We start from the raw sequence: 62,299 nt of genomic DNA on the forward strand, positions 1-62,299 counted from the left end.
TCAACCCAAGATTCATTCCTAGGGCTACCTACACTTGAAACTAGGACTTTCTGAATGGGAGGCAAGTGCAGTAGTACTAGGCCACACCCCCACAAACAACTCCTCACTGGGGGTTCTAGGCAGGGGCTCCACCCCTGAGCCCTGCCCCCAACCCAGCTCTACCTGGGGTAGGGAATTCCTCTTGTGAGCTCCTTCTATGGACACTGGACTGTCCACCTAGAAGATTGGCTGTAAGGTGCTTCTAGGTGGTCAGGTATAAATTTGTACCGGTATAACCTACCCAGCCTGTAATACATCACTTTTATTGTCAGGGCTGGCCGTTTGGTACTGGAGAGCCAGTGGGTGTGCTCTTTCCTGGGGAACACTGTTTCTCCCACTCTCAGGGTTCCTTAGTTGCCTATCGTTCTCTGTGTAGGGTTGAGACCTGTTGGGCTTCCCCGTCCACACTAGTGTTTTTATTGTCTTCCTTGTTCAGCTTCTGTTTAGGTAGCCATGTTGGTGAGATGTGGTGTAGTTTCTGATGTTACTAAGAGACACAAACTTCCTGATCCTCTGGCTTTTCAGTCTTTCTGCTTCCTGTTCAGCAATGATCCCAGAGTCTAATTTTTTAAGTTTATATCAATGCAGTAATTAAATCTAAGGAAGGTTTTTACAAATGTTACTACAGCATAGTATGGTGGTATTCACCTTTAATCTCAGCACTCAGAAGGCAGAGGAAGGTAAACCTCTCTGAGTTTGGGGCTAACTTAGTCTACATATAGCAAGTTCCAGGACAGCCTAGGCTATATAGTGAAATTCTGTCTTCTTTATTTAAAAAACAAAGTTACTCTAGAGCTGGAGACATGGCTCAGTGGTTAAGAACACTGGCTGCTCTTCCTGAGTTTGGTTCCCAGCAACCACATGGTGGCTCACAAGGGATCCGATGCCCTCTTCTGGTGTGTCTGAAGACAGATACAGTGTACTTATACAGAAAGAAAGAAGAAACAAACAAACAAAGAAACAAAGAAACAAACAAAGAAAGAAAGAAATCTAAAAAAAAGATTATTTTAAAAAAAAGCAGAACAATAAAGAAAACTGCAATGTGTGTCACAGGTGTCATCGCACAGACCAATTTCTAAAACATACACACAGATTCACGTGACTGTTCAGTGTTCTCAAATAAGAATTCTTGACAGAACTGTAAATATATAGGTAAGTCATGACATCAAAACAGGCTCAGGGTTGGGGAGGGGGGTGGCTAAACAGGTGGCTCAGCAGTTAAGGGCTCCAGCTGCTCTTCCAGAGATCCTGAGTTCAAATCCCAGCACCCACACGGTGGCTCACAGCTGTCTGTAACTCTTGTTGCAAAGGATCTGACACCCTCACATAGACACACATGCAGCAAAAGACCAATACACAGAAAATAAAAATAATAAATAAATCATTTTTAAAAAAACAGACTCAGGCTTTGAGGACTGGAAAGATGGTTCAGTGGTTAAAGCACTTGCTGCTTTTGTAGAGGACCAGGGTTCAAGTCCCAGCACCCACTTAGGGAGGCTCACAACTGCCTCTGTTCTGCCATGTTTGACAATCCTTAGGCACTGACACTCTCCTGGACATACCCACACAAAGACACATATACGTACGCAAAGTTAAAAATAAATCTAAGGAGAAAAAAGGGTAAATTGTTCTTATATGGGATACTTTTTAATAGGACAAGAAAGAATAACACAATATGGAAATATCCCCAGGAAAAAGTGGCTAAGTTAGTACTAAGTTTTGTACGCCTGGAATGCAAACGCCTTGATTAAGAGAGAGACAGACGTTTTCTATGAGTTTGCTGCCAGCCAGGGTTATAGAGCGAGGCCAGGTGCCTGTGGGTGTAGAAGAGGAAAAGACAGCCCATACGTGGTTTAGGCAAGAAAGTATGTCAGCGCACACAGCTTGAGCTGGGAATAACTGAGTTGTTTCTTCATTCCCAGAGCCGCCGACCCAGGATCCTTCAGACTGCCTGAGCTGGCTTGCGCCTAGATATGGCCAGTAGGCAGTCTACCAGTGATGTAGGCAAATAAGACAGAGGGATGAAGAAAAGTCTGGCATCCCAGCCAGCTGAGTACCGGGTGCGAGGATACTTAGAGGTCAGAGCGTGCTCCATGCAGTCTGTGACCAGGCTCAGGTTCGTGCTGCACTTCTTCAGTTCTCGTCTGGTGGTGTTGCAAACTGAAGGAGCAGAGGAGGGAGGTCAGCCAGCTCTTCTCTGGATTGTTTCTAAGTGATCGCTGCACATGGTCACAGGAGTCTAACTACAGTTCATGTCTGTGAACTTTTGTGAAGGAAGACCAAGAGTCCAGGCCAAACCCGTGCTCCCCAACGTGATCACCACGAACATAAAGATCAAACCTGTGTTTTTACTTAATTCTAGAAACAAGTTTATTCTGGGGTTTTTCTGTTTGTTTGAGTCTGGGTCTCTCTATGTAGTTTTGGTTGGCCTGGAACATGTGTGCTATGTAGACCAAGCTGGACTCAAACTCACAGAGATCTGTCTGCCTCTGCCTCCCAAATGCTGGGATTTGGGGTGTGTACCACACCCTTCCTTAGTAAACTTTATTTTTAAAACTCAGTTTCATGACTCATTCAATATAAGTACACAAATCTCCTCTTTCAATCAGAAATGTTATTGTTATTTATTGAATGCACATGTGTGGAGGTCGGGGCACACCTTTGTGGGGTTGGCACTCTCCTACACCTTTATGTGGGTTCTAGGATTGAACTCAGGTCACCAGACTTAGATAGCAAATACCTTCACCAACTAAGCTATCTTGCTGGCCCTCAGTTGTAAATCTGGGCATTTTTGTTATAGCTTATATACCATAAAATCTAGCCAGTGTATTTAAAGTTGTACGATCATCTTCATATTTGAATTTCAGAACATTTTCTTCACTCCTAAAATAAGCCCTGAAGAATGGGCATGTGGCTCAATGGTAGGCTTCTCGCCTAGAACATGCATGGCCCTGGGATTGATCATCACATGACATCACATGACATCACACACACACACACATGTACCCACATAGATTCACATGTAAAACACGTACATGTGGGGACTGGAGAGATGGCTCAGTGGTTAAGAGCACCGACTGCTCTTCCAGAGGTTCTGAGTTCAATTCCCAGCAACCACATGGTGGCTCACAACCTTCTGTAATGGGATCTGATGCCCTCTTCTGGTGTGTCTGAAGACAGAGACAGTGTACTCACATACACATAATAAATGAATAAATCTTTTTTAAAAAACAAACAAAAAACCACATACATATGTACACAGTTAAAACATAAACACACATACATATACACAAGCATAAGCACATGTAAACATATGCAAACACACATACAAACATATAATTCCAATGCCACTCTTTTTCTCTCCAATCTAACAAATCCAAGCAACAGTTAATGTGCCGGTCTCTATGAATTTGTGTAGGGAGCCATATTGGATTCGGCTGCTTTGTGACTGTATGGCCACAAACAGGGCCATACAGGGTTACTTAGCCCTAAGATGACTGCCATAAAGTCTTGAAATTGTTGGACAAAGCCTCTCCCATGAATTTACAGCACAAGAAGAAAATAATCACGGAATGCTTTGAGCCGGGCTGATGCATGTGGAACCGACACACCTGGGCCACACCTGGGCCACACCTGGGCCACACCTGGGCCACACCTGGGCCACACCTGGGCCACACCTGGGCCACACCTGGGCCACACCTGGGCGGTGGTCAATTTGCTCCTGCCTTTTGCTTTCTCAGCCTTTGTCCTTGAGATTTAGGCTGGTCTTCTCGGATTTCTCCCTAATTAATTCAGGTCTCCTAGTGGTCTTTTGTTTCGAGCCAGGTAGTCATGAGCCAGGGTTTCCCACTGTGCTTCCCAGATATTTTCTACCTGGGGAACTTGGGTATATAAGTGGTGAATAGGGGTTGGGGATTTAGCTCAGTGGTAGAGCGCTTGCCTGGGAAGCACAAGGCCCTGGGTTCGGTCCCCAGCTCCAAAAAAAAAGAACCAAAAAAAATAATAATAATAAGTGGTGAATAAAGCTACAGGAGTCTCTCTCTCTCTCTCTCTCTCTCTCTCTCTCTCTCTCTCTCTCTCTCTCTCTCTCTCTCTCTTCCTCTCCTGGCTTGACACAGATAACCTGTGTGTGTGTTTCTTTAATCCCGCAGGCTTTCGCCCAATTCTCGGCACCGTGTCGGTGCAGGCGCCGACAAATTCGTGTGGGCATTTCGACAGAATATAATCATGAATTGCATTCCCTATATATGTGTTTGTGTGTAGTATGGGGTACATGCCAGAGGGTGTTTTTTTCCTTATACAAACATATCCATTTTCTCTAAAATCTCTATGAAAAACAAACAACAACAACAAGGAACCTGGGGCTGGGGACCTGCAGCCATGCATGGGGAAAGCATGCATGTGTCTGAGTGCCATTGGTTGACTCAGATACCCAGAACCTACACAGAAGCCAGGCCATGGTCGTAACCCCAGGATGGAGGGAGAGAGCTAACTCCCGGGATGTCAGCCAGCCAGACTGAAATGATGAGCCAGTTTGTTCAGAGACCTTGTCTCAGAACTACTGTGGGGATCCCAGTGGAGGCGGCAGCCACCTTTGACACATGGGAAGCAGAGTAGGCACACCTCTGTGAGTTCGAGGCCAGCTTGGTCTACAGAGCAAGTTTCCAGGACAGCCAGGGCTGCACAGAGAGACCATATATGGGGAGGGTGGAAGGGATGAGGGGACTAAGGTGGAAAGTAATAGATGACACCCAAAGTCCACCTCTGCTCTCTGCAAATGTGCAGGGAAGCACAGCCCACACACTGCATACCCCCCCACACACACACACACACACAACTTACAGTCATCAAAAAACTGCTGTCCGTAGGACTCCCTGATGTGCTCAGGGGTCGCCTCCCAGGTTTTCTTGGTTTTCTCAATGCTTAGCTCTGCGTCAGTCATTCTCGTTTTGAAGCTTCCAGGTTCAATTATGCTGACTTTCACCCCGAAATCTCGAATCTCACGTCTGAAACCAAACTTTAAGTTACCACCTTTGATGAAACAATCACCATTTCAGCTCTCTCTCTCTCTCTCTCTCTCTCTCTCTCTCTCTCTCTCTCACACACACACACACACACACACAACAACAACAACAACAACAGTTTTACTGCAGATTTTAAAGGACAGAGAGCCAAGAGTGGTGGTACACACCTTGAATCCAAGTACTTAGGAGGCAGAGTGGATCCCCATGAGTTCCAGACCAGCCTGGTCTACATAGTGAGTTCTGGGCCAGCCAGGGCTACACCGTGAGACCCTGTCTCAGAAACATAAAATAAAGAACAAAAAATAGGAAAAAAGAAAACAGTAATTTAAACATGCCTACATCCAATCATGGGAACATGATTACACCTACTCCTCTAACCATTAATCTGTTTTGCTCTTCTGCATTGCTTAGATTTCCTTTTCTTTTCATGTTTGTGCATGCATGCATGTGTGTGCACATGTGTATGCATTTTAATATGTGTTTATGTATATGTGTGCATGTATGTGTGTATGAGTGTGCTTTGATGTATGAGTATGTGTATATGAGTATATCTGTGTGTGCATTATGTATATGTGTGTATGTGTGTGCTTGCATGCATGAGTGTGTATATGAGTGTGTCTGTGTATGCTTATGTATATGTGTGTGTGCTTGCATGAATGAGTGTGTGTGTATGAGTGAGTCTGTGTGCATATATGTATATGTGTATATGTGTGTGCTTGCATGCATGAGTGTGTGTGTGTGTGTGTGTGTGTGTGTGTGTGTGTATGTGTTTACCATATCACACTTTTTGGAGGTCAGAGTTCAACTGGCAGGAGTCAGTTCTCTCCTCTTGCATGCATAAGTTTCAGGGATGGAACTCAGGTCTTCAGACTTGGTTGCATATACCTTTGTCCTCTGATCCATCTCACCAGTCCTAAGCTACTCTTTCAACAAGAGCACACACTGCTTCTCCAGAGGACCAGGGTTTGCTTCCCAGCACCCACATGGCAGCTTACAACCAGCCATAACTGCAGTTCCAGGGCATCTGGCACAGTCTTCTGACCTGGACAAGCACCAGAAATGAACACAGTACACACACCTATGTGCAGACAAACACTCATACACATAAAATAAAAATAAATGTTTTTGAAGCATTAGGTACCCAAGAGGGGAAGGGGAAAAAGCAACATAGGAATTGACTGTGAAGGTGCTGTGCTAAGTGCTTCTGTGTATGAACTGAGTTAAGACTGAGCCCCCTCAGAAATCTCAGAGCAGGTAAGTTCTGCCTTCACCACAAGAAGGAAGATGGTAGGCAGCCAGGACAAGGCAAGCGACAGAGCCTCCCCAGGCCCTCAGAAAGGAGGTTTTGTCAATGACCTTCACTTCAGATATTTTGACTCGGAAGAACTATAATCTTGTTGTTTTAAAACACCATAAAGGGGCTGGGGATTTAGCTCAGTGGTAGAGCGCTTACCTAGGAAGCGCAAGGCCCTGGGTTCGGTCCCCAGCTTCCAAAAAAAAAAAAAAAAAAAAGATGGAGAAGTTTAACATACTTCATTTAATACAATATTTGAAAATCCTATTTTGGGGGGCTGGGGATTTAGCTCAGTGGTAGAGCGCTTACCTAGGAAGCGCAAGGTCCTGGGTTCGGTCCCCAGCTCCGAATAAAAAAAAAAGAACAAAAAAAAAAAAAAAACACCATAAACTTTAAACTACTTGTGATAATGTACTATATCCAGGGGAAGCTAATCACTACCACGAGGTCATATTTGAGTCTCATTTCCCAAGATCAACCCCTGCTAAAGAGAGTTTATACAGAAATATAAAGTGACTACACATGGTCTTATGTACACAGCGGATTGGACCAGGGTACTTGACTGGAAGAGAGCCAATCTTAGGTCTAGGCAGCAACTCTGTCTGCTATTACCCATGTGACACAGGCAAGTACTTAACCTCCTTTCTGTAGTCCCACAGTAGAGTGAAGGCAGTACCTTAAATAATCTGGGTGTTAGAGATACAGCTCAATGATTTTTTACCTAATACATAAGGGCCCAGAACCACAAGAAAAGATGTAAAATTCTTACAATATGGCTTGATGACACACAATGTGGTGTCAGTGACTATAAGATACATGAACTCAGGATCTGTAGAGATGGTTCAGTGGTTAAGAGCACTGACTGCTCTTCCAGAGGTCCTGAGTTCAATTCCCAGCAACCACATGGTGGCTCACAACCATCTGTAAGAGGATGCGATGCCCTCTTCCGGTGAGTCTGAAGACAGCTACGGTGTACTCACATACATAAAATAAATAATTTTTTAAAATATATGTGAATTCAGGACAGGACATGTATATAGGACCTCAGTGTATATAGGACCCAGAGTTCGATCAACAGTAGCAAACACACAAACACAATGAGCTCTAGATTCAAGCAAGACCTAGGGGTCCCACGGTAAATTGAAATTATAATCTAAAAAAAGCAGGCTATCAAATAAGAAGATTCAGGGTAAGGCATCACATGGAGAGACAGAGACAAGTTGTTTTCCAGGAAGAAAAACAAAGCCACCCTCTCCTCAGAAGGGGAATCTTGTAAGGGACACATCTTGAGAACTAAGTGTGAGGTAGCTACAGAAGCCAAGGGCCTCGGCCTGGACCACCATCCTGCCAAATCCTAACTTACAGATGAATTGGGGGGATTGAACTTTGGTCTCAGTTTCCGTGAAGCAGTAACAATATCCACATATGGGACTTTTGAACCTACGATGCTTTCCTGCACACTTTAACCCCAGCACTTGAGAGGCGAAACCAACAGACTCTTTGAGTTGACAGACCAGCCAGGGATACATAGTAAGATCCTGCCTAAAAAGGCATTTTAGCTAGACGACAGCACACATCTGTACCCTCAGTCCTTGGGAAGTTAGAGCAGCATGCTCAGGAGTCCAAGGCCAGCCTCGGCTACCTAAAAGTAAGGTGTTTGTTTCAAAACAAACAAGTTCATATTTGCAATCTCAGCATGCAGAAAGCCAAATCAGGAGGGTACCTACTATGCTCCAGGCCAACAAGTGCTACACAGTGAGATCCAGGCTAACCAGGGTTACAGCGGGAGATCTGTGTCAAATAACAGAAAAGATGTGGGGAGCAAGGAAACGAGGTGCTGCGTGAAGCACAGAACTCAGGGTCTGCAGCGGCGGTATAGGCAGTGGCGCGAGGCCCAGGTATCTAAGGTACCTTAGCACGTCCGAAAATGCCTCGACTCCATACTTGGAGCAACTGTAGAATCCTCCAAACAATGCAACTCTTCCCAAAACACTGGAGACGTTGACGATCCTGCCCCGAGCCTTCTTTACCAGGAAAAGCATGCTCAGAGTCACCTGTGCCAAACCAATGAGGTTCACTTGAAAGATAGACATGCAGTCCTCCGGTCGGCACCACTCAATGTAGGCAAATGCTTGAAACACACCTGCATTATTAACCAAACCCCAGAGTCCTGAAACAACAAAACATAAATCGATAGATTTCTGATAAAAGCAACAACTTGTGTTGACACATTTTCCTTAATAACTAAAAAATGCTAGAGAAAAGAATCAAAACTGAGACTACATCTCTCTCCAGAGCCCAGGGTGAGCTGCGTCTAATAATCCTCTTCCTTCAACCTCCCAAATGCTGAAATAACAACTGTGAACTATCACATCAGAGAGAGAGAGAGGGAGAGAGAGAGAGAGAGAGAGAGAGAGAGAGAGAGACAGAGACAGAGAGAGAGAAGAGAAGAGAAGAGAAGAGAAGAGAAGAGAAGAGAAGAGGAGAGGAGAGAGAGGAGAGAGAGGGAGGAGAGAGGAGAGAGAGAAGAGAGGAGAGAGGGAGGAGAGAGAAGAGAGGAAAGAGAGGAGAGGAGAGAGAGGGAGGAGAGAGAGAGAGAGAGAGAGAGAGAAGAGAAGAGGAGAGAGGAGAGAGAGGGAGGAGAGAGGAGAGAGAGAAGAGAGGAGAGAGGGAGGAGAGAGAAGAGAGGAAAGAGAGGAGAGGAGAGAGAGGGAGGAGAGAGAGAGAAGAGAGAGGGAGGACAGAGGAGAGAGGAGAGAGGAGAGAGGAGAGAGAGGGGAGAGAGGAGAGAGAGGAGAGGAGAGAGAGGGAGGAGAGGAGAGAGAGGGAGGAGAGAAGAGAGAGGAGAGAGGAGAGAGAGAAGAGAGGAAAGAGAGAGAAGAGAGGAAAGAGAGAAGAGGAGAGAGGAGAGAGAGAGAGGAAAGAGAGAGGAGACAGAAGAGAGGAGAGAGAGGAGAGAGAGGGAGGAGAGAGAAGAGAGGAAAGAGAGGGAGGAGAGAGGAGAGAGAGAAGAGAGGAGAGAGGAGAGAGAGGGAGGAGAGAGAAGAGAGGAGAGAGAGGGAGGAGAGAGGAGAGAGAGAAGAGAGGAGAGAGAGAAGAGAGGAGAGAGGAGAGAGAGAGAGGAGAGAGAGGAGACAGAAGAGAGGAGAGAGAAGAGAGAGAGGGAGGAGAGAGAAGAGAGGAAAGAGAGGAGAGGAGAGAGAGGGAGGAGAGAGAGAGAGAAGAGAGAGGGAGGAGAGAGGAGAGAGAGAAGAGAGGAGAGAGAGGGGAGAGAGGAGAGAGAGAGGGGAGAGAGGAGAAAGAGAGGAGAGAGAGAGATGGGGGCAGGCACAGCCCATTCCGGGTGGTGCTCTTCCTGGGCTGGTGGTTCTGAGTTCTATAAGAGGGCAGGCTGAGCAAGCCAGTAAACAGCACCCCTCCATGGCCTCTGCATCCCCTGCCTCCAGGTTCCTGCCCTGCGTGAGTTCTTGTCCTGACTTCCTCCAATGATGAACAATGGTGTGGAAGTATAAGCCAGATAAACCCTTTCTTCCCTGAGTTGCTTTGGTCACGGTGTTCCACAGCAAAAGTAACTTTAACTAAGATATTTTTTATTTTATAAGTCAGACCAAACTCTAAGAAATGCGATAATCTAGAGAAAATAAATAGAACCCTGATTGCAGGTTTAAATTTTAAGGAAATTTGTCAACCACTGTGAACTTGGAAGGGCTTAGTGGGGAGGAGAAAGAGAGAGAGACAGAGAGACAAAGACAGAGACAGACAGAGAGGAGTATACAATACTTCTGGATTTTAAATTCCAAAGAATCAGGGCTGGAGAGATGGCTCAGAAGTAACAGCGCTGGCTTCTCTTCCAGAGGCTCTGAATTCAATTCCCAGCAACCACATGGTGGCTCACTTCTATAACAGGACCTGATGTTCTCTTATGTCATGCAGGCTTAACATGCAAATAGAACACTCATATACATAAATAAATATTTTTCAAAACCAAAAATAAATTTTAAGGAATATGTTCAGTTAGGAAGAAAGTCACATTCTATGGAAGCTTCTGGAGAGAATGATGAAACTGGCCAGGCAGCACAGGGAAGAAAAATGCAGTGAGTTCAAGGCCAGCCTCCTCTATATAGGAGTTCCAGACTACTCAGGGCTACGTAGTATCAAGAAAAACTGATAATAACAAAGAGAATAACAATAATGACCCAAGAAAAAAATCTCTGGGGCTGGAGGGACGGCTCAGCGGTTAGAGCACTGACTGCTCCTCCAGAGGTCCTGAGTTCAATTCCCAGCAACCACATGGTGGCTCACAACCATCTGTAAGGGGATGCGATGCCCTCTTCTGGTGTGTCTGAAAACAGCAACAGTCTCACCAATAACTGAGAAGCTATTAGCAAATAGTAAATGCTGTGAGAGGGAAAATCAGTTTTCTTCAGTTGAGTAGGTCAACATAGTCCAGGGTGTGGCCAGCACTCAGGTACAATTAGGCAGCATAGGTCAGACACCTTGTTTTTAGTGGCCTTTTCCTTGTGTTTTTATTTTTAAGAGAAAGAAAGAGTGTGATGTTGGGTTGGTGGAGAAAAGAGTATAAAAATATATACTGCATAAAATTATTGAAGAATGAATTCTTAAATGAAAAGAAATAAATATCACTATATTGAAGATTTTAAGGAAGGAAGGTGGGAGGACAAAGTCATGACAGTCCTTCAAGTGACAAAGCCAGTGTTTTAAACCCTGTTTCTTGGCATGTATATATTATACAGCTTTGCATTTTCCTGCCTAAACAAATTAAAAGTGAAAATATTTTTTATACCTTTGTCTCCAACATGCTCCTTCACCCACTGAGTGGCTGCTGAAATACTGTCTGTGTTGGTAACGTCAAGGATCACTGTCTCCAGCCTGTCAGATGTCTTGCTCTTCAGCTCCTCTGCTCCCTTCTCAGTCAGACATGCAGCCAGCACCCTCATGCCTCTCCTGTCCAGCTGTCTGGCCAGCAGGTTCCCAAAGCCAGAGTCACAACCCGTGATGAAGACATACTTGTCATGTAGATGGCTCACCACCTGCCTTTCACGATACCAACGCAGAAGGTAGTAAAGGCCCACAAGAGTCACCAGGTAAAACCACATTATGAGGGAATGTCCTTGAATAGAAAGAGAATAGATTTTGTCACGCAAAGGGCTTTGGATATGGTTTAATAGAAGACCATTTGCACCAGCCCAGGTCTTGATTGCCAGTAAGAGAAACTGAGAGAAGGCAGTAAGGATGTGACAGACATCTTAACGGGAGTTAAGTTACACAGTGCCAGGTGTTTCAGAAGAGGGAAGCCAGAGTGTCAGTCATATGTCAAGATGGTATCTTAAAAAAGAAGAAAAGTGGGCCTGGGGATTTGGCTCAGTGGTAGAGTAAGCGCTTGCCTAGCAAGCTCAAGGCCCTGGGTTCGGTCCCCAGCTCCGAAAAAAAAGAAAAGAAAAGTTACATATTCTACAATGAAACATTCCTAGCTTTGTCTCAAAAAAGCATGGGAGGAGAGACTGGAGAGGTGGCTCAGCAGTTAAGAGCAATGGTTGTTCTTCCAGTGAACCCAGATTCAATTCCCAGCACCCACATGTCAGCTCACAACCATTTGTAACCCAATCTCAGGGGATCTGACTCCCTCTTCTGGTCGCATGATACACAGACATACATGCGAGCAACACATCTATACAATTAAAATAAAGGTTAGAAAAGTTTAAGGATCTTACAGTGGCACTGGAAGCTACATTAGACAAGGATTATTTGATGGGGAATAGGTTGGAAGAGCAAATTTTAAATATAGACCAGTCTGAAGGGCTGTTGAAATTCATTTCATTGCTATGATGTATCTCAATTGGTCCAGTGTCTACTTAGCAGGCATCTCAACTACTACATAGGAAGTCTGAGGTCACATGAGACCCTGTCTCCAAAAGGGTAATGGGACCCATGTGACACGAAAGCAAAAACTTTTCAGGAAGAAAGAGGACCAGAGAGAAGTGGTAAGAAGAGGGTGGGGGTGGGAGGGGATAATGAAGTATAATGATATGTGTGCATCAAAATGCAAATACTATGCAGCAGCCCACGGCTTCTCCGGCTTACTACAAAACAATTTAAAAAGAAAAGGAGAGATTTGTTGTTGTAAAAATATAAAAATAAAAAAAGTATTGGTGTCTTTTACCTCGCTAGATCTGGCACCTCGGTGCCCCAAGATACCTGCTAGATATCTTGGCAGAAACACATCCCACAGCAGCCCAGTGTTTCCTGCCACCACACACTTTCCTACACTCAAACCGCCACATGCAAAGCCCGGTATGGTCCATCCCTTAGGAACTTTACAAATTCAATAGGGAGATTCTGGCAAAGTTACCTGATTCCTGAGCAGTGACATAGGCAGTGACTTGGGGCAGTGGAATTAGCATCAAAATACAGATAACTCCAGGGCAAACCACAACAGACATTAGTGTTGCCTGTCTCTGCTAGAGCTCTGGAGAAGGGCTCTGCATCTTCTGTTAATCTTTAAGTGTTGGCTACCCTGTAATCACTATGAGTAAAGGTCAAAGATAAGGGTAGAGGTAATGAGGTAACAACTTAAGGAGGCCTCTCTCCCCAGCAACACCTGCAAGACGAGAATCTACACAATTCAGATTCCTTGTCCATCATTAAGGCTTTCAGGTGCCAACACCTAACCCCCTTTCTCCTAGTTTGTACTCTTTCTCTCTCTCTTTTTAATTTTTTTGGGACAGGGTCTTGCTATACATTAAGCTTCAAAATATAGACCAGTCTATTATTTTGAATAGTGTGAAGCTGGCTTCAAACTCACAGAGAACTGCTGGCCTCTGCCTCCTGAGTACTCGTATTAAAGGCATGCCCCACCACATCTGACTTTACCATATTCTTTCTTTTTTTTTTTAAAGATTTATTCATTTATTATATATAAGTACACTGTAGCTGTCTTCAGATACACCAGAAGAGAGAATCGGATCTCTTTACAGATGGTTGTGAGCCACCATGTGGTTGCTGGGAATTGAGCTCATGACCTCTGGAAGAGCAGTCGGGTGCTCTTAACCGCTGAGCCATCTCTCCAGCCCCACCATATTCTTTCTTATAGCTTACTCTTTAATCCTAGCAGGCAGTTTCCAGTATGCCCCAGAGGACAAATTTTTTCTGGTTTTTCAACCTTACTCTGTTGCCTAGACTGGCCTTGAACACCTGAGCTCAAATGATTCTCAGCCTCTCTCCTCGCTGGTACAAAAGACCGGCCACTGTCACCAGAAGCACAGCTTTTTCATTACCTCTGCATTTGCTTCAGCACATCTTTCTTTTCTCCCCAACCCTTATCCAGTTAGAAAACAATATATATTATCATATATCACATGTCATATATCATATTGTATCGTATACTATCTATCACATATCATATTATATTATATATTGTATACTATGAGAGTCAGGTCATTTTTGTTCAACAAACATTTCCTGAGTCAGACATTTGGAAACTGTGAGGCGCTGACATACAACCACCGACAGAACAGTCCATTTGAGCCAGGTGTGGTAGGTAGCATATTGCCTATAGTCCTTGCACTAGACAGGCTAAGGCAGGAGAATTACATCAAGTTCAAAGATAGCCAGGGCTACAAACCAAGATGAGCAACAAATTAACAAACTCACAGTCTGTTCTCTGTTGAATTTTCAGTCTTAGTGTGAAAACCGATGGGGCCGCCCATACCAGGTGCCCATGATACAGTCACTAACTCTCCACCCATGCTAGTGCAAACATGCTAATAACACTCAGAAGGTCCCTCACGCAGAAAAGATGTGACTGTAGGGGAGAGAGCTTGTTAGAGAAAGGGGCTCCATAGAAGAGGGGTAAAAAGGTGAATGGAGGTGAATGTGATCAAGCTACATTATATATGTCTGTACTAGAGTTCTCCAGAGGAAAAGGATTGGTAGACTAATAATATATTACAGAGGGGATGTTTAGATCAGCTTACACAGCACTCACTGTCTGTGATGACGGCACACTAGACAGACCCAGTGCCAAACACCTCAGCAGTCTCAGGCTGTCCTGAAAGGCCAGGAGGCGTCCTGGTGAGCCTCAGGTCTTCAGTCTATGCTGGCCAAGAGAGCAGAGTTCTAAGTTATCAAGGACGGGTAACCAACAGTTTCTCTCTCAGATTCGGGTCTAGACCTCCATCAGAAGGTGCCACTCGTTCTTGGAGAGGAGCTTCCTTCCTCACTAATCCCTTACAGACCAGCCCAGAGGCATTTTTCTTAGTTTCCAGATCTGATCAAGTTGCCACCCTGAAGGATTAACTACCAAAATTCCACCGTTGGTCAACTTGACACCCAATTGGTCACACCTCATTTTGTGCCTAATTTCCAAATGAAACAATAGTGTCATAATTTCACCTATCTTATATAAAACTAGAAATGCACTATTTGGAGTTTTGGGGTTTTTTGAAACACAGTCCCACTATGCATCTCTGGCTGTCCTAGAACTCATTATATAGACCAGACTGACTTTGAACTTACATAGATCTGCCTGCCTCTCTGCCTCCAAAGTGCTGTGATTAAATGTGTATACTACCATCTTGGTTACTGTTCTTTTCAAAATGATATTGTCATTAGTTCTTTGAGAATTTCATATGTGCATGTTATATGTTCTGGTCACATAACATGGTTAATATTATCTCCCCCTAACTCCTCCCCCAGAGCCTCCCCTACCTCCTGACCCTCCTTCCAATTTATGTCTGTTTATTCGTGTGTGTGTGTGTGTGTGTGTGTGTGTGTGTGTGTCTGTGTGTCTGTGTGTCTGTGTGTGTGTGTGTGTGTGCCTGATGCCTGCAGATGTCAGACAAGGGCATCAGATGCCCTGGAACTGGAGTTACAGACAGTTATGAACTGCCATGCAGGTGAGAATAGCCAAGACTCTTAGCTGCTTAGGGCTTCTCTCTCTCTCTCTCTCTCTCTTTCTCTCTCTCTCTCTCTCTCTCTCTCTCTCTCTCTCTCTGTCTCGCCCCCCCCGGCACCTCACTTTTTAAATAACCCCTAAATAACCCCTGAATCCCATATAGTCAATATCCCCTTAAAGAAAATTGCTCTTTCTCCCTCAACATCCATCAAATATCAGTAGTTCCTCAACCAGGGGTGGGGCTGGGATGCTGATAGCCCTGAGTCTGTGTGGCATTATTTGGTCAGGGATTTCACCAGTTCTTGCTCCCACAACTTTTCAACCTCCTCTTCCAAGATATTCCCTGACTCTCTGGCAAGGAGGTCAGACACAGCGAGAGCTCCACAGACACCTTTTCCTCTGCACTGTGACCAGCTGTGAGTTTCTGGAAATGTATTATTCTTCAGAACAGAATTGTTCACAGTACTGACATGTCTCATTTCTGCGATGGGCCATGTGGCCTTACCTGGTGTTCATCACGTTTTGCGTTTCTTCTACTCTCAGCAAGAGCCTCAGCAGGTGTCAGTCTTCCCTGAAGGGGAAACGCATACCTTCTTTCCTGAAGTGTTTATTATCCTTTCTAGATGGTGGCCTGTCTGGCTTTAATTACAGAATGTGGTAACACCAAGAGCCTTCAAGAAGCCCTCTGCCCTACGGATGTATCCACATACTTCTTCCCTAAATGCCTTTCTCATCAATTGCTCTTCCCACATGCCTGGCAGCCATTTGTCCGTACCATTGACTACAGCCCATGAATCGGTTTATGTTTGCACATTTGGCCATTTTCCTTCAGAGCAAAATGCACAGCCATATGTACTGCCTCAAGTTCTGCCCACTGTGAAGACCTACTTTCCCTGGTGTCCTTGGAGATTGTCTCAGAAAGGAACTATATTACTGTTACTGTCCACTGCTGGGTGCATAGTGTGCAGAGTTACCCACAAACTAGGTCCCAGCAGCCTCTCGTCTTCAGTCAATCAATCACAGGCCACACCCCATGAATCCTCTCTTCCTTAGTTAATCAATCACAGACCACACTCCACGAAGCCATAGGTGCACGTTTGGGGCAGGTGACATTATAACATGTACAAGACCTATATGCATTTGGGCAATTTCTTCATGTAACTGACCTGTGCCTTGGGGCCCAGTCACACACATACCACACCCATTTGAGGATGGCTTGTTGCAGTTCACATCCAACTTTGTACCTGGGTGTGCCAAATAACACTCAGTTCATATTGGACAGCTCAGGTTGCATGGTAGCTTAGTGGCCCATTGTCAAATGTTCAATTTCTATTAAGGCCCAAAAGCAGACCAACAAAGAATGCTGTCTCTCAAAAGCGGAAGAGTTGTTGGGTAGGGTAACATAAGACTTTTTTTTTTCCCCCAACCCCGTAACATAAGACTTTAATCCCAGCAGGTCAGATACAGGCCAGTCTCTGAGGAGAAGGCCAACTTATTCTACAGAACAAGTTTCAAGACAGCCAGGGCTACACAGAGAAACCCTGTCAAATAAATAAATTAATTAAAAATAAATAAATAAATAAATAAATAAATAAATAAATAAATAAATAAATCTGTCTGCATATTACAGCAGATCCTTGCTGAAAAAAAATCCCAAGTTTCCCTGCTTTGGTTCAGTTATGAGGAGCTGTGAAAGGCTCCAAGCAGCATCCCCATCTGTCACCAGCACCTAATATACCATCAGGTCTGCTGGATCACACACTGACATCAGCAAAGCAGCCTGGACCTGTTGAAAGCCGCACTCACCCATGACTAGAGCATTTTGGGTCATGTGGTTTACAAGTCAGGGTAACATACAAGTAATGCGCTGAGGACCTATTGCCAATTGATGGCTATGGATAGAAACAGAGTCAGTGTTCCCCAGGGATGTGGCCTGAGGGGCTACCCATGCTCCAGTAGACAGTCCTACACCCAGGTGCATACTACAGCCAGTACTAAGTGGACCCAATGGGCTTTCTTTTAGGAAGAGCACATGATCTTGGGAGGGAAGCATGGTGAGGGTAATTAGGGGAATATTAGAGGTGAGAGCATGAGGGTAGGTTTGATCAAAACACACTATGTGCACGTATACAATTCTCCAACAATAAGAAGGAAAATTTTTAAGATTTGTTTATTTATTTATTGTATATGAATAAACTATAGTTGTCTTCATGACACCAGAAGAGGGCATTGGATCCCATTACAGATGGTTGTGAGCCACCATGTGGTCACTGGGAGTTGAACTTAGGACCTCTGGAAGAGCAGTCAGTGCTCTTAACTGTTGAGCCATCTCTTCAGCCTCCCTCCACCCCCCCAAAATTTTCAGAACTATAATGAAGTTCATTCTCAAGCAGATCTGGTCTCCTCTTCATTTGAAGAGTTTTGGGTCTTCAAACTAGCTCAAATCTGGAAATTAGTTGAGGGGCCCTAATTCTCTGCTGTTATGACTCAGGGTAGCCTTTTGTTAGCTTGTTGTAGAAATTTTCAGCATGTAGAGAGCTTTCTACCTATGTCACCTCTGGGAGCACCATGGCCAGTTAGCCAAGGGTCTGCAAGGATCGTTGCAAACACTGCTTTGGCTATGCCGTGCTCTGCAGCAGCTACACTTACCTTGCCTCTCATGCTGCCACACGCCCTGGACACACTGTGATCCATGATCCGATGAGACCCATCGCATGCAAGTCAGGGAGCAGTCACAGTTCCCACTGTGAGGTCTGGCACAGAGAAGAGCAATGACGAAGCTCTTCAAATAGGACCAGCTCCTTTCACCAATCCATTCCTTAAAGTATTTACAGAGGGCAAATCTTCTGGATCCTCACACATACCATGATGTGTACATGGCCAACAAACACACACACATACAGACACACACAGACACACACATGCAGATATACACACATATAGACATACACACAGAGACACACACATACCAACACATACAAATACACACATATACACACCCACAGACATACACAGACACACACACATATAGACATACATACACACATACAGATATACACACAGACACACACACACCAACACACATACATACAGACACATACAGGCACATACAGACACACACACACACATACACACATTGGTAATCTGGAACAGAACAATTAGAAAAACCAGGAAAACAGGTAACAGGCCTGTCTGCTGATTTTACAGCTCACTTTACAAGCTGTCTGTCCCAACCATTCCATAAAGCGATCTAGCAAAGGTCATTAATGACTTCCTACTTGCTCTAACCAATGGACACGTCCATAGCTCTCTCCTCTCGTGGCTCCTGTGAAATCATTCCTAGCTCTCCCGCCCATCAATTTCTCTGGCCCTTGCTGACTTGTCTTCCTCTGCAATGTTTACGTGAGTATCTTTAACAGAACTATCTTGCTCCTCTTTCTCTTCTCAAATACACATTCTTATCTGGTGATTTCGGTCGTCATTCTGACCTCAATTCAAGTGACCCCACATCTCTGATTTCAGCGCAGATCTCGCTCTTAGTGTCTAGCCTCTGATTTCCAGCTGCCTCTGAACACCTACCACCTGGGTCCATCTAGCATTGGTCAACTTAGAGTCCTTGCTTTATAAGCAGGCCCTGAAGGAGCTATTAAACATAGCAGAGGCTCATAAAGCTGTTTAAACTCTTCGCATTTAAGTCTTTACTTTCTGGGGGGTTGTTTGTTTAAATGCTGGGCTCAAATGCGAGATCTCTCAGAGGCTAAGCACTGCCACTACCGAGCCCTAGAATTCATAGAATTAATGCAGAGAATAGATAGCAAGCATTCAATATGCCCCAAAATGCAGTATACACTAATACTTTGCATTGCCGCACATGGTATGAGAACTAAGAAAGAAGCCCAAAGACTTGAACTCAACCTGTTAGGAATCGAAATCATCACTCTTTGTAGCTGGCTGTCCTTCTTGTACATGCATTCCCAACCTACATCCAGTAAATAAATGTTTAACACACTTATCAGCACCTACAAATGTTCAAGAAAATCCCCTTCTACCCAGTTGCCAGGGTCCACAATGAGGTCATTATTTTAATCTCTTCCCTCCTCCCTCACACATAGAGATATTAATTCTGCCTCCTTAAGTACCAGACCCCATCCCACCCTCCCTTCCTCAGCAATTCAGGTCGTGAGTATCTGTCATCTGCTCCCAGACACAGCATCTAAAACTGCCTGTTCATTTCTCCCCTCCTACCTGCCAGCCTGAGGCTCTAGAAATTTCCTAAGACACAATTCTGGCTGTGTCCCTGGGAATGCTTAAACCCAGCAGTAGAATGATGTGTACCATCCTAGACCCTCGGGAGGCCGTGAGTCCTGAGCTGAAGGCAGACGTAGCAACACAGTAAGAAAATAACTTCGCTCCTCGCTGTCTTCAGACAACTCCACTTTTCCATGAAAGAGTAGATTTTGATACTCTGTTTTGTTATAAGTCTAATAATCCTTTATTTTACGCAGCCTGCCGGGAAAGGGCTGTATTTAAAGCGTATGTAGCATTATGAATAACAAGAAAATGTACACAAGAAGACAATAAAAGTCTAGTAGGCTAATTTATAAGTAAACTTTAAATTTTTCAATTTTCTATACCAAACCGCTTGACATAGCTTAATGGGCACTGAATGCTCTGTTTGCTTTCATGACTGTCCCTTGCTCTGGGTTTAAAGGAAATAATCCTGTGGGGTTAAACTAAAACATCCTCATTAGGGCTGGAGAGATGGCTCAGTGGTTAAGAGCCCCGACTGCTCTTCCAGAGGTCCTGAGTTCAATTCCCAGCAACCACACGTTGGCTCACAACCATCTGTAATGGGATTTGATGCCCTTTTCTGGTGTGTCTGAAGACAGCAACAGTGTAAATTATATATAATAAATAAATAAATCTTTTAAAAAAAACTTTTAAAAAAGGTCCTCATTAAACAAATGCAGTCATTATAAACAAGCTCTACTACTTTGCTGTAGTGTTTATACTACCAAATTTAAGCTGAAATATGGCCTTGAACATCTAGGTGTCATGACCCCGTGTCAATCGAATGTATCCTCCTGTCTCCTTATCTTACACAGGAAGCTATCAGCTAGCACACAAGTCCTTCACATCTTCAAAGAACCCTCTCATTTCCATAGTATTTTCACCAACCCACCCCCAAATTTCTCACCAAATATTGGCGTAGTTGGCGTTTTCACTTCACTTCGATGGAGCTGAGTAAAAGGAAGGAAGCACTCCATTTGCCATCACATCCCTCAGCTTGGCTCATGGTGCTTGCCCCATGCTGCCCTTTAGACCCACTTCCCAGTTGAAAATGGAGAGCTAATGGCAGGTTCCCAAACACGCCGTGTCCTTTATACTTCTGTGCCTGTAGTTCTGTGCCTGTATCAGCTTAAAGAGCCGAGGCCATAGAGGGCTGGGAATATGACTGAGGGGTTAGGAGCACTTGCTGCTCTTCCAGAGGACCCAAGTTCCAATCCCAGCACATACACAACAGCTCACACCTGCCTGGAACTTGAGTCCCAGGGGAGCTGATGACCCCTTCAGGCCTCTGCAGATACCCAAACATATGTGGCAGACATGCAAAATCCATACACATAAATTTAACAAAAGTTTTTAAGTTTCTAACTACACCTATAACATTGTACTACCCTTGTTTGTGCCTTCACTACCTTGGGAGAAGAAACCATGTCATTAATTTCCTTCTCCCTAGAAGCCTATCTTTGTACCCAGCATAGACTGTGTTAGTTTTATCCAGCAAAGCAGAACCTACAGGGTAAACAGATATAGATATAGGAAAGGGAATTACCAGGAGCAGTAATCATAGAGGCTGAGAAGTCTCACAACAGGCTGTCTGTAACTGAGGTCTCAGTCCATGTCCAAGTCTTCAGATCCAGGAAAATTGATCACCATAACCCTCAGAGTGAGGCTAAAGGCTAAAGGTTGAGTCCTAGATTGCTGGGAGTTCACCACTCTGCCCTTGTGGACAGAATTAAAGTGTTCCAGGTTTAGGAAAGAGGAAATCACCTTTCTTCTGCCCTGTTTGTTCTTTCTGGTCCCCTAGCTGATTGGACGGTGCCTGCCGGAAGGCAGATCCTCCCATTCAGATTAGCAGTTCATTCGCCAACATCTCCTTTAAACAACCTCATATGCACACACACCCGAAACATTTTATCAGTCAGTATTCTGGGTGCCTTAGTTGAGTCTAGGTGACATACAAATCTAAGTATTGTACATGTACTCATTAATTATTTGCAGACTAATAGAATAAGTGACCACTTGACATGGTGGTGGCCGAAATGTCAGATTTAGGAACTGGAGTAGTAAGATGCAAGTCTTAGACTGACCTAGGCAATGTAATTCCCATCACCTCCAAAATATTAATAATTTTTAAACAATGTAAGAGATAAAATAAAGATTTAAAAAGCCATATTCCTCTAAATAAATTACTCTTTTAACTGCTAAAAAACACACAAAATAATGCTAGAAACTAAACTAAAGGGAACTGGAGAGGTAGCTCAGCGGTTAAGAGCACTGACTGCTCTTCCAGAGGTCCTGAGTTCAATTCCCAGCAACCACATGGTGGCTCACAACCATCTGTAGCAGGATCTGGTGTGCTGAAGGCAGTGTACTCACGTACATAAAATAAGTAAATCTTAAAAAAAAAAAAATAGAAAAGAAAAAACTAAACTAAAATCCCAAACAATTGGGATCTCAGTCGGCTGTTTGGAGATAGCCTAGGGCTCGCTAGATATTAGTTCTAAAAAAGAGTGACGCTGTCTGACAGTGTAAGGCTTGAAGGGGGAAATAACTCCTAGCGGGTAAGAGGTCTGTAAAGGCTGACAGCTAAGGCTTGAAGTGAAATAGGTTTTGTTACTGCCCTGGATGAAATCTCAACGGAAACAATGCTACCACCCAGTGGCAACTGGCAGAAAAGCCTCTACCCATGGTTCCTTTTAAGATTAAATAATTCCGGTGTAGAATGACCATCCTCTTTCTTTCCTTTCTTTCTAAAGAATTATTTATTTATTTATTCATTCATTCATTTATTCAATCATTCAGTCAGTCAGTCAGTCGTCCATTCATTTATTCACCAGAAGAGGGAGGGCATCAGATCCCATTACAGATGGCTGTGAGTCACCATGTGGTTCTGGGATTTGAACTCAGGACCTCTGGAAAAGCAGTCAGTGCTCTTAACCACTGAGCTCTCTCTCTCTCTCTCTCTCTCTCTCTCTCTCTCTCTCTCTCTCTCTCTCAACCCGCCCCCCTCTTATTTACTGTTGCTTTTTTGTTTTGTGTTGAGACAGGGTTTCCATGTGTAATCCTTGCTGGGCCTAGAACTCTCCCTCCTGACTACTGGGATTAAAGATGTGTACTGCTGCATCCTTGTTTATTTGTTTGTTAATCTCAGTATAATAACTTTAAGTTAATTTAAAAATCTCAAGGAACACAACAGCCCAGGCCTATAATCTGAGCACACAGGAAGCTGATGCAGAAAGACTGACCACACAGCCCAAGAAAGGAGTGAGCCCAAAAAGACCACCAGACCAGTGCTTAAAAGACCCTAGCGGGGGCTGAAGAGATGGCTCAGCGGTTAAGAGCACTGACTGCTCTTCCAGAGGTCCTGAGTTCAAATCCCAGCAACCACATGGTGGCTCACAGCCATCTGTAATGGGATCCGATGCCCTCTTCTGGTGAGTCTGAAGACAGCTACAGTGTACTTATATATAATAAATGAATAAATCTTTAAAAAAAAAAAAAAAAAAAGACCCTAGCGGGCAGACCACAACCAGGATGACTCCTGCCAGGTTCCAGGCTTCCAGGGCAGGGAGCACCCTGAGACAAAACTACCTCAGCCTGGGGCTGTGAGGCCAGGGTGAGGGTCAAGCCTGAGATGACCACCAGTCCTGCCCTGTGCAGGCCCAACCATGCCCAGGATGGCCCCTGAAAGGTGCCTTAATGCATGAGTAGTGCATAGCACTCCTGAGACCACTCCTGGGATGACCCCAGACACTCAGAGACCCTGGGCACCACTAAGAGGAGCAAGTAAGTGATGGAGAAATGGAAGAGAAACAGAAGGGCATGGGCACTGTGAAGACAGGTGAAACTGGAGGCTTGAGGGTAGTGAGGAACAGCCTGGTGTGAGTAGACAGTTATGCCATCTGGGACTATGGTAGGGGTCCTGTCCTGTGCTGTCACCAGGGGCCACATCTGGGTCTTTGGCCCTACAACAGCAGGGGTCTGTTACTACCAAAAGCCAGGCAGGCATCCCTGGCCTAAGCTGCTGCCCAGGGCCAGTGTTAATGTCTGAGGGCTGTATAAAACTGCCCCCATTCTTCATCTGGGCCTTGTAGGGGAGCTGGCCCCAAGGACCCAAGAGCAGAAGAGCTGACCCCACCCCTTGCTAGCTGTAGTATTGGAGAGAGTGGCCCCTGCACATCCCACATTGCCCAGGAAGCACAGTAGAGCCAGCCCTGGACGCAGGAGTTGCTGGTGAGCTGGCCCCAAGTGGTGGCATGGAGAATAGTCAGGAGAGTTCTCCCCTGGGGTCATGAAAGCAGAAGAGCTAGCAAGGGGTGGGGTCCTCACCTGCTCCTCACCTGGGAGCACAGGAGAGCTGGCCCTGATGGATGGCACAGATAAGCCAGCCCCAAGGGCATGAGAGCTGGAAAGTGGTTCTGGCCCTTGCTGGCTGCAGCACTGGGTAACCTACCTGGGGAAGGGCTAGAGAGCTTGCCCCAGTTGTGTGGATGCTAGAGAGCCAGTGAGCTGACCAGCTCAGATAACTCTCAGGCCCAGGTCCAGGGCTTTGAGTTGGCCCATGCCAACATCTACCTCATCAATGAATTCCTAGAGCACATGAAGGGGTCAGCCCTACAGATCTAAAACTACAGGATCTCCATGACACAGGATATCAGAGAGGAGTCCCAGTGAGGCTCCAGTATTGACAGAGCAGCAGAAGTCAAAGGCCTTGAACCAGTCCCATGATTCATTGCAATGAACATTTGCAAGTAAAGATGTGTAGACAAAAAGGTATACTGTGGGACACACTGTGACAGACTACAGCTCTCACAACCAGATTTTTTTTTCCTTTTAGTGGGGAGGTTGTGAGGGTGGAGGGCAGGTACAAGGGAGCAGAGAGGTAAGTGGGGTTGGGGTGCATAATGTGAAATTTACCAAAAACCAATAAAAAGTTTTAAAAAAAGAAAGAGAAAAGAAAGATGAATACATTTTTAAAAATACAAAATAAAATAACATGACTATCAAAATAGGTGTTTAAAAATTAAACTTAAAAAATAAGAAGCAGGGCTGGATACTGACGGCTCAGGGGTTAAGAGCACTGACTGCTCTTCCAGAGGTCCTGAGTTCAAATCCCAGCAGCCACATGGTGGTTTACAACCATCTGTAATGAGATCTGGTGCCCCCTTCTGTAAATAAGTAAATCCTTTTAAAAAATAAAATAAAATAAAAAGAATCTCGAAAAGAATTTTAATAAGTTAATTAATTAATTAATTAATTGGATTTTAAAATATGATTTTCAAGTGACACGATACTGATGTGGTCATCAGACTGGCCATCTAGTCCATAGTGGTGAGAAGATACATCATGTCACCGTAAAGCTGACTGGTATATTAGCACATCGGCAGGAAATGAGCTGACGCCATAGTTTTAAAAGCTCTCTCTGATTCTTCTAATTCATATTTTAGTATTTCTGGGAATTCTGTTTAAGAGACTAACTCTACAGGGTGTGGCCCCTCCCCCGCCCCTTTTTATTATTTATTTTATATGAACTTTTCACATTCCTGTGGGCCTTTGTATTTGTACCAAAAGTGTAAAATGGTGTTTGACTCACTTGCCATAGAAAACTTAGACTATGGGGTTGGGGATTTAGCTCAGTGGTAGAGCGCTTGCCTAGGAAGCGCAAGGCCCTGGGTTCGGTCCCCAGCTCCGAAAAAAAGAAAAGGGAAAAAAAAAGAAAACTTAGACTAAATAGCCTTTGATTTTTCTCACGTGGTCTTCATTTCGAATAATGAATACAGTAACTCTTGACAATTTTCCAAAATCTCTTTATGAGATATTGATATTATCTCTAAAATATTCATCTTTTGCACAGGACTTTTTAAAATCCTATCATTACTAATCTAAGTCAATATACTAACGGTCTCTCCTTCTCTGGGACAACCCTCTTGCTAAAAAGAGAAGTCGGAGTCCGCCGCACCTGCGAGACTTGCAAGAACTACAATTCCCAGAGGCCTCGGCGGTGGCGTGGGTCCATGCGTGCGCAACCGTGGAGTCCTGTGCTGTTCCCGCCAATTCTCGTGTCAGTCCTGTCTGGGTCTAGTTCCTTACTTCATGGAGCTATTTGATCCCGCGGAGCTGCCGGAGCTACTCAAGCTTTATTACCGAAGACTCTTTCCTTACGCCCAGTACTATCGTTGGCTCAACTATGGCGGAGGTAATGGAGGCTGGAACGGGATGGGTAGTGGGGCTGGGAGCGGTGTGTGAGGAAATTCTGGGCGGGATATCCTTATATACTGTGTAAAGGCCCTCGGTGCCGATGGGAGTTATCTCCATCCCTCCTCATCACCTTTAAGGTACAAAAAGACAGGGGAACCTAATGACCATACTGTGTAAATGAAAGAGAGAAAGGAAGGGACCAACAACAAGCAAGCACGGAGATGTGACCTCCAACCAGGTCCTAGGAAGAAGAAAGGGACCTTCTTCATGGATGACTGGCATTTCGTCTTTGAAGAGTTTACACCTCCTTGTTTATTGGTCCCTAGAAAATGTGAAATTTTATGCCCCTTCAGATTACAGGCTATTTAGAACAGTGCTGGGCACAGGGCACTCATCAAAAATATGTCAGAGAGCCTAGTGATTCATACCTGTAATCCTTACATTCGGAAGGTTGGGGCAGGTGGCTTTTCATGTAGCCTGGGCTTTACATAGTAAGTTCTACGGCTGCCTAGTCTACACAATAAGATTCTATCGTTTAAAAATGTCTTCCTGTTAGTTAAGGTGATATAATTCCCTAAATTGAAATTAAAATTATTTTGCAGTGACAAAGAATTACTTTCAACACCGTGAATTCTCATTCACACTGAAAGATGATATTTACATTCGCTACCAGTCCTTCAACAACCAGAGTGATCTGGAAAAGGAGATGCAGAAAATGAATCCATATAAGATTGATATAGGTGCAGTATATTCTCACAGAGTAAGGAATCTTTTTTGTTGTTTTTGTATTTTGTTTGTATTTTTTTTTTTTGTTTGTTTCATAAGCCAGAGTGAGTTGGTGCCCCCAAGTTTTGAAGGTAATGTTTTAGAGTCTATTGTAGTTGATGAAACAGCTTTTCGGCAAGTAAATTTTAGTCTCGTTTAGACACTCTACTGACTGAAAAATCACTTGGCTGCTAATACCTTGCCTTCTTACTAGGTTTAGAAAAAAAAGGAAGCTTTGGGCTAGAATGTAGCTCATTGATAAGAGTATGTGCCCGGCATGCACAGCACAAACTGTTGGATTCCGTGCCTAAGAACGCATAAAGCAGGTGTGATGTGCATTGTCTGAGTCCCAGCCTAAAGGAGGCAGAGGCCAGTTTTAAATGCATGAGACCATGTCTTTAAAAAAAAAAACATTTTTTGCTGGGGTCCTGGCATTACTCCTCTAATCCTGGAGACAGGAGGATCTGTGAGTTGGAGTTTGAGGCTAGCCTCATCCACAGAGTGTACTGGGACAGCCAGGGCTGCCAGAGGCACTGAGGGCAAGGAGCACAACTTTGATTTGGTTGGCTGAAAGCCAAAATAAAACAAACTTATGTTCAAAAAACCATAAGCCCAAGGCCAGGGAGATAATTCTATTGGTAAAGTGCTTGCCAAAGGACCTGAGTTGGGAATCCCCAGTACCCTGTTAAAAGCCCTCAAGGCTGGGACAAAAAAAAAAAAAATCCCTGGAGTTTGCTGGCCAGACAGACTAGCTGAACCAGGGAGAGACCAGAGACCCTGTCTCAGTTAAGTAAACACCCAACCCCAGCCTACACAGGTGCATCTGCACACAAGCAAACACACAGACGCCCATACAGTAAGTATAAAAGATTTTGCTAAATTTCTCAGGAAAGAGGCTAGAATGTATATTAGTCGTAGAATATGTGTTGTGTGAGTTGTGAGACCTTACATTTGAAGGTCAGCCATAGAGCGTGTGTCGTATGAAACCCTACATTTTATCCCTGTTGAACCAGGGTGTGGGGAACTAACACCATTCTAGTTCTCTCCTTACTGCATGAGACCTGGAAGCTCTTAGGATTTTCTGTCAATCTTTTCTCTTCCTAGCTCTGAAAATGTACTACTGTGCACCATGGCATGTGCCTTTTAATGTCTGTTCTGATAGGTATCTATGCACCCTTACAATACCCATCATCTTTATTATTGGGGAAGCTGTATCTTTTTCTAAATATCCTGTCCTTTTTTTTTCAATATCTTATTTTCAAGGATTTCAATGATAGATCATTAAACTCTCTTTGCAGTCTTAACACTCCACACACACACACGCACACATACATACACAGCCATGTATAATCTTGCTTTTGCCAGAAGTTGCCAGAATTGTAGGTATGTACCAAAGCACTCACCAGTGGGGTGTGATGTTTTACTGAGAAGCGATTTGGCTGAGCCATATTCTTAGGGACTCTCTGAGCTAAGTTTGCCTAGATCTTTGTCGGGATAAAATCTCCACTAACATAGAGACCTCTGTTTAGATCCTAGAACAGTGCCCAACACATCTGGTCAAATTCTTCTGAAGGAATCCAGTCTCATTCCTGGGTTATCAGTGAAAGCCAACAGCTGTGAGGAGAAGGGCCTGAGTCTCTGGATAAAGAGCTGACTCAACAGGAAAAGCACTTGCTTTGGACCTGAGTTCAGACCTCCAGCACCTACATAAAAGCTGGCTATGTCCACACTCGGCCTTATGACATCAGTTCTGGGCAGGACGGAGGACACTGGGGCTTGCTGGGAATCAAGGGCAGCCTGGGCTACATGAGACCTTGTCTCAAAACAACAACAGAGATTCATTTGAGGAAATATTTTTTAATATGTCGAAGGGACCTAAATAAGTATATATGTGTAAAACACCCTGTAATAGGGAATTATTTGTATAGACCTTTACTTATTAGAAGCCTAACATAGCTTTGTTATTCATTACAACACCCTATTTTAAGTCCATAAAAAACAAAGCTGCCATCAATTCAAACTGTATGAGCTCCACGGTATCTAAAGTGTCCTAGACGGGGTATTGTGCAGCATCTCTGACTTACTGCGTGTGAATAGACACGGGCAGCTCTTACAGAACCTGATGCCGTTTTGTATCTGTAGCCCAGCCAACACAACACAGTGAAGCTGGGGGCTTTCCAGGCTCAGGAGAAAGAACTGGTCTTTGACATTGACATGACAGACTATGACGACGTAAGGAGATGCTGCAGGTAAGCGCCTTCCTGCTGGGGTAGGTGATGTTACTGGCAGTGAGTAATGACGGCTGTGTTCCAGTTCCGCAGACATATGCTCCAAGTGCTGGACTCTCATGACAATGGCCATGCGCATCATAGATCGGGCATTGAAGGGTATGTGTCAGTGTGTCATATGTGTCTGTGTTGTGTCATGTGTGTCAGTGTGTCATATGTGTTAGTGTGTTGAGTGTTGTATGTGTTAGTGTATTGTACATGTCAGTAGTGTGTTGTGTCAGTGTGTTGTGTGTGGTATGTGTTAGTGTGTTGTGCATTTCAGTGTGTTATCCACTCGGTCTCTGTATTTCATTATCAGATCTCATACATGTCTAATATTTTCCCCTGAAACATAAGAGAAAAAACAAGGGCTGGAGAGATGGCTCAGTGGTTAGGAGCACTGACTGCTCTTCCAGAGGTCCTGAGTTCAATTCCCAGCAACCACATGGTGGCTCACAAGCATCTGTAATGAGATCTGATGCCCTCTTCTGGTGTGTCTGAAGACAGCGACAGTGTACTTATACATAAAATAAAAAATCTTAAAAAAAAAAAGAGAGAAAAAACAAGAGAGAAAAATTAGTATTAAAAACGTTAATACAGGTGTATACAAATCAGTGTATCTTCCCCCAGTACAGTCTGCTGTGGAGCAGCTCTGCGTGCTAGGTTCTATTCTCCATACAAGACATGAAATATAAAGAAACAGTCTTACCCAGGCTGGTTCTAAACTTGCTGTATTGCCAAGGATGACCTTGAACTCCCCCTCACCCCTCAAATTACAGGACCTCTGAGCTGGTTCCTTCTGTTGTGTGGTTTGCCTCACAGCTGCCTCTCTTCTATCTCTAAGGGATCCAGTACCATCCTTCTGGCCTCTGTAGGCACCATCACATACACATGAATATTAATGAAAATAAATCAAGGAAGAAATAAATCCTTGGGCTGGAGAGATGGCTCAGTGGTTAAGAGCACTGACTGCTCTTCCAGAGGTCCTGAGTTCAGATCCCAGCAACCACATGGTGGCTCATAACCATCTGTAATGAGATCTGATGCCCTCTTCTGGTGTGTTAAAGACAGCTACAGTATATTAATATATAATAAATAAAAATAAAAAAAAACAGTTTAAAAAGATTTATTTATTAAAAAAAATAAATAAATCCTTGTTAGGAAGACAGTGATGGGTAAGAAAGGCCAGTGCTCCAATGACAGCGAGCGCTCCAGGCGCATGGCAAGTTGTGGGTAAGTTGGCATGGGGAAAATGAGGAACTGTCACCATGTAAGCGTGAGCGCCTGAGTTTGGCTCTGCAGCACCTCTGTAAAAGCCAAGCGTGGTGGCACATACCTGAAACCACAGCACAGGCTGGTGGAGACAGGATTCCCAAGGCTTGCCCAGCCAACCTGTGTAGCTAAATCAGTGAGCTCCACAGGCAGTGAAAGACCTCAGAAGATTGGACGGCAACAGAGGACAACACCCAGCATCAGCCTCTGAGATCCCCGTGTACATGCACAGGCATATGTCAAAACCACAAATTAAAAAGTAAAACATGAGAAAGCCTGGTCTGGTGGTGCATAGGAGTAATTTCGAGGGTCAGGGTAGGAGGATCAGGAGTTCAAGAGCAAGTGTGAGACCAGCCTGGGTGGGTTATCTGGATGGTAGCAGTAGACACTTAATTTCTTCCCTCGGGAGGCAGAGGTAGGCTGATAGATGGAGCTCTATATAGACAGCCAGGGCTACACAAAGAAACCTTGTCTCAAAAGAACAAACAAAAAGCCATCCTGGGTAACTTAAGACTTTGTCTCAAAATGCATCACCCTGCGTGGGAGGGGCACACGTGGAAAGTGAGAGTGTGTGTGGAAAATGTGAGCATTGGATAAGCAAGGTTATAGAATCGTTTTAAACCCTATTGTTTCTATCACTCCTCAGAGGACTTTGGATTTAAGCACCGCCTCTGGGTGTATTCAGGAAGGAGAGGTGTACATTGTTGGGTCTGTGATGAGTCTGTTCGAAAGCTGTCCTCTGCTGTTCGCTCCGGGATCGTGGAGTACTTGAGTCTTATAAAGGTAATGGTCTCTTAATTAACAGTCTCCATCATTCTCTAGAAGATATTACCCAGAACTTTTTTTTTAAGATTTATTTAATTTATATGAGTCCACTCTAGCTGTCTTCATGCACCCCAGAAGACGGCATCAGATCCCATTACAGATGGTTGTGAGATGGGAATTGAACTCAGGATCTCTGGAAGAGCAGTCAGTGCGCTAAATGGCTCAGCCATCTCTCCAGCCCCACAGACCTTTTAATGAAACAGAGAATATATTTTTTATAGCATTCATATCCTAGAGTAAGTGAACTTAGCAATGATCATGTAAAGCCATAATAGCTACTTTTAAAAGATACTTGCACATGTGAGTGTGGGCAGGCGCGCGCACACACACACACACACACACACACACACACACACACACACACACACACACACACACACACACAGAGCTCAGGTAGCATTGCAGGAAAGAATAGAAAGAAAGAGCCAGAGGATGGGGAGACGTCTTCTTGGACATGACATGGCCAATGCACTCGTGTGCTCACTATAGCTGGGCTATGTGTTGAAGTCCTTCACGTGAGGAGGGTTAGCAACAGTTCATTTCTCATGGATGTAAGAAGACCACCGCCAGGCCCCATTCCTTCATGTGGGCGTCCTGAGGGAGGACATGTCCTCATCACTGCTAGTAGGTGGCCCTTGCTCTGGGAAATAACTTCTCACCCACACTGGGGCAAGAAACTTCAATTAAACTCAGCGATTCTCAGACATAAATGAGCAGAAAATGGGAAGAAGGGTTTCAATAAGGGAGGGTGGGGAGAGGAATGGGGGTGGTGGTAAAATAACTAAAATTTATCATAAAATATGTGAAACTGAAACAATAAATTATACACACACACACACACACACATATATATGAATATGTGTGGCATCTCATGACCATAATTCTAGCACTTGGGATCTGAAGCAGGAAGATGGCTGTGAGGTTCATTCAGGTCAGCCTGGGCTGTAGAATGAGACCTTGTCTCCAACATCAGCAACAAGAAGATACTAAATGTTTTGTTGCTAAGCATCCTCCATTGTAACAAAAGGAATTTTGTTAAAGGAAGTTGGTGTTGATACTCTGGGCTGGAGAGATGATGACTCAGTGGTTAAAGCCACTGTCTACTCCCACTTCCCAGGACCTGACCTGGTCTTGCCACCTTTTTAGCTACACTTTTGTCTCACACACACACACACACACACACACACACACACACACGTACACACGTACACACACACGTACACACATACACAAAAGATAAAGTAAATCTTTCTAAGAAAATAAAAAAGCATCCAAGCTTCTGTACTTCAGAATTTAGCCACTGTCTTTGGCTTTATATAGCTTTAAATGGGATAATAGAACCTATTATAGCTGTTTTTAATTTATGCTTTGTAATATACATAAAATTCTTTTTTGGTGGTTTGTTTTTCAGGGTGGTCACGATGTTAAAAAGAAGGTTCACCTAAATGAGAAAGTTCACCCTTTTGTCAGGTCTGTTGGGAAAGACCCAGAGGGTCTTTGGTTTGCCACATGGGCTTGTGGATCCTCTTGCTGCCAGTTTTCACCACCAAGTAGTGTTTCCATTAACAGTTGCAGCCAAAGGCCTCCAACTTTAAGTTGTCCTGTTCCCATGTGTTCTGTCATTTTCAATAACCTTCAGGACTTTAAAAGAAACATGACAGTACTTCCACTTAAAGACAAGAGAAGTGGGTTTTAGAGAACTGTATGGTTTGCTTGACATCACCCGAGCAGTTGTCAACATCTAGCATGTAGGTCCTGGTTTACTTAATTCTAGCTGTTTCTACCCCAGTTTCACCCTGTGACCTTGATAAATGCTGGAGGCACCCCCTTTCCCAAATACCTACTTATTCTGCTAGGCTATTTCTGCTTTCAGTGTCTAGTTTTAAACTCAACTAACAGAAAGGTCTAGTTCCATTTATCTAGTTATAGAAATTCAGGAAAAATAGTGACCTCACCTAGTAGAATGCCTGTGTACCCTGTTTCTTACTAACACTGTTGTTACTGTCGTTCCTACAGAAAATCTATAAACATAATTAAAAAGTACTTTGAAGAATATGCCTTAGTTGACCAAGATATTCTTGAAAATCAAGAAAACTGGGATAAGATTTTAGCCCTTGTTCCTGAGAATATCCTTTCCTGTAGTTACTATGTAAGCCAGTTGTGTTGGTCTGTGACATATAGATGTGTGCACTTACATAGTCTCTGTGACATTATACATACAGATATTAGACATTATACATATAGATGTGTGCTGCTTGCATAGTCTCTGTGACATTATACATGTGTGCATTTACTTAGTCTCTGTGACATTATACATACGTACTGTTTGCATAGTCTCTGTGACATTATACATGTGTGTGTTTACTTAGTCTCTGTGACATTATACAAGTGTGTGTTTACTTAGTCTCTGTGACATTATACATGTGTGTGTTTACTTAGTCTCTGTGACATTATACATGTGTGTGTTTACTTAGTCTCTGTGACATTATACATGTGTGTGTTTACTTAGTCTCTGTGACATTATACATGTGTGTGTTTACTTAGTCTCTGTGACATTATACATGTGTGTGTTTACTTAGTCTCTGTGACATTATACATATGTACTGTTTGCATAGTCTCTGTGACATTATACATGTGTGTGTTTACTTAGTCTCTGTGACATTATACATGTGTGTGTTTACTTAGTCTTTGTGACATTATACATATGTACTGTTTGCATAGTCTCTGTGACATTATACATGTGTGCGTTTACTTAGTCTCTGTGACATTATACATGTGTGCGTTTACTTAGTCTCTGTGACATTATACATGTGTGCGTTTACTTAGTCTCTGTGACATTATACATGTGTGTGTTTACTTAGTCTCTGTGACATTATACATGTGTGCGTTTACTTAGTCTCTGTGACATTATACATGTGTGTGTTTACTTAGTCTCTGTGACATTATACATGTGTGCATTTACTTAGTCTCTGTGACATTATGCATATGTACTGTTTGCATAGTCTCTGTGACATTATACATGTGTGTGTTTACTTAGTCTCTGTGACATTATACATGTGTGCGTTTACTTAGTCTCTGTGACATTATACATGTGTGTGTTTACTTAGTCTCTGTGACATTATACATGTGTGCGTTTACTTAGTCTCTGTGACATTATACGTGTGTGTTTACTTAGTCTCTGTGACATTATACATATGTACTGTTTGCATAGTCTCTGTGACATTATACATGTGTGTGTTTGCATAGTCTCTGTGACATTATACATGTGTGTGTTTACTTAGTCTCTGTGACATTATACATGTGTGCGTTTACTTAGTCTCTGTGACATTATACATGTGTGTGTTTGCATAGTCTCTGTGACATTATACATGTGTGTGTTTACTTAGTCTCTGTGACATTATACATGTGTGTGTTTGCATAGTCTCTGTGACATTATACATGTGTGTGTTTGCATAGTCTCTGTGACATTATACATGTGTGTTTACTTAGTCTCTGTGACATTATACATGTGTGTGTTTACTTAGTCTCTGTGACATTATACATGTGTGTGTTTACTTAGTCTCTGTGACATTATACATGTGTGTGTTTACTTAGTCTTTGTGACATTATACATATGTACTGTTTGCATAGTCTCTGTGACATTATACATGTGTGCATTTACTTAGTCTCTGTGACATTATACATATGTACTGTTTGCATAGTCTCTGTGACATTATACATGTGTGTGTTTACTTAGTCTCTGTGACATTATACATGTGTGTGTTTACTTAGTCTCTGTGACATTATACATGTGTACTGTTTGCATAGTCTCTGTGACATTATACATGTGTGTGTTTACTTAGTCTCTGTGACATTATACATGTGTGTGTTTACTTAGTCTCTGTGACATTATACATGTGTGCGTTTACTTAGTCTCTGTGACATTATACATGTGTGTGTTTACTTAGTCTCTGTGACATTATACATGTGTGTGTTTACTTAGTCTCTGTGACATTATACATGTGTGTGTTTACTTAGTCTCTGTGACATTATACATGTGTGTTTACTTAGTCTCTGTGACATTATACATGTGTGTGTTTACTTAGTCTCTGTGACATTATACATGTGTGCTACCTGCACAGTCTCTTATGTTCCTAGATGTTTAATCTTTTGTTTTATGCAGTTATCTCCTGCACTTCTACATTTTTGTATCACTGGGATACAGTAAGAAATGGAACCATTTTGTAAAATAGTTTCTTCATTTTATAAGTTGTTCCTAGAATAAGTGGTTAATGATGAGGAGTCATTTCATTTAGATATGATGTGTCATAAATACCTTCTAATTATGCTAGCATTCTCTTCTGCCAGGTCACTACTATAGTTGACCAAGGGAATTTCAATGCCATAAATAAAAGCACTTGTGTTTTAGGAATCATTAATACCTTCTGAATGTGCGAAGCTTCAACATTCTGGTAATAATATGTACTAAAGACTTATTCGTTGAATTATCCCAAGTGAGCATGGTCCTTAATGAAGCATCACCAGTTCATGATGAGCTGCAAAAAGGGTTTCAGAGATTTCACAGTTCACCTCAGCGCTGGGAATACCTGAGGAAAGTGGCCAGTGCACCACAGGTACACACCCCTGGGATCCGTAGTCATCAATGTCAGCACAGTTCTAATCGAGTTATGACTGTTTGTGCTTTAAAAATGGTTAAAGTTCCTTCTGATCCTCATTGTGGTCTCGTGTGTGCTTTTAGAATACCAAGAATGATAAGTGTGGCCCCTGGCTAGAATGGGAGATTATGCTCCAGTACTGTTTCCCACGCCTGGATATCAACGTCAGCAAAGGAGTCAACCATTTACTGAAGAGCCCTTTTAGTGTTCACCCTAAGACAGGTATGATGCAAAGAAAGTAAGGAAAACATTTCTTTCATTCTGTTTTGTGAGACAAGGTCTCACAGTGCAGCCCTGGCTGGCGTGGGACTCACTCACAGAAATCCTCCCTCCCGTCTTTGCCTCAGAGTGCTGGGATTAAAGGCATGTGTTGCCACGGCTGGCTTCTTATGTGTTAGCAAGGGTGTCATTAGTTGCAAATGCATGTGTCTGTGAAGTGAAAGGTTGAAGAGTTAACTTGTTGGCTACTACCTACCTATGTTCCCTTTGTTGGTTAAGGAGCTACCAAGAGAATTGCTGCTATGTAAAGGTTAGGGTTAAGGGGCATGTAACTCAGTTTGTAGAGTGCTTGCCTAGCACACACAAAACCCTGGGCTCCATCCCCAGCAACTATAAACTGTGTGTGATGGCACAGGCCTATAATCCCACTAATTAGGAAGAGGACACAGGAGGATCAGTTTAAAGTCGTCAGCAATGTGGAACTTGAGGCCAGCCTAGGCTATCCTTGTCTAAAAAAGGCTAGCCTTGTCTAAAAAAAGAAAGGAAGGAAGGAAAGAAGGAAGGAAGGAAGGAAGGGAAAAGAAAAGGAAAAAACAAACTGAAGCCTAGAACAAAGATTTTACATATTTGTGACCCAGCACTTAGAAGGTAGAAGCAAGAGTTAGAAACCTGGGAGGTGGAAGGAAGGTCAGAGTCATCCTTGGCTACACAGCAAGTTTCAGGCCAGCCAGGGTTCCATAGTGGACCGCATTTCAAAAGGAATCATTGTATACCGAGCTCCTAGATACTCATTTTATGTATTTCCTCGGGTGTCAATTGGTAAGATAATGCTACCAAAGGTCACGGGTCAGTCACCAGTATCACCTTTAGAGAAATAATGTTTACTCTATTAGCAAGCAGACATCACTGTCTATTTTTATACAAACTAAGCTGCCTGTTGCTAGATACCATTGTCTGTGCAGCCCATCATCTGACCAAAATATCATTATGGGCACATGACCATGTATTTCCACAATATTTCGTAAAGATGTACATTGTGGGACTGCTGAGGTGGCTCAGTGGGTAGAAGGCACTTCCAGAGGACCTGAGTTCAAATCCCAACACCCACGTTACGAAGCTCGCAGCTGCCTATAAACCAAGGGAATCTGATGCCTCTGTCCCCTGCAAGCACCTGCGCTCGTGTTCATAGAACACACACAGAGACATTAAATTTCAGATGTCCATTGAGGTCAAGTGTAGCAGTGAATGCATATAGTCTCTTCACTCAGAAGGTTCAGAAGTTCAAGACCAGATCAGGCTACATAATGAGACTTTAGTTCAAAACAAGCTCAGTGTGGTGTCTCATGCATATAATTCATCCCAGTACCCAGGCAGAGACAGAAAGATGGTTGCAAATTCAAAGCCAGCCTTCTCTACATGGCAGTGCTTCAAGAATGATTAGGGCTATATAGTGGGACCCTATCTCCAAAAACTGTATTTAAAACAAAACTCCTTGTAATAGTAAAGATTTTGAAAAAAAGACTTGCCGTGTGTGTGTGTGTGTGTGTGTGTGTGTGTGTGTGTGTGTGTGTGTGTGTATGTGTATGATACTAAGAATTGAACCCAGGACCTTAAGCATGCAAGTCACTAAACTACATCCCCAGAACTTTGTAAAATTTTAACCAAAAATAATTCAGAGACACAACAACCCACAGTCATGCATTTATAACCTCTGGCTCTTACAGGTCGCATTTCTGTGCCTATCGATTTTCAGAAAGTGGATCAGTTTGATCCATTTGTTGTTCCAACTATAAGGTATGTTCCCAATCAGTGATCATTCCTCATTTGTGACTTTTTTTTAAATTTTAAATAGATTATACATGATCCCTAGACGGAGAAGTAATGAATGACATGCCGTGATCCAGAGACAGAGGCAGGAAGCTCCCAAGCTCTAGGTTGGGGAGCAAGAGTGTAGCTTAGTTGGATGGCATATATAATAGCAGGTGTGTGGTATACACCTGTAACCTCAGGCCTCAGAACTCAAGGCCGTCCTTGACTACATCACAAGTTCAAGGCCACCCTGGTATACATGAGACCCTATTGAGCTGGCACGTTGGTTGTTTGCCTGTTGTTATGTGCCACAAGTGCCAAGGCCTTTTACATGTGCAGGCAGCCTCTCTACCACTGAGCTGTACCTCAGACACATGGCTTTCCCAGAGGATTTTGAGTGCTTGTATGCCACTGGGTGATGTGGGACCAGGAACCAACCCCAAGGTTCTTTTGTGTGGCTTACAGTGCTATCTGCCGGGAATTGGATGTGGTTTCCACCACTGAGAAGGAGAAGGAGGAAAATGAAACTGACAGCAGACACAGAGTCAGAGGTAAGCTACTGTGCCAAGGCTTCCTGAACGGGCAGCTTTTTGCCTGTCTGCACTCCTGGAGGCAACAATCCTTAGAAGCCAGCCACCCTAGGCCGCTGTCTGTCCTAAAACCAGCTCCGTGGTAAATTCTGTTGTGGAGTGCTTTCTCTGGTTAGATATATTCCCAAGCAGTTCGTTTTCTGGTTTTAGAGTTGTTTGAAATGGGATATTTGGGGCTGGAGAGATGGCCCAGTAGTTAAGAGCACTGGCTGTTCTTCCAAAGGACCCCAGTTCAATTCCCAGCACCCACATGGCAGCTCACAGCTACCTGTAACTCCAGTCCTAGGCGATCTGACCAAAGACATGCATGAAACACCAATGCACCAAAAAATAAATAAAAATTTAAAAAAAGTTAAATGGGATATTTTTCCTAATTTCTTTTTTTAAATATTTATTATATATGAGTACACTATAACTGTCTTCAGATACCAGAAGAGGGCATCAGATCTCTTTATAGATGATTTTGAGTCACCATGTGGTTGCTGGGAATTGAACTCAGGACCTCTGGAAGAGCAGTCGGGCCTCTTAACCACTGAGCCACCTCTCCAGCCCCCTAATTTCTTTCTCTGAGAATACATATAAAGGCAGACTTTGTACCCTGCAAGTTTTCTAGGCTATTCTAGAGAGTCTTTAAAGAATCATGTCATTGGGGTTGGGGATTTAGCTCAGTGGTAGAGCGCTTGCCTAGCAAGCACAAGGCCCTGGGTTCGGTCCCCAGCTCCGGAAAAAAAAAGTAAAAAAAAAAAAAAAAAAAAAAGAATCATGTCATCTGTAAATACAGATAGTATGACTTGTCTTCCTCCTTTCCTGTTTTTATCAACTTTAGGTCTATCTTTTTTGTAACTGCTAGAGCTAAGATTTTGAGCATTGTATCAAATAAAGAGTAGAGGAGGTGATGAGAGAATTCTCAGCAGTTAAGAGAGCAGGCTGCTCTTGCAGAGGACCCAGGTTTAATTTCCAGCCCCCACACTGTAAGAGCTGGTTGTAACTCAAGTCCCAGGAGTGCCCTTTTCTGGCTTCAATCGGTACTGCATGCATGTGGCACAGAGACACATTCAGGCAAACACTCATACACATGAAATTAAAAGAGTCTAAAAAGGCAAAAGAAATAAGAGGGAAGGCAGGCATCCTTGTCTTGTTCTTGATTTTTAGAGGAAAAGTTCTTGGTCTGTCTCCACTTTACATAACGTTGTCTATGGGTTTATTATATATAACCTTTATCGTTCTGAGGTCTGTTCCAGCTTTGATCATGAGGGCACACTGAACTTTGTCAAATGCATCAGTAGAAACCTGTGCGGTTCTGCCTTGAGTTTATTTATACGATGCATTACATTTATTGATTGCATATGTTGAACCAAACTTGCCTCTCCAGCAGGAAGTCTACTTGTTCATAGTGTATAATCTTCAGTCTGTCCCCGATTCAGCTTGCAAGTGTTTTGCAAGAATTTTTACATCTATGCTCATCAAAGAAATTGGTCTGTAGTTGTGTGTGTGTGTGTGTGTGTGTGTGTGTGTGTTGTTGTTGTTGTTGTTGTTGTTGTTGTTGTTGTTGTTGCTGTGGTTGTGGTTGTTGTTGTGTCTTTACCTGGTTTTGCTACTAGGATAATATTGCCTTCATAGAATGAATCTGGTGGTGTTCCTCCTTTTCTGTTTGTGGAACAAACTTTTTAAAAATTGGTATGAGATAATCCTTGGTAAGTCAAACATGGTGCACATGCCTTTAATCTTAGCACTTGGGAGGCAGAGGCTGGAGAGTATCTGGGAGTTCAAGGTCAGCCTGGTCAACAAAGGGAGTTCAGGACCGTCGGAACTACACAGAGAAACCCTGTCTGTCTCAAAAAACTAGAGGGGCTGAGACATCAGTGCCTCTGTCCAACTTCCACTTGTGGTATTCTATTCATGTCTCCTGGACTTAATTTTGGTATGTGATGTGCATCTAGAAATCCTTCTACTTCTGCTGAGTATAAGTTTTCATACTAATCACTACCGAGTCTCAGTATTTTGGAGGAATGTGTCAGAATAACACCTTCTGTTCTCTGTTTGATTCATTTATATCTCCTATTACGTTGACTAAAGGTTTGTCAGTCCTACTAACTTCTTCAAAAAACTGTTTGGTTCTAAAATATTCATGTTCTTTCTGACAGTGTGCTTGTTCTAATGTACATGTCTTATGACTTAGATTATAAAAGGACCAGCCTAGCACCATACGTGAAAGTATTTGAACAGTTTCTCGAAAACCTGGATAAATCTCGGAAAGGGGCACTTCTCAAGAAGAGCGGTAAGACGGGCTTCCCCTTGTCTTTGTAAAACTAATCTTTGTCTAATCTAGTTAAAAACAAATTACTGATTTATTGTGATTTTAGTTGGGTGTTTTTTGTTGCTTTACATTTATTTATTAGCTGTGTGTGTGTGTGTGTGTGTGTGTGTGTGTGTGTGCACGCGTGTAAGTCAGAAGACAGCTTGCAGTGGCTGGTTCTCTCCCACTCACGCAGGTCCTGGGTTTTGAACTCGGGTCTTCAGGCGTGACAGCAAGCACCCGCACCCGCACCCACTGAGCGGGCTTGCTGCCAAGTCCTCTGTATTCTCATTCTGCCCTGGATCAGCCTATAATTTGAACTTCAGCAAGTGTGAAAACAGGCCTTTGTATGTGGTGTGAATTAACAGCTTGAAACAAAGCAGAATAGGGAGATAAATGGTTTTATCTTCCTTTACTAATTCTTTCACTTAAACTACATTTTTACTTTTAAAATTTTGTTTTCTATTTTGTTTTAGATTTACAAAAAGATTTCTGAAGAAAACAACCCCATCAAACCAATGTGAATGCCTTCTACATTCAACCATGGAGCATTTAGTCAATGCAGTAGAATCGTCAGTGTGACTGAATCCTTAAAGCAGAGCTTTCTTTCTTTTCTTTCTTTTTTCTTTTTTTCGGAGCTGGGGACGAACCCAGGGCCTTGAGCTTGTTAGGCAAGCGCTCTACCACTGAGCTAAATCCCCAACCCCTCAGAGCTTTCTTTTGAGAAATCATTTATGTCAAAGAGACCTGGTTTCTGAGACCAAAGAGGGTGTCAAGGGCCCTGAAAGAAACAATAAATCAAGGAATAAATGCACTGCAAAAGTCTGTAAAATGTATTGTGTAAAAAGATAATCCTTAGGCTTCTGCTGTACTCAGTTCTGCCCGTCACTGTGCAGAGGCATAAGTGGGCAGGAGTTTGCTCAGAACTTCTATTTCAGCACTCTGGGACCCTCCCTCGCCTCCATGGTTTTATATAAATGACAGCCTTGTCCTTCAGCCGTGTAAGTTAGTCATGGCTCACACCTATGATCCCAGCACTTGGAAGTCTGTAGCAAGCTTGCTCTCATCTGTCCTCTCGTCCCTTCCCCGATCCGGATTCCCCTCCCCCCTCTCTAATGGCCGGCCTCTACTCCACCCCTCCCCCCCCCCATCCCTCCTCTCCTCTCTCTCTGCCTTTCTCTATATCTATTACCCTCTCAACTCCCCTCCCTATGCCCTGAATAAACTCTGTTCTATACTAAAGAAATTGCCTCAGACCATGCAGGGCCAGGCTCAGCTACATCACAATCCATTTAAATTAGTCATGGTTCTTTAAAGGAACAGAACACATGTATATGCCAGTGAGGGAATGGACTTGTTCATGAGAAGGAAGAGCTCCCTTCTTCCGTGTCCTTTACACAGAAGGTGTGACCTCTTCAAACTAGCCAGATAGATTTGGGGTGGTTTTCCCACTTCAGTGACTTAATTAAAAATCCCTCACAGGTGTACCCAGCGCTTGGTTTTAGCAAATTCCGGTAGCCAAGTTGGCAGCTGACAACACTGCTGAGTTTGATCTGCTTTGGTTTTGCTTTTTAACCATTTTGTCTGCTTGTTTTGAGAGAGGGGGTCAACTCTAGATCAAGCTGACCTCGAACCTGTGGCCGTCCAACTTTGTCAGCCTCCTGGGGGGCTGGAAAGAACGCCTGGTTCTTTTCGTTTTCTTTTTTCTTTTCCTTAGATTTATTTACTTTATTTATAAATATTAGAGCACACTGTTATTGTCTTCACACCAGAAGAAGGCAGCAGATCCCATTACAGATGCTTGTGATCCCAGATGCTTGCTGGAAATTGAACTCAGGAACTCTGAAGGAGCAGTCATCTCTCCAGCTCCATTTATTAATGTTTTTAGTCAGCATGTAGGAGAATGAGTTTCGCAGTGACATTTCCCTTTTGTTACCCCGACAACTCATGCATACATTTACATTATACTTCCTTTCTTGTCACCCTCTGCTTTCCCCCAAATAGACTCCCTTTGTCTTTCATGTCAAATGTTTTCTTTGGCTCTCTTGTCCCTCCTTAAGATAATTTTTAACCGGGGCTGGAGAGGTGGCTCAGTGGTTAAGAGCACTGACTGTTCTTCCAGAGGTCCTGAGTTCAAATCCCAGCAACCACATGGTGGTTCATAGCCATCTGTAAAGAGATCCGATGCCCTCTTCTGGTGTGCATGAAGTGTACTCATAGACATAAAAATAAATAGATCTTTTTTTTAAAAAAGATAATTTTTAACCAAATAACTAAAGCTACCGAGATTTCCAAAGATGAACGATATTAGGGCTTAATAGAATGTTATCAAGCATTTTCAGTCTTAGTGCCTTTTTCCCTCAGCAACTGGATGAATTCACAAAGAAGCAACTTAAAAATGTAACCAACTTGGGTTGGGGATTTAGCTCAGCGGTAGAGTGCTTGCCTAGCGAGCGCAAGGCCCTGGGTTCGGTCCCCAGCTCTGAAAAAAAAAAAAAAATGTAACCAACTTGGTCTGGAGCGGTGGCTCAGTGACTAAGAGCACTAGGCGCCCTTCCGGAGGACTTAGGTTTAATTCCTAGCACCCACATCGCAGCTCACAACTGTAGCTCCAACTCCAAGAGATCTGAATCTGCCTTCACACAGACGTATATGTAGGCAAAACACCAATGCACATTAAAAAAGTAAAAAGGAATCATTGAAAATGTAGCCAACTTAACCAAAAGAAAAAAAGCTACCGTGAGGGGTGAGGGCGTAATGACACTGGACCTTCACCCCAGCACAGGTAGGCAGATCTCTGAATCTGAGGTAGCCTGGGCTACATGTCCAATTCCATAACAGCAGAGCTAAGAGCCTCAGTCATGAGGCCGTGTCTGAAAAAACTTACTTTTGTCAAAACTTTGACCTCCTCACCTACTCTTAAAGGGAAAATATTAAAAGCCATTTTGCAAAATTCCTTATTTAAGTTTCTATATACTCTGGATCACTTAGTCTTCAGCTTCTAAGAAATAGTGGATCAATTTAAACTTCTACAATACAGAATAATAACTATCTAATTGTGCTATAATAATTACCGGGCTATAGAGATGGGCTCAAAGCTCCTGGCTTTTGTGGGCACTGTACAAATGTGCTACAAAGACATCCAGACAAAATACCCATGCAAATAAAATACAGGAAATTTTAAAAAATAATTTCTAAGCCAGGCGTGGTGGTGCAAGCTTTTGTGCCCAGCCCTCAGGAGGCAGAGACAGGCATATCTCTGAGTTCAAGGCCAGCCTGGTCTACAAAGCAAGCTATTACACAGAGAAACTGTCTCAAAAAAAAAAATTACTAAAGACTCAGTGGGGTTTTTTTTTTTTTTTGGGGGGGGGGGTGATCACAGGATTTCTCTGTATAGCCCTGGCTGTCCTAGAACTCTTTATAGACCCAGACTGGCCTCCGACTCTACTGGCTGCTCTTGTGTGTCAACGTGACACAAGCTGAAGTTATCACAGTGAAAGGAGCCTCAGTTGAGCAAATGCCTCCATGAGACCCAGCTGTAAGGCATTTTTTCAATTAGTGATCAAGTGGGCAGGACCCAGCCCATTGTGGGTGGTGCCGTCCCTGGGCTGGTGGTCCTGTGTTCTAGAAGAAAGCAAGCCAAGAAAGCCAGGGGAAGCAAGCCAGTAAATAACATCCCTCCATGGCCTCTGCATCAACTCCTGCATCCTGACCTGCTTGAGTTCCAGTCCTGACTTCCTTTGGTGATGAACAGCAATTTGGAAGTGTAAGCTAAATAAACCCTTTCCTCCCCAACCTGCTTCTTGGTCATGATGTTTGTGCAGGAATAGAAACCGTGACAAGACAAAGTCAAAAATTTTTTTTTAAGTAATAATTGTATAGCTCTTGAACAGAACCACCCAAAAATATTGACACTAAATTGGAGTTTCAAACTTTAGCCAGTGTGCAAGAAAACAATAAACTACAAGCTGGAGAAATGATAAAGGGGAAAAAATCCACTTGTCACACAGCATGAAGACCGTTTGGATCTCTAGAACCATGTAAATGCTGGGTGCAGTTATCATGAATCTGTAATCCCAGCAGTTTAGGAGAATTAGACGGGAACATCCCTGAAGTTCAAGGGTCAGCTGGCCTGGTCATATAGGTGAGCAAAAGACCCTGTCCCAAACAAACCAATGTTCAAGATTGCCCCCTGGGGATGGAGAGATGACTCGGTGGTGTAGAGCACTGATTGCTCTTACCAAGGTTGTGAGTTCAATTCCAGCAACCATATGGTAGCTCACAACCATCTGATGCCCTCTTCTGGTGTGTCTGAAGACAGTGAGTGACAATGCACTCTCATACATACAAGAAATAAAATCTTTTTTAAAAAAAAGTTTAAAGAAAGATTGTCCTCTGACCTTCGTGTGTGTCTCTGTGTGTGTATGTGCACATAATAGGTCTCTTCCTAGGCTAGACTTACCAACAGACTTAGAAACAATCCATGAGCCCAAGTAGCCTCAACACTGTCCTGGTCAGAAGAACTAGCATGTACTCCTCTGTTATGTATTCCAGGAAGTCCCAGTCTCAAAGGAAGTATCAACTGCTAAATCCAAGGTTGGTTTAAGAAAAGAAAAAACTGGTGGTGGTGAATGTCTTAAGTCCCAGCACTCAGGAGGCAGAGGTAGTGGGATCTCTGAATTGGAGGCCAACTTGGTCTATCTACATACTTCCAGGACAGCCAGAGCTACACAGAGAAACCCTGTCAAAGAAAAGAAGGAGGAGGAAAGAAAGAAAAAAAAACTTGAGTGTGAGGAAGTTTCACACCAGCACTACTCCCCTTCCCTCACCCAATTTCAGAAGAACTGAGTCCTCCAAATTAGTTACTCATGAATAGAAGTAGATGGACATTCAACTCTCCATTCTCCTGCTTCAGCTTCCCAAGTAGATGGGCCACAGAGCCTGGTTTAGCTACACTTTTTTTTTTTTAAAAGGCCATACCTCTTTTTTTTTTTATTCATTTATTATATATAAGTACACTGTAGCTGTCTTCAGACACACCAGAAGAGGGCATCGGATCTCATTACAGGTGGTTGTGAGCCACCATGTGGTTGCTGGGAATTGAACTCAGGACCTCTGGAAGAGCAGTCAGTGCTCTTAACCGCTGAGCCATCTCTCCAGCCCTAGCTACACTTTTAATAGTAATAAACAGTCCTGTGCATACATTACCTGTTGCCTTTCTAGCTGTCCTTTGGAGCAGTAAGGAGTATCCTCATCTCACAGATGAAGGCAAAAGTAAGTTACATAGGCTAAATGGTCCATGTGGGATTCAAAGATTGCAAAATAGTTTTGACGGGGATGGAGGGTTGGTCTTATTTAGCCCAGGCTGGGTTCAAACTTTAACATGTAGCCAAGAATACCTTACCCTGAACCTTTGACTCCCAGATGCCAAGTGCTGACATTACAAGCTTTCACCATCATGCCTGGTCTTAAGAAGTACTGGGCATGGAACAGTGCCTTCACATATGTTGCAAAAGCCTAACAACTGAGCTACAGTCCCACATCTGTTCCCAGTCACTCTCGGTCTCTCCTGTCTGTGATTTCATCATTTCCCAGTCTTTGTAAAGTCTGCTACTCCAACAAATCCTGCTTGTCCTCGTTTTCATTCCTTATACTCAAAGTCTCAAAATGTTTTATATATTTTCTTTTCTGTTTTTATGAGTATGGATGTAGCATTGCCTGAGGATATGGCTGTGCACCCTTACATTCATGCCCCCAGAGTCCAGAAGAGGACTTGGAATTCTCCAGGAGTTTAGTTACAGACAGAAGTGCTGAAGACTCTGGGAATCAAATCTTTGCCCTCTGAGACAGCAGCTAGTGCTCTTAACTGTGAGTCTTCTCTTCAGCCCAGATTTCGATAACATTAAGTTTCAAACCAGGGACAAGTGGCTGAGATGCCTAATTAGCATATCGAAGTGGACATGGCCTCCAGGCTCTCCCAGGATCCCTTAGTCCCCACCTGTTACAGGGTCTGGCTGACCCACTATGCCCTCTACCTGAACTCTCTAGCCCACGGGCTGGGCTACCCTTCCCCCTTCCCACAGAGGCTCTTCCTTGCATAATCCAAACGTTTTGATTACCCACCCTTTTTGTACCTTTGGGTTCCAGGCTGCTACATCTGGTTCCCCTTCTCCTTCCCCTTTTCCCTCCCCTACATGGGCAAGGTCAGTCTGGTCATGTCCACTGGACTGGGGAATCACTCTGCCCCCGCCTCTGCTCTCCCACATGTCTATAATGAACTTTATCCTCCTCCATACCTAAGGGAAGTCATACCCTTTCCTTTTTATTCCTTTTCATTCTTTGTTTATGTGTACTTGATGTGTGTAGTCGGTGGAGTCTGTTCTCTTCCACCTTTCCATGGGTCTCAAGGGTGGAAGGTCACCAGACCTGCACAAGTGTCCAAACAGGCTGGACCAGCTGACCAGCCCAAGCCCAAGGCTCCTTTCAGATGTTTAACTTTCTCAGTGCTTCCTAGAAAACTTAGCCAACCAAACAGATAAGTGTTAGGTTAGCCAGATATGATGGTGTCCAGCTGTCATCTCAACACTTTCCAGGACTACCCCAAGTTTGAGACTAGCCTGGACCTATGGAAAGCTTGCATTAAAAACAAACAACAACAGGTGAGCTAAGTAATTCAGGTTTAATATTGTTGAGTCTTTTTGTAGAACTAAAAGATGGTGTGTAAATCACTTAACTATTTCTTTCACAAAATATTGGTTTTGTAGTATATTCTACTTTCAAAAAGTATGGTTTTGTTTGTTTTGAGATAAGCTCTCAATATCTAGCCCAGGCTGGCTCCAAATTTGCTAGGTTCAGAGGCAGGTGGGTCAGCCTGGTCTGTACAGCACAGGTCTATACCTTGTCTCAAAAACACAAAGCTGGGTCGGGCTTGATAGCCCGGTCTTTAATTCCAGCACTCTGGAGGTAGAGGCAGGTGGATTTCTATGAGTTGGAAATCAACCTTGTCTCAACAAAACACTGCACACACAAAATTCACTGTGTGCACGCTTTGGAGAGGATGACTTTGAGCTTTTGATCCTGTCTCTGCCTCCCAAGTGCTTGATTGGGCTCGCACCACTTGCGATTTTATGTGGTGCTGTGCATGGAGTCCAGGACTTTTTTTTTTTTTTTTTTTTTTTTTTTTGTCCTTTTTTTGGAGCTGAGGACCGAACCCAGGGCCTTGCGCTTCCTAGGCAAGCGCTCTACCACTGAGCTAAATCCCCAACCCCTTTTTTTTTTTTTTTTTTTTTTTAAGATTTATTTATTTCATGTATGTGGGTACATTGTCACTGTCTTCAGACACCAGAAGAGGGCATCGGATCCTATTACAGATGGTTTCGAGCCACCATGTGGTTGTTGGGAATTGAACTCAGGACCTCTGGAAGAGCAGTCAGTGTCCTTAACCACTGAGCCATCTCTCCAGCCCCCAGTCCAGGACTTCTTGCCATGCTACGCAATCACTCTACCAACCGAACTACATTCCCAGGCTCAAGTGTGGGTTTTTAATGTATAGTCCTGTGACCCTAAAATTTTTAGAATATCTGAGAAGTGCCCAGGGTATCCGGCGACGCGAATTGTGTTTATGCTCTGTTTGAGGTTTTTCCTGGAAATAACCGAGCTTTTGCTGCCCTAAATCCTCTTTCCAAAATTTAAACCTAGGTCACTTCTCTCCAATGGCGCGAACACGGGCTCTGTGACGTTCGCTGTTAATTCGCAACTCCTTCTCTCAAAGAGCAAACACGGACGCGTTCTTAAAACAGCTGTCGCTATTTCGCATACGGTCTTGGAGCGTCCCTCGAGGTCAAGGCCATGGCGGGGTGGCCCCTACAGCCCCAGCCAGGCCCGCGTGTCCACTTAGGAATTCCTAGCCTTATTTAGACCGCGCCACCACCGAGCCCGGACAACAGCTGCTCTGCTTGCTACAGGAAGTGGAAGCCCGCGCGCCTGACCCGGAACTATATGTTGGTCCCGCCCTCTTGGTGCCCCGCTTCCTTCTGCAACAGGCGTGGGTCACGGGCTCGCTCGCTCTCTTTCCACCGCCATCTTGGTTCCGTGTTCTCCGCACAGTAAGTGCCGCTTGCGCCTCTGCTTTCCATCCGTAGCCATCCTCGCCTGTTGCGAGCTCTGCGGTCCCGGGCATTTAGTTAAGGAGCACTGGCGGCTCTGTGGAGCTCAGAGTTCTTAACTCGCCCCCGCGCCTGCGGACAAAATGGGGTCTGCGTTTGGGTCCGGGCAAAAGCAGGACAGAAGGGCCACGGGTCCGGCCCCGTATTTAGGCATCGGAACGTGAAAACCATTGGGATATAGCAGGAAAGGCTGGGCGCGCCTGCAATTGGGAAGGGCGCCACAGGGATCTGGGTGAGGTTAAGGGGGTCACAGCCTTGGAACTCGTAACGTCGTTCGTCCTGTGGCAAGGGATTGTCGGGACTTGGGACACCCCGTATTCTTGCTCTGCGAAGTGGTCAGAAGAGTCTATGGGTCCCAGGCTCAGCGGCGTGAATGTTAGGACCGGAAGGGGGCCCAAGGTAGCGCCTGAAATCTCACGATTAGGAGCCAGACCTTGGGATTTGCTGTCCTTGTGGGATCGGAAGAGTGAAAACAAGGACCTGGCCAGTGCGAAGTCAGCTATCTGCTAAGTGAAACCGCTCCGTGAGGTCAGATCCCTTTAGCAGACATCTGAGGGTCCTGGCACCCTGATTCCAGTCGCTTTGGGGAGGTTGTCGTCCGGACCCTCGGGATTTGTTCTTTTAATGGGCTTTATGCATTTTTCTTTTTGAATACTTGACTAGGCAGAATACTTGGGATAGGCAGGTGAATTCACCCTAGTTAATTCGGAGCCTCCATCTTATTCCCTTCAGAAATGCCCGGTGAAGCCACAGAAACCGTCCCTGCTACAGAGCAGGAGTTGCCACAGCCTCAGGCTGAGACAGGTAGGTGCCCATAGCTCTTTTGCTGTTAATTAAAATTGACCCATGGTGGGTAAAGGGACAAATATATTTCTGCCTATTGTAGTTTAATGTCGCTCAAAGAAAATTTTAACACGGGATTGTAGTTTTAGTACACAATTTAATTGCTGTCTTGCCTGGGGGGTGGTGAGTCTTTAGGGAAAGAAAGTGAGATTGTGTCTTTGAGATTTCTACATGGGTTCCCTAGCCTGCTTTGTGATACACCAGCTGTTTGAAAAGCTCTTCTGTAGAATCTAGATATAAGAAACCCGAGTAGGGAAGGGGCCCGGGTGGTTCTGGTCTGTTGTAACTGGGTAGCACAAGCAGGCCAAGGAGATCTGAGCTTTGGTGAAGTTCCGGCCAGCAAGTTGGGTCGAGGTTTTAGATAGCCATGATTGGCACGGAGCCGTTCATCACATGTCTGGATGAGCTATTGCTGCTTCTAAGCCTGTCCTACCTAAGCCTCAGCCTGAGTTAGTTAACTTGTAAGGTTTAATAATGCTCCATTACATAAGACTGAAATAAATTCTTGGGGTTTTCAACTGAAATAGAATTTAGTCTGAAGATAGACTGAAATGCTGGTTGATAGAGCTCTTGAAAAGGAGATCCGGAAAGGGTGAATGGACTTGTTTGCTGAGTCAGCTCTACAGAACTAAATGAAGAGTACCTTATGGATAGCCATTCGATAAGAGCTGGACAGTAGTGCATGCCTTTAATCCAGCACTTGGGAAGCATGGGCACAAATCTCTTGAGTTTCAGGCCATCTTGGTCTACAGACTGAGTTCCACTTTGTTTAAATAGAATTTTTGTTGTTACTCATGGCAGTTTGTGTTTTCTTTCGGAATTAAAGTTATTTATACTTAAAAGCATTAAAGTCCTCCCTCCCCACCTGTCTGATTTTAGCAGCCAAAGGGATTAATCCAGCTGCTAGACCAGAAAGGAAGTGGGACCCTGAGCTGGGAAATGGGCAGTGTGGAGAAGGAATGGTCACTCGGGATCTGCAAATTCAGAGCTCAACAAGAGTTAAACTCTATTTTACAAATGTAGAAGCTGAAAGTGAATTTAGAATATCCTGGTCCCAGGTTTTAAAATAATTTCTAAAGCAGTCCTTAGTGTTAAAAGAATTCCTAATTAGTCTGAACTTGCACTTGTATTGAGGGCATACCTTAATGTCTGTAACTAATTATTCTTAAATGAGTGAAAACAATCAGGATATTGGTTATAGTATAAAAGCAAGAAATGTAGGCATATTTTAAATTCTAGTTAATATGTGTACAAGAAGTATTTGTATTATAATTAGAAGTCTTTGACCTACCAGTTCTCCAGAAAGACTGGCCCCGCCTCCTCTTTGTCCTATAATCTTGTACTATAAGAATTTGAGAATAAAGTGGCTAAGTGGGTGTTTTAATGATTCACACCCTTCTAGGTATTGTTTATTGACTCTGATTTAATCCGGTGTTGTCTCTTGAATGGCAGAAACTATGCTCCTTCAGAAATGGTAGAATATTTAGATGGAATAGCATGCGTATCTGGATTAAGGAGCAGAGAGCGTGTATTTTATTACACACACATATACATACATACATACATACATACATACAATTTCTTTTTTTTTTTTTTTTAAAGATTTATTTATTTATTATATAAGTACACTGTAGCTATCTTCAGATACACCAGAAGAGGGCATCGGATCTCCTTACAGATGGTTGTGAGCCACCATGTGGTTGCTGGGAATTGAACTCGTGACCTCTGGAAGAGCAGTCGGGTGCTCTTAACCACTGAGCCATCTCTCCAGCCCCATACATACATTTCTAAAGCATAACTTAACAATTTGGGTTTAGTTCATGATATAACCCCACCTTGTCCTCTTCTGAGCCCTAACTGAGTTAAAGAGCCAGTATTCTCGTTTTTCATACCATCCCCCACCCTAGAAGTCTAAAAGTATGACCAGAAAAGATTTGGGTGACGTGTGGTCACACTCCTTTAATCCAATCAGAGAGAGAGATGACCCCAAGTTCCTGGGGCTACTGTGAGACTATGTCTAAAAAACAAAACATTGGAAATAGTGTCGGTTTTGTGAAGGAGGAGGAAATTACTCTGGGTTGGTAGCTAGTGCCACAGGGTGTAAGAAGCCAAGAATTGTAGATTCAAGGCCAGTCTAAGAAATTGGTAGGACTGTCTCATAAAAGAGGGCTAAGGTTTATATACATAGTAGTATATAAAGTAGTATATATATATATATATGTATATATATATAGTAGTATATATACAAGTAGTAGCGTTCTTGCATAGCATGTGTAAAACCCTAGGCTTAATGAGTAATAGGGTGTGGGCCTGTGCTCCCCATTTAGAGATGAGCTAGTTAGTCTTGGACTGTCTGCCCCACCTTAAAATAGTTGATTTTGAAGGATGAAGTCCACTTAAACACTGAAATATGCACAGGCAGAGTTGATATTGCTTGTCACCCATTTCTAATCCTGTGTGGTGACTATCATTCTCAGATTTTAAACTTGGTTGTTTCCTGTGAGGCATGTTACCAACTTGGGCTGCACAACTCACCTTTCCCACACCCTTTATCTCCTTTTTTGTTTTGTCTTGATTTTTATTTTATTTTATTTTATTTTTGCTTTTCTCCAGCTGTGCTTCCTATGTCTTCAGCCTTGAATGTTACTGCTGCTCCAGGGCAGCCTGGATCTCCCTCTCCTTCCTCCCTGGGCCCCCAGCAAAGCCCTCTAGTGACTGCTGCCCATCAGTCTTCTCCACTCCCCTCTAGTCTTCCCTCCACCCCCTTTGAAGTTCCTTTTGCCCAGCCAGAAACTGCTGTGCCTTCAGGAGCTGCCCCTCCCGCCCCAACTTTCCTGCCACACCTGATAGGGCCTCCTATCTCCCCAGCTGCCTTAGCTTTGGCCTCTCCCGTGATAGGTCCAGCTCAGAAAGGTGCCCGTTCCTCCTCTGCTCCCTTGTCTCTGGTCGCATTGGCTCCTCACTCTATTCAGAAGAGCTCTGTGTGTCCCCCTCACCCTCTCACCTTACCTCCATCAGCTGCTGGAGCAGAGTCAGGGGCATTGACATCTCTGACAGCTTCCATCCCTCTCTTAGAATCAAAGGCTTCTACCAGTCAAGTTCCCTCTCAGGGAACCCCGAATCTGAAAGGTACTACTACCCCGTGTCCTCCAGATGTAGTCAGTGCTTTTCCTTCCCACCTTGAAAACCCCCTGGCCTCTGTTCAGCCTGGTTTAACATCCTGTCCTCAAACACTGTCCATCACTTCCCCAGTTAAAGGTGTTCCCATTTCCTCAGCTCTGACACAAAGTCTGCTAAGCCTTAACCTTAGGGGACCTGTTAGTTCACCTCCTCAGAGCACTGTAACTCCCAGCATCCCCCCAGCAGCCTCAGCTTCCCTGGGTTCTCCTCTTCCACTTCTACATCACAGTTCTTTGGATTCTCCTGTCCAGCCTCCAGGTCAGTCAGGTCTTACAGTGAACACCACCATTTCTGTAGATCATCCTTTTGTTGCAGCCTCTTACCCACCTGAGCGATCGGCAGTTTCTCCTCTTCCTTCCAGACATGAGCTGGCTGCTGATTCTGGGGCAGCTCCATCTATTGACAAAGGCTCCTCAGCTGTTACTAAGGAAACCTGCAGCTCTTCTGGCTCTGCGAATGAAGCTGGTACTTCATTGTCTCCTGCAGCCCCTCTCACTCCCAAAAGTTCTAATGCTGCTCTGCAGCCCTCGGTGACTCAGGTTCCTCCTCCTCAAAAACCTGGCTTAAAAGAAACTCCTGCCTCTTGTATTAGAGCCATGCACCCTGCACTGGATAACCCTTCTACCATGTCTGTAGCACCTGCCACTCATGTGTCTCCTCCAGCTTCATCGGGTCTTATAAAAAGTGAAGACCCAGCGTCCCCTGTTTCTTCACTTTCAGTACCTGCTGCTCATAAGCCGTTTCCTGCCCCTTCAATGTCAACTACTCTAGGGATACCTGTGTCTCCTCTGCCAGCCACTGAAGGCCTTCAAAATCTTCCGATTTCAGTAAATGCAGGAGCCCCTGTTTCTCCAGCCCAGGCAGGGCTTCCTATCAGAAAAGATACTACTGTACAAACCTTGGCCCCAGTAGCACTTAAAGAGTCTCCCTCTTCTCAAAGCGCATCTTCTTTGGAGGTGCTTTCAGAAGACACAAAGAAGACTACAGGAGGGCCTGCCCCTGTGGTGCGACCAGCCATTGCTACTGGTGCTCCTACTACCCTGGACTACCCACCTGCCGGCTATGTGAACCCAAACCCTGTCAGTCAGCCTCTCAAAAGTTCTGCCCCAGCAATGGCTCCATTTCTTTCAGAAAGTTGTGATTCTAAAGGGCTGGTCCCTAGAACTGCCAAAGATACCTTTCCTTCTGTTAATTCACCTCTGGTTCCTTTACCCTCTGAAGGCTGTCCTGTGGCTCCATCTATGGCGTTGTCCCACCAGAATGCTTCTGTTTCTGTGACTACTGCCAAGTCTGTACCCTTTCCTGCTCCTCCCTCAGCTGGAGTTTCTTTTTCCAGTGCAAAGAAAGTCGATGTTGTCTCTCAGATGGAGTCTTCAGACTCCTCTCAAGAAGGGCACCCAAATGCTTCTGTGTCTTCTCAGACTAAACGGCCTGCATCCAAAAAGGGTTCTTTTCCCTCAGATGTTTCTCCTGGAAATGTTTCCTCTCCTCATTGTTCACTTGAGACTTCTTTTCTCCCAGAGGCAGGTCTTTCTTTTCAAGGCCCTAAAGGCGCCTCTATTGTTCCCACAGAAACTTCTGTATCCTCCAAAAAGACCCCAGCAGAAATTCTTCCTTCCCCCCAAAAGACACCAACGGCTACAGCTTCCAGACTGACCTCAGCAGTCCAGTCTCCTAAACTGGACCCTACTGTATCAGATGTGATTCCAGCAACTGTAGTCCCCAGAGATACTTCTGCAAGCCTTTCTCTCAAAAGTGTCCCAGCTGTGACTTCTCTGTCTTCCCAAAAGGCCCCTGCAGCCCCATCTCCTAACGAAGCCCTCGTTGCTCCTACAGAGATTCCCACCTCCCTCAAAAATGCCCTAGCAACTACAGCCCCGAAAGAGACTTTAGCAACCTCAACTCTCAAAGTTGCCTCTACTGCCCCAGTTGTGACTTCTCCCTCCCCACAGAAGACTCCAAAATCCGTATCTCCTAAGGGTGCCCCCGCTGTCACCTCTAAAAAGGCAAAAGAAATTGCAGCCTCCAAAGAAGTGTCAACATCCCAGTTTCCCAAAGAGGCCCCTCTTCTACCACATGCAGCTCCTACCTCCCCACCAAAGTCCCCAGCCACTGACCCACTCAATGGGGCTCTAACAAGCCCATCCCCCAAAGTTGCCCCTGCCACCCTAGTTGAGAGTCCTACCTCTCCTAAAAAGGCCCCCAAAACTGCAGCCCCCAAAGAAACTCCAGTGACTCCATCTCTTGAAGGGGTTACAGCTGTACCACTGGAGATTAATCCTTGCCCCAAAAAGGCCCCCAAAACTTCAACCCCCAAAGAAAGTTCAGTGACTCTATCTTCCAAAAGAACCCCTAAAAGTGCAGTTTCTAAAGAAATTCCTTCTAACGAAGTCACAGCTGTGCCATTGGAGATTTCTCTGCCTCTAAAAGAGACCTCCAAAAGTGCAATACCTGTTGAAAAGTCAACCTCATCCTCAAAAAGTTCCCCCAAAACTGTAGCCCCCAAAGAAACTCTGCCTGAAGAGGTCACAGCTGTGCCTCTGGAGGTTTCTCTGCCTCCAAAAGAGATGCCCCAAAATGCAAGCCCCAGAGAAACTCCACCTGAAGGAGTCACAGCTGTGCCATTGGAGATTCCTCCTACCCCAAAAAAGGCCCCCAAAACTTCAGTCCCTAAACAGATTCCTGTAACCCCATCTCCCAAAGATGCCTTTACTACCCTAGCTGAAAGTCCTCCCTCCCCCAAAAAGGCACCCACAACTGCAGCCCCCAAAGAAGTTCCAGCAGCCCCATCAGTGGGGATCACAGCTGTATCAGAGATTTCTCCCTCCCCAAAAAAGACCTCAAAAACTGCAGTCCCCAAAGAAGATTCAGCAACCTCATACCCCAAAAGGTCCCCCAAAACTGCAACTCCCAAAGAAAATTCAACTTCATCCCCAAAAAGGTCCCCCAAAATTGAAGCCCCCAAAGAAACTCTAGCCACATCTCCTGAGGGGGTTACAGCTATGCCACTGGAGATTCCTCCTTCCCCCGCAGCTCCAGCCTCCAAACGGGTTCCTGTGACCCCATCTCCCAAAGGTGCCTCTAATACCCTAGCTGAGAGTTCTGCCTCCCCTAAAAAAGCCCCTAAAACTGCAGCCCCCAAAGAAACCTCAACTCCATCCCCCCAAAAAATTCCTAAAATGTCAGGTCCCAAAGAGACTCCAGCAACCCCACCTTCCAAAAAGAGCCCCAAAACTGTAGCCCCCAAAGAAACTTCAGCACCTTCTGAGGGGGTCACAGCTTTACCACTGAAGGTTCCTCCCTCCCCCAGAAAGGCCCCCAAAACTGCAGTCCCCAAAGAAACTCCAGCCCCATCTCCTGAAGGGGTCACCACTGCACTAGTGCAGATTCCTCCCTCCCCCAGGAAGGTCAAGAGAACAAGCTCCAAAGAAACACCCACAAACCCATCTCCTGAAGGAGTTACAGCTGCACCACTAGAAATTCCCTTAACTTCCAAAAAGAACCCCAAAATGGCAAGCCCCAAAGAAATGCTAGTAACCCCACCTTCCAAAAAGGTTTCCCAAACTGGAGATCCCAAAGAAACTCCACCTGAAGGGGTCACAGCTGTGCCACTGGAGATTCTTCCTTCCCCCAAAAAGACTCCCAAAACTGTAGTCCCTAAACAGGTTCCTGTAACCCCATCTCCTAAAGATGCCCCTACTACTCTAGCAGAAAGTCCTCCCTCCCCCAAAAAGGCACCCACAACTGCAGCCCCACCCTCTGAAAGGGTCACCACTGCACCACCAGAGAAGCCTGCCACCCCACAGAAGGCCTCAGCGACCGTAGCCTCCAAAGTGCTGGTCCCTGCTGAGACACTGGAAGTTGCTGTCTCCCCCAAAGAGACTCATCCCTCCTCCCATAAAAAGACCCCAAAGACTGTAGATCTTAAAGAAGGTCCAGCAGCCCTCCCTCCCTCCCCCACAAAGAGCCCCAAAATTTCATCTTCCAAAAAGGCACAAAATACTTCTGCCCCTATCGAGTTTCCAGCAAGCTCTTCTATTAAAGCTGTCACCACCTCACTGGCACAGACGGTTCCCTGTGTGCAAAAGGCTCCATCAACAATAGCCCCCCAGGAGAATTCAGCTGCCCCAGTTGCTATTCCTGTCTCCAACAAAAGCCCAGCAGCCCCAACTACTGCAAATGCTTCTGTTGCCCTAGCTGCCGCTTCCCTTTCCCCAACTCCCCAAGTCAAGATTTCTCCTTCCAAAAAGACCCCAGCTACTTCAGCTCTTCAAACAGTTCCAAAAGAGGCCACAACCATCCCATCTGGTAAAAAGGCTCCAGCCATTGAGACCTCCAATGAGACTTCAACAACTCTATCTCTCAAAGGGGCCCCCAAGGAGACCTCAGAAACTTCAACATCCAAAGGAGTTCTCACGTCCACAGTCAACTCTTCCTCTCCTAAAAAGGTCCCATCCTCCAAAAGGGCCTCTACTCTCCCAGCTACAACTCTTCCCTCTATTAAAGAGGCCTCTGTTCTCTCACCCGTTCCTACTTCTTCCACAAAAGACTCCCACACTTACCCAGTGTCCACAGCTTGTAGCACAGCAACTACTACCCCTCAGGCATCTGAAAAGCTCCCAGCAAAGAAAGAACCTGCAGCTCTCACAGAAGTGCCTGCTGCACCTGCTCCAGAAAGTGCTTTGGCCATCACTGTTCCCATTCAGAAAGTCCCAAGAACCAAGCGCAATTCTGCTTCGCCTCCTAAGTGCCCAGATCCCTCTGCTAAGAAAGATACAAAGGGCCTCCTTTCTGCGGTAGCTCTAGCCCCTCAGACAGTCCCTGTTGAGAAAAACTCTTCAAAACCTATAGAAGTTCTGCCTCTTTGCCCTGCAAAAGGCAGCGATTCTGTTCATTCCCCAAAGGGACCCATGGAGTCTCAGGAAGCTACTCCTCAGGCAGCATTTACCTCTGACAAAGTCCTTCCAAAAGCTGTGTCTAAGTCTGTGGCTCCAAAGCCTACCCTAGCAGCTTCCCTGACTCTTGCTCCCTCCCCAGTTCCCCCTCTGCCTCCTAAGCAGCCATTTCTTCAATCGGCACCTGAGTCCGTGCTGGAATCACCCTCTAAGCTCCCAGTCCCTGCAGATGAGGATGAGCTGCCGCCTCTGATTCCCCCGGAAGCAGTCTCTGGGGGAGTGCCTTTCCAGCCGATCCTGGTCAACATGCCCACCCCTAAACCTGCTGGGATCCCTGCCCCAGCCCCCTCTGCCAAGCAGCCTGTTCTGAAGAACAACAAGGGTATTTGCCTTGGTTTGCTGTGTGCATGGTGTGTTGCCCACACCCCTCTTGGGCTCCCCACCAGTACTAACTAGGATGCGTCGCTTTATACAGTATGTCTGCTTGAGTTTGGGTGTAGTACATAAAATGGTAACTTTAAATGTAGAAGCCTAGGAATACGAACTAAATCTTGGTTTCTGTCATCTCAGGTAATACTTTGTGTCTTGTGTAAAGTGATCCAGACTAAGTAAGCTCTGGATCTAACATCCTTTTTAACCTGAGCTGATACTGAAAACCAAGTTCTACCAGACCTTTACTCCAATTCTCATCACATCACTAACCTTGTCCCTGGGCCTGGAATTTGCTTTTGTAAAAAGTAATTAAAATGGGAAAAAAGGGAGAAAAAAAACCTTGAAGCTATTCCTTTTCTTCTTAGATTTAGTAACTGCCAGTTGCCCAGAGACTTCCTTTTCTTAAGAATGTAGAGGGTAGAGAGCTGTTCTTCCCGGCCTGAGAATGGTGTGGGTATATGTTTTCCTCTTCTTCAGTAGACTTTACTGATGCTTGGCCCTTCCACTGAAAGAAAGTCAGGATGTGCCGGTTGTGTTTGGGAGTGGGGAACCATGGGTCTGTATCTAGAAGAGGGAGAGATAATAAGGTTTAGCAATATGGAGGTTGTTTAGTGCCTTGTAACTCCTTCTGTAAGTGGTTTGAGAGGCAGAACGTATGTGCACAACTGCTTCTGAAAAACCTTCCAAGGGTTTTCAGAACCCTTAATTGCTTCTAAAGATGCCTTTTATCGGATTATTTCTGGATGGGGATAATTTAGAATATTGTGAATGCTTGGTGTTTGTGCCAAGAAGCGAACACCTTAAGAGAGAAGGCAGTCCCAGCACATAAGCTGCCTAGCTGAATCTAGCTACTGTCCCACATCTGAGGAAAGGGGGCCTTGGGCTGGGTCACAGAAGCCAGTTGGCTTACATTTAGCCTTGTAAGTAAGGCCTTGCCTAAAGCAGTGACAGCTAATTCAGACAGGTCATGAGGAGGTACCGCCTCTTAAAATTCTACTGTTGAAAATAATACAAGTTAACTTGTTACCCTAGGGTCGGGAACAGAGTCTGACAGTGATGAATCAGTGCCAGAACTCGAGGAACAGGATTCCACACAGACAGCCACACAACAGGCCCAGGTAAGTGTTCTCTTAGTTACTTACATTGAGTCAAGAAAGCACTAGAGGACAAGTACGGCGACTAGTTCCTATAATCCTAGTACTAGTACTTGGAAGGCTGAGGCAGAAGTTGAAGGTTAGCCTGGGCCACAGTGAGAATATGCCTCAAAAAGGGGGGGGGGGTTGCTTGAAGGTCTGCAACCGAGAGGCTATTTGAACTGTGAGTCTTTTTTTATAAAGCAAACCACATTCAAGCAAGCATCCAAAGCTTTGGATCTGTTTGAGGCAAGATCTGCTGACTTCCAGGATAGCCAGGGCTACACAGAGAAACCCTGTCTCAAAAGAAAACTTCTGTCTTCTCAGCTGGCAGCCGCGGCTGAGATCGATGAAGAACCTGTTAGTAAAGCCAAGCAGAGTCGGAGTGAGAAAAAGGCAAGGAAGGTAAGGAGTCATACATGTGGATCGGGGCTTGGGGGTGTGTGTACATGGAATCCCAGCACTTGGGGCTGTTTCTGTTTTGTTTTTGTCTTTTTGTTTAAAGCTGCTCCTAAAGTTAGAAACTTAATGTTCATTTCTCTTTAGGCCATGTCCAAACTGGGTCTTCGACAGGTTACAGGGGTTACGAGAGTCACTATCCGGAAATCTAAAAATATCCTCTTTGTCATCACAAAACCGGATGTCTACAAGAGCCCAGCTTCAGATACCTACATAGTGTTTGGGGAGGCCAAGGTCAGTAGAATTTCAGGTGAATTGCTCCAGACCAGTATTGTTATTTGGGGTCAGATAACTCATTGCTGCTGCTACTGAGAGGTTAAGCCCCAATTGTGATGCCAAAAAGAAAAAGAGAGGTTGGGGATTTAGCTCAGTGGTAGAGCGCTTGCCTAGCAAGCGCAAGGCCCTGCGTTTGGTCCCCAGCTCCGAAAAAAAGAAAAAAGAAGGAAAAGAAAAAAGAAAAAGAAAAAATGTCTGTGGCATCTAGTTGTCAAGACGCAGTTTTCACTCACAGACGTCTGCCTGTGCCTCCCTGTAGATTGAGGACTTGTCGCAGCAAGCACAGTTGGCAGCTGCTGAGAAGTTCAAAGTTCAAGGAGAGGCTGTTTCCAACATTCAGGAGAACACGCAGACGCCGACTGTCCAAGAGGAGAGCGAAGAAGAGGAGGTAATCCACAGAGTCTGAAGACTTTACTCAAACCTCTCTGTGTTGGCAACTTTTGCTTCAGAGCACTTTGGAAGTTATTCTTCTCTTTGATTTATTAAGGTTCTCCTCCTCCCCCTCCCCCTCTTTTTAGGTTGATGAAACGGGTGTGGAAGTTAAGGACATAGAGTTGGTCATGTCACAAGCAAATGTGTCAAGAGCAAAGGCTGTCCGAGCCCTGAAAAACAACAGTAACGATATTGTAAATGCTATTATGGTGAGTGGCCCTTCAGTCAGGCTTCATTCCGAAGCCTGGACTGTCTTAGATTTTAATGACCTGAATTCTCTACCTCTCAGCCTATAAACACCTCTAATTATCTTTTTTTTTCTTCTTTACAGGAATTAACAATGTAATTATCTGACAGCAAGGACACCCTCCTCCCCCTTCCCCCCCTTTTTGGTGTTTGAAAAGTGGAACTACAGCTTGGTTTAAAATTTGTACTGTTTCTATCACTAATAAAGTGTAGCTTCTTGTTGGATGGACTCAGTGGGTGTTAGATCTTTTCCCAAAAAGTAAATTGAAGGTGTTTAAGACCTTCAAGTGTGGGGTTGGGGATTTAGCTCAGTGGTAGAGCGCTTGCCTAGCAAGGGCAAGGCCCTGGGTTCAGTCCCCAGCTTCGAAAAAAAAGAAAAGGGAGGAAAAAAAAAAAAGACCTTTAAGTGTGTTTCTTTCTCTTACTCTCCCTCCTTCTTCCTCTGTTCCTGCCCCTCCCTGTCCCTGTCCCTCTCCTCTTGTTTGCAGATACTATATGGGAAAAATCCTTTTTGAAAACTTTTTATTATCTTGTTGGGCATAGTGGCCTACAACTTAATTAATTCCAGCATTTAGGAGGCAGAGGCAGGAGAACCTCTCTGAATTTGAAACCAGCCTGGTCTGCATAGTGAGTTCTAGACCATGTCTCAAACAAAAAAAATTTTTTAAACTCTAGGTGACACAATGTGATCAGGAAACTTGTCATCGTTGTTGTTGTTGTTGAGACAAGATCTCAAACCGTAGCCCAAAAGAACTCAAATTCATGGGGTTGGGGATTTGGCTCAGTGGTAGAGCGCTTGCCTAGGAAGCGCAAGGTCCTGGGTTCAATCCCCAGCCCCGGGGTGGGGGGGGGGGAGAACTCAAATTCATGGCTATTCTTCTACCTCAACCTCCTCAGTTAAGAGCACTAACCTGCTCCAGGTCACCTGGGTTCCTCTTCCAGCAACTACATGGTGGTTTATTCACTGTTGTCTGCTGTGAGTTCCAAGGAATCTGATACACTCTCTAGGTCTTTTAAAGAATTACTGCATTTATTTGTTGGAACAGGTGGGGGATACACCCATGGAACAGAGTACCATGAAAGTAAAAAGACAATTTGCAGGAATCCATTTGCTTACACCTCACGGGAATGGAGCTCTGGCTCTTAAAGCTTGGTAGCAGACTTCTTCATCCACTGAACCATTTTGCCAGCCATGTATTTTTTTTTTAAAGATTTATTTATTTATTATATATAAGTACACTGTAGCTGTCTTCAGATACACCAGAGGAGGGCATCGGATCTCTTTACAGATGGTTGTGAACCACCATGTGGTTGCTGGGAAATGAACTCAGGACCTCTGGAAGAGCAGTCGGGTGCTCTTAACCACTGAGCCATCTCTCCAGCCCCCCATGTATTGTTTTTGACATGGTCTCTACATATCCATGGAAGTCACTAGGTAGACCTGGCTTTCCTCAAACTCACAAAGATGTGCTTCCCAATTGCTGGATTAAAATATGCACAACCTCTCAACATTCTTGAGACCTGCAATGTGCTAAGCATGGGATATGCAAGTCCTCATACTCAAGAAACTTCACCCACATCATGGCAAGAACTGTCTTGTTCTGTAATGTCATGGTCTCCGAAAGCCCAGGACTCTGTGCTGCAGCAGAGGATCATGAGTTCAAGGCCAGCCTAGGCTACAAAAGAGGAGCCTGTCTCAGAAAATGTCTACAAAATGTTACTCTAAGCTAGTCAGCATTCTGTTGACAAAACAGCTGAGAAAAACCAGCTTAAGCCTGCCACGG

The 62,299-nt window shown here is 44.4% G+C and overlaps 3 protein-coding genes and 1 non-coding gene across 12 annotated transcripts; 3 read left to right on the plus strand and 1 right to left on the minus strand.

Annotated features, from left to right (window-relative positions):
* Positions 1 to 1,660: 1,660 nt before the first annotated feature.
* LOC134479803 (17-beta-hydroxysteroid dehydrogenase type 6-like) lies at positions 1,661 to 21,346 on the minus strand. Of its 2 annotated transcripts, XM_063264472.1 has the most exons (6): positions 21,108 to 21,315; positions 20,469 to 20,511; positions 11,162 to 11,488; positions 8,269 to 8,527; positions 4,882 to 5,045; positions 1,661 to 2,199 (listed from the first exon to the last, which is right to left on the minus strand). In XM_063264472.1, exons 3-6 carry the CDS (start codon positions 11,472 to 11,474, stop codon positions 1,982 to 1,984), a joined length of 954 nt encoding a protein of 317 aa, XP_063120542.1. In that variant the 5' UTR covers positions 11,475 to 11,488; positions 20,469 to 20,511; positions 21,108 to 21,315; the 3' UTR covers positions 1,661 to 1,981. The 2 variants fall into 2 exon arrangements, with proteins under 2 accessions (XP_063120542.1, XP_063120541.1); XM_063264471.1 differs by lacking the exon at positions 20,469 to 20,511 and having other exon boundaries at positions 21,108 to 21,346.
* On the plus strand, positions 3,948 to 4,020 carry Trnap-ggg (transfer RNA proline (anticodon GGG)). The gene has a single exon. It is a non-coding gene; the product is annotated as a tRNA-Pro (tRNA).
* Positions 21,347 to 25,577: 4,231 nt separating the features above from the next.
* Prim1 (DNA primase subunit 1) lies at positions 25,578 to 41,276 on the plus strand. Of its 4 annotated transcripts, none has more exon segments than NM_001304365.2 (13): positions 25,604 to 25,754; positions 26,359 to 26,516; positions 28,664 to 28,770; positions 28,835 to 28,908; positions 30,707 to 30,843; positions 32,297 to 32,355; positions 32,902 to 33,011; positions 35,407 to 35,498; positions 35,624 to 35,762; positions 37,484 to 37,553; positions 38,034 to 38,119; positions 40,338 to 40,436; positions 40,931 to 41,276. In NM_001304365.2, coding segments are annotated over 13 exon segments (1,254 nt in total). In that variant the 5' UTR covers positions 25,604 to 25,651; the 3' UTR covers positions 40,951 to 41,276.
* A 6,339-nt stretch (positions 41,277 to 47,615) lies between these two features.
* On the plus strand, positions 47,616 to 60,748 carry Naca (nascent polypeptide associated complex subunit alpha). Of its 5 annotated transcripts, none has more exons than XM_039078540.2 (9): positions 47,616 to 48,559; positions 49,352 to 49,423; positions 52,076 to 57,919; positions 59,002 to 59,087; positions 59,430 to 59,507; positions 59,649 to 59,795; positions 60,097 to 60,225; positions 60,356 to 60,478; positions 60,601 to 60,744. In XM_039078540.2, the coding sequence occupies exons 2-9, from the start codon at positions 49,354 to 49,356 to the stop codon at positions 60,613 to 60,615; spliced, it is 6,492 nt and encodes a 2,163-aa protein (XP_038934468.1). In that variant the 5' UTR covers positions 47,616 to 48,559; positions 49,352 to 49,353; the 3' UTR covers positions 60,616 to 60,744. The 5 variants fall into 5 exon arrangements, with proteins under 5 accessions (XP_038934468.1, NP_001185491.1, XP_038934469.1 ...); XM_039078541.2 differs by lacking the exon at positions 47,616 to 48,559 and adding an exon at positions 48,653 to 49,147; NM_001198562.2 differs by lacking the exon at positions 52,076 to 57,919 and having other exon boundaries at positions 48,461 to 48,559; positions 60,601 to 60,748.
* Positions 60,749 to 62,299: the final 1,551 nt, after the last annotated feature.

Source organism: Rattus norvegicus, chromosome 7 (assembly GCF_036323735.1).
Source record: "Rattus norvegicus strain BN/NHsdMcwi chromosome 7, GRCr8, whole genome shotgun sequence".
NCBI classification, from domain to species: Eukaryota; Metazoa; Chordata; class Mammalia; order Rodentia; family Muridae; genus Rattus; species Rattus norvegicus.

Bases quoted from the DNA above. Each gene is read 5' to 3' on its own strand.
- LOC134479803 (XM_063264471.1), bottom strand. The intron at 8,528-11,161 runs GTATAAAAAATA...TTGTTGTTTCAG, and splicing joins GGAGCATGTTGGAGACAAAG to GACTCTGGGGTTTGGTTAAT. The intron at 5,046-8,268 runs GTACCTTAGATA...GTTTGGTTTCAG, and splicing joins GCATTTTCGGACGTGCTAAG to ACGTGAGATTCGAGATTTCG.
- Prim1 (XM_039078422.2), top strand. From the start codon at position 25,652: ATGGAGCTATTTGATCCCGCGGAGCTGCCGGAGCTACTCAAGCTTTAT. The intron at 30,844-32,296 runs GTAATGGTCTCT...TTTGTTTTTCAG, and splicing joins AGTACTTGAGTCTTATAAAG to GGTGGTCACGATGTTAAAAA. The intron at 32,356-32,901 runs GTCTGTTGGGAA...TCGTTCCTACAG, and splicing joins AAAGTTCACCCTTTTGTCAG to AAAATCTATAAACATAATTA.
- Naca (XM_039078540.2), top strand. From the start codon at position 49,354: ATGCCCGGTGAAGCCACAGAAACCGTCCCTGCTACAGAGCAGGAGTTG. The intron at 59,796-60,096 runs GTCAGTAGAATT...GCCTCCCTGTAG, and splicing joins TAGTGTTTGGGGAGGCCAAG to ATTGAGGACTTGTCGCAGCA. The intron at 60,226-60,355 runs GTAATCCACAGA...CCCTCTTTTTAG, and splicing joins AGGAGAGCGAAGAAGAGGAG to GTTGATGAAACGGGTGTGGA.